General features: G+C 33.1%; 1 pseudogene; it reads right to left on the bottom strand.

Moving 5' to 3' along the window:
• Nucleotides 1-50,278: 50,278 nt before the first annotated feature.
• On the bottom strand, nucleotides 50,279-51,455 carry LOC143388151 (GA-binding protein subunit beta-1-like; annotated as a pseudogene).
• Nucleotides 51,456-72,089: the final 20,634 nt, after the last annotated feature.

Here is a 72,089-nt window from a genome sequence, read left to right as displayed (position 1 = left end):
AAACTTCAGCTGTATGAACTATTAAAAATGAAATATTTTTTATAAATAAGCTTTACGTTGAAAATACAACTAAGAGTAATAAATCTTTGTACATCTGTTGAAAATTTTTACAGTTAAGCAGAATGGATTGAAGAAAAATCTAATTTTGAGATTATAAAGATCCACAGCAAAGTATAGGCAAACATGATTTAGTTCCTCATTTCAGGAGATCAGAAAGAAGCAGGCTCACATATATTAAGAAATGCAATCAGTTAGGCTAAGAAGCGAGATAAAAAATTGGGTTTTCAGACATTTATTTCAGGGTTATTTGCTGCTGCATTCTTCATTTTTGCTTTTAAAAATGTTTATTAAATTTTAAGAATTTAAGAAATAACTTTGTATTTAAATATCAGAGAATAATCAGCTGAGGGATATAGTAAATCATGTTAGCCTAGGTGTATAAAAATTTTTTGAAGTGCAACTGCTATTTTATTGGCTGCATAAATTGATGATACCAACTTCTTATCAACTGTCTTTTCACTTAAAGTGGCTTCTTCATCAGCTTTTACAAAACAGACATTTTCTGTGAACATCTTTGCCTTATAATGTGATTCTAGGACACCAAGTTTATGTTGCTGATCCAGGAAACCCAAGGCAGTAGTTGAGTAAGGGTGTGGAGGACATGGATTAGACAGTACTCTTCGTTGGTTTGAATCCCAGACCTATCACAAATCGAAAGTGTGATAGCTTATGCTTCTAGCTAATTCCTTTGAGTCCCTTCTACTGTAGATCCTTTGTGTCCCTTCTACCGTAGATAAGTATAATAAACAGTACAACAGTACTGATAGGTCTGTTGAAAATTAAATTAATTTTGTGTAAAGACCAAAGGACAATATCTGCAAAATAAACATCAACAGTAGCTATTATTTACATTAGTAATATTAACTAAGAGGAATCTGTTTAACCAAGTGTTTGAAAAACATAGTAGAAATTGACAACCAAATTTATCCAAACTGTTTGCAGAATTCCTGAGTTGCTTTACTCTTCCTAGGAATAAATCAAATCAGAGCCTTGAAATTTTTGGAAAAAAATGATGGTTTACCTTGAATATTCATTATATTGAATATTCTTCATGCTCCAAACAAGTTATTTACAAAGAGGTTATGTTCCTTATGGACTCCTTTATTCTGTAATGTTAATTGTACTTGGTCCTATAGCAAAAGAATATTCCAGAGCTCATGGCTTCTTTCAATTACAAGGTTTGAAATGTACCTGTTTTTATAAAACTTTATAAAGTAATGCTTTGTGATTTATTTTGGCATTCCATTTTTATTATATGTGAAATTTTACTGAAAGAATATCCTTTAAAATGCACACAATAGTTCATTATTTAAACACTAACAGTGTTTTAGGACTTTTCAGCTTTGGTAACTTCAAAATTTTCAAAGTCAGAAAATACAATGTTAGAGTTGAATCCTAAATTGTTTTCCTTATTTTTAAAACAAATTTACTTAGTATCAAATATCTGAGGACAGACAGTAATTTTGCTTCTGGAGATACATCAGTGAACAATAGACAGAATTCCATGTCCTCTTAGAAACTGTCTTTTAGTGGGTAAGATAAACAGCAAAGAAACAACAACAAACAGAAAACCACATAGAAATCCTATAGTGGTAAGTGTTAAGGAGAAAAAGGAATATGGAGGTTAGAAGGATAGATTGCAATTTTACCTAGTGTGGTTATAATAGGCCTCACTAAGTCATTGCCATTTCAGTTAAAAGTCCAAGGGATAAGAGAGCAAAATACAACACAGCTTCATGGTTAAGAGGAGGGCTTTGCAGGCAGAGGTGATATATAGGTGACAATGACTCATATGTGACTGGACAATAATCAATGGAGGGACAGTGAGAGCAAAAGGTGGAGAGAGAGTGGAGTCAAATTGCGGTTTCTTGCAAGTCTTGGTAATATCAGAAGCTTTTACTTTAAACAAGATGAAAAGTCACTGGAGAATTTTTTCTTTTATAATTAAGACATACATCATAATCTCGTTGACACCTTGAGGAACCCCTCCAGCTGCTATGGAGACTAGGCTGTAAGAAGCCAGGATATGTTCAGGAAATGCAAAGTCATCTTGTATACCTGACCCCCTGGGGTCTACTCTAATTCATGAACCTTATTCACTAACTTTTCATTTTCTTCTGCATTGTCAAGTAGTTTCTTTCTAATCAGTAATTTTCTTCATAAACAAGCCTATCACAATTATTCTTACCTAAAAACATCTTACTGAATCATACAATCCTCTTAATACACTATCTTCTTTTGCTGATCCCCAGGTCAAGACTTCATGGAGTAGTAGTCTGTACCCATTATTCTCAAATCCTTTCTTTCAGGACTTTGAAGATTTAACCCCAACGTCTTTTCCTTTGCCATGTCACAAATCCATAATTGTCAAGGACAGTACTGACTTGCATATCCCTTTTTATACCGATTGAGATAGTCATTTCTCCCTAAACATTTGCTTCATTGGTATCTGGGGCACTCTACTATACATCCTGCTCACCTCATTAGCTACTGCTTCATAATTTTATTTTCTGATCCCCAACTTCTTTAAATTGTAGCCCAATAAGGCTAAATTATGGAATTTCTTTCCTTTAATCCAAAACTCAGTTTTTTTTTTCCTCTAGATGGTCTTTTGCTTAAGCTCCTTTGTTTATGTTGTCCAGTCCAATTTCAGCTTTTTGTCTTCACCCTTCATTTTTCTGATGGATTCCAGAATTATATATTCAACTGCCCAGTCGATATTTGAAGTCTAATATGTAACTCAACATTATTACTTTAAAAATTGACTGTGTAGTCTTTCCCTTAGATATAGTTCTCCTACAATTTGTCCAGTTTTAGAAGATGATGATTCTATTTCTTCAATTCTTAAAACCAAAACCAAAAAGTCATCTTTAACTGTTCTTTTTCCTTTGTACCAAACTCAATCCATTGGAAAATCATGTAGGTCTACTTTTAAATTAAGTAAGACATCAAGGTATTTTATACTTACACTTCAGTGATCCAAGTCAGTATTCTTACTAAATGGAAGATTATCTTAGTCTCCTATTATATGAGTCTTTCAATCAAGAGTACATGAAGTTAGATAGAAGGTTTATTGATAGTTTTGTTTTTTTTTCCTACAATGGCAATTATATAACTTGATGAATCTTATATAATTAACTTATAATTTATGTCACCTCTTTAAAAGTACTTAAACTATGTCCTTTATGATCATTAAAAGCATACTAGACTATGTTCTAAATTCTTAATAATTTCTTCCTATGGATTTTCAATTGTCAATTGAGATCTTTTATTCAAAAGCAAAGAACAAATTTAGAAGTATTAGCTATAAGGAAGTCTAGGGTGAATTTAAAAGAAGGCTATTGTTTTGTTTGGATTTCAGATTCAGAGTCCTAATGTTACCAAAGTGAATAGTCTCTGCATAAACGAAACTTGGTTAGTATGTCATTAGCCATTAAGTTTTTATATTCTGTCTAATTAAATGTCGTATTCCCTGGGTCAAAGGTAGCATTTTATGGTTCATTATTTCTACATTGCTGTAATTTTTAATTTGGTCGTAATGTTTGGCTAGTTTTCATAGTGGCATTTTTAGGACCTGTAGTTTACTTCAGCTGATAATCATTCAGAGGCAGTATTTGTTGATTCAGTTAAATATCAGTTGGTTCTTATAATTTTCTATAAATTGTAAATTGCTTTATCATAAAATTTTCATTACATTCTTATATTCATTCTTATATTTGAAAATGTTTTCTAAATTCTCATAAATGCATTTTAAATTGGACCCCCCATTTTCAAAAATAAACGTAAGAAATCAAATTGATTTGAGCTTTTGTTCCTTTGGCATTCTATTAGTTTCTGATACAGTAATTTCTCCGATAGAAAACAATTTCAATTATGGTATTTTTTTATATTATGAACCAGTTAGATTATCTGGATTCATGCAATATAATTGACCTTTTTAATTTCTATTTCTTACAAGATTATTTACTTTGTGACATTCATACATATTCATATTTAAGGTATTTATTATTCTGTCAAGACATTCTTTAAAATACAAGTTCTTTGATTTATATTAGCATTGTGAATAGTTTGCTCATTTTAATAGAATATTTTGACATCACAGATAAATTTAAGAATAATATTGCCACCTAAATTCACCTAGAGAGTTGAAAGACATTGATGGTTACACCAGTAATGATTTACAAAATGAGAAAAGAAAACAAAATTCTCTAAAAGATAGAAAAGCATATATTTCTGGATTATTATACTTTCATTATTAATTAAAATCTTAAATTAAAAACAAACGTTGGTTTGTGAGTTCTTTGGGTCAATTGATAGCTCTTTCTTTCTGGAATTTAGTCTACCCATATCCATTTTCTTCTTTATGTCTCCATGAAAACTATTTTTTCCAATGCTAACAAAAGCCTATTAATTGTCTTCTGAACAGTATATATTCGCACATCCATATTAAGCCTCATCTTTTTGTCCTTTATATGCCAGTGGTATAGGATATTAAATAAATATAAAAATAAATATTGCTTAAGTTACTGGTGATCTATTTACACATATTGTGTTTTAGCACTCTTGGGATGTTATGATGGATTTAAACATTGGTTTGTTCTATAGCACTGCAATCTAAGAAAGTTTTTCTTAACTTGTAAATCTGTTCTCAAAGGCCAAATAAGTCTTTCTTTAAAAAATGAAATTTTGCTCAATTTCTTTTCTTGAAGCATATTAAATTCTTAGTTTCTTTGTATATATAGAATAGAGCTTTAAAACATTGTGCAGAAACTTTTCATCTTTTTTCTTCCCTATTTTGTAGAGCAATGTTTTGAAAAAAAATGCTTTATTTTTAGTTTTATTCTATTCTTTTTGTTTATATTAGGTTAACTCTGAAATAATACATGAAGTTCATTTACCAATTCATTCAATAAAATGTTTTCTTTACTTATATTCCTAGATCATGTTTATTAGTAAGGACAGAAAGGTTAGAAGGTTAGATCAAAACATAGAAATTCCTTAGAATTCCTACAAAATATATATTAACAATTCTAGACTAAATTAAAGTTATTTTTGGAAATATCTTTTTCTTACCAATTCTCTTAGTACCAGAACACTTCATATTGCATTTTAAGCAGTTATTCAAAAAAGTTTCTTAATATCACACATCATTCTTCAAAATGTAACAGTTTAATTTAGTTTTATGGATTAAGATCCTCAAAGGAAAAGAATAAAAAAACGTGAAAGAAGGCCAACATGTGGCTAGTGGAATCAAACAACGTTTGTGGACATTCACAGCAAGAAAGTAGAAGTTGATGATTGTCAAGAGTCAAATCCCTCTCTCAGGACTAATGATACGATGTGCACAAACATATGTATACTTGGTTCACAGTATTTTTTCAATGTTCCACTGTTAAATCAATTTTTGTATCTTTTGTTTTATTTTGTTCTTTTTCAACCATCACTTGAAATAGCTATTGAATCTAGGATGATAAAATTGATCTGCTTATTGTTCCTGTACTGTTGTTGAAATATGAAGACGAAGCTCTTTATTAATTGTCAAATCTTTATTTCATTTTTATATGTTTAAAATGGTTAAAACATTTATTTAAAAAAAAAGTAAACCTAATTGATTTGTGAACTTTTCAAATTGAATATTATTCTTAAAATATTAAGTTAATTAAAAAGCACAATATAAAAGATGCAATTAATTATGTAAAATTATGCAAGAAATGAACAACATTCAATTAAATGGAATCACAGTGAAAATCACCTGGGATGTTACTTGTTTTAGGTGAGCTCAGGATTAATATTGAGTCTTAAGTAGTTAGCAAATGCAGAATCCTTGTAACTTACTATCCTATAACATAAATTATGCAGGTTCAGACAGAAAACCAGGTTTTAACAAATGAGAATGAGATTCCCTTCTTAAAAACATTTCTAATTAGTTTATTTCCTTGAGCTTATACTCTTGGTGTCTGTTGAGGGCAGGTAGATTTTTGAAGCTATGGCCCAAGGACCAGGAACAGGTCATTTCTTAGTAACTCTCCCATCAGATAATGTGACAAGGGTTGTTAGGAAAAGTTAGAACCTGGCTTAATATTTAAATTTTGCTGCACTGAGAAGGAAAATGAATCAGGGAATCCAGGTTGGTTCCACAATTTAGCTATTGTGACTTGTGCTACTATTAACATTGATGTGGCTGTGTCCCTGTAGTATGCTGTTTTTAAGTCCTTTGGGTATAGACTGAGGAGAGGGATAGCTAGGTCAAATGGTGGTCCCATTCCCAATTTTGGCATATATATACAATGGAATATTACTCAGTAATAAAAGAGAATAAAATCATGGAATTTACAGGTAAATGATGGAGTTAGAGAAGATAATTCTAAGTGAAGTTAACCAATCTCAAAAAACCAAATGCCGAATGTTTTCATTGAAATAAATATTCATTGTGGGATAGGGAGCGGGAGCATGGGAGGAATAAACAAACTTTAGATAGGGCAGAGGGATTGGAGTGGAAGGGAGGGAGCATGGGGTTATTAATGATGGTAGAGTGTGATGATCAGTATTATCCAAAGTATAGGTCTGAAGACAAAAATTTATGTGAGTATACTGTGTATACAACCAGAGATGAAAACTTTGCTCTCTCTATAATAAGAATTGTAGTGCATTCTGTTGTCATATATAAAGAAAATAAATAAATAAATAAAAATTAAAAACAAAGAAAAGAAAATAAACCAGGGAGATTTCCTTGCTTCCAAAAGGCAATGAACAGGAGAGTAGAGACCCATGACTTGCAAATGATTTTTTAATATCCAATGAGCCTGCTACCATTAAATAAGGCCTAATTAGTTGGGAATATATTAGCAAAATAGATGATTATAATCTGCTTTCTTAGAAAAATGAGGAAAGCTATAGGAAATGAGATAGAGTCCTAGAAGCTTATCTTCTTCTTTATTAATCATCAGAATAAAACAGATGATATTGAATAAAAACTAGGGAACTAAAAGATGTTAAATCACAAATTGAGGTAAATTAATGTTCTAAGTTAAATATTGATCATTAGTAAGGATGAACTTGATAAGATAAAACAGGCAATTCAAGTTAAAGAGCCAATAAAAAAATACACAAACACAAGTAGCCTACATTGGCTAGTTTTTAATGAAAATCATCATCATTGTCATCATCATCATCATCATCATCATCATCATCATCATCCAGGCATGAGCCTTTGTCAAGTCATACATAAAATGATACCAAAATAAGTTGAAGATTAAAAAAAAGATAAAATTACATCTGTACGATTCCTCTAAAAATTTGCTCCTTGAAGCAAAAATTAATGAAAGGATGGAAAGTTCTGAATCAGTATGTGGCAAAGGATTTCTTATATTCATCCAAAATGTATTTGGGAGGAGGGACATATATAAGTGAACATGAGCAGGAATAGATGAGATTCCATCACAAACACTAATTGATGAGGTGGCAAGCTTGCTCCTGTTTATCCTACATAATTCTTAGCTGAAGAAGCATCTCCTTTCAGCTGGTTGCACACAGTATCACCCATGCATTGTGTCACCTCCTGGTGGCTCAACTAGTTTCACAGATGAGTAGCTTCTGTGCCTGTGGGGCCATGGAATCATGCTCTGCTGGTTGGGGAGTAGCTTCACCCATGTTTTCTGTGTTAATGTCTCCTCCTGGTGGCTCATCTGGTATCAAAGATGAGCAGATTTTGTGACTGAGAGTGGTCAGTACAGAAAGAAGAGTGTGGACTTATTACTAGGGAATCAGGGGAAATTGGCCATTGCTGTAGGCTGGATGAATTAAGATGAGACAGACAACTTGTAAGCATCCTCTGCATATGTAGGAGTTTCTAAAGGCTCTCCCTTTGTCTTTGACCCATCTAGACTTCAATGAGTAAGAGTGAAAATAAATCTTTTGTAGGTATCCAGCATAGATGTGCTACTTGCAAAATTATAATTTCTCAGTAAGGATGAATTGAATATAACATTTTATATATACATTTTATATAATGTACTGGCATTTTTAACCAGGTACTGCTCCACTTAGGTCGGTGATTCTCCCAATAATATAGACAGATATTTACCTAAAATTTGATCACATGTATCTTCCCTTTGTTCAACTTAAGTTGATAGAAAAGAATAAAACCATTTATTTCACACATATAAGTGACAAGTTTAGTGCTGGGAAGTTTGTATTTTTTTTATTATGTCTAAGCATGATGATATGAGGTAACTGTCTTATTAGTTAAAGAGCATATAATGAAAGAGGATAGCATAGATTTTGTAACTTGTCCTGAAACTACATAAACTGATGAAAAAGTTGGGGATTCACATTGAGAGATGTCCAGTTCCAAATTATGTGCCAATTCTAAATCTATTATCACTTAGAAAATGATTTTAAGAAATACCTCAGTGTAAACCTTTCACAAAGGATGTTTCACAAACATCCAGATATTTTTAAAATCAACATTGTTGTTAAGCATGATTTGAATGTATTTTTACTTCATTTACTTCTTCAGGAGAACAATTGTGTTCATTTATTGGATTATTAATTTCGATTGTATAATTCTATAACCATATATCAAAATTTTAAATTTGAATTGCTATCCCCCAAACAACACTTATGAGAGAATTATCCAGGAAGTAAAGTAGAAAATATAGATAGTCATTTATATAATTTAAACTAAAACATAGGTTTACCTCAATTGCCTGGTTTTCAGCTGACATATTTTGGCTTGGATTATTCATATTGATTTATTGATTACAGCAATTCTTCACATATCTTTGCATTCATCAACAGCTTTGGATTCATGGAAATTTTTTGGATTGCATCTTGGCATTCTGTCACAGAGCTGTGCTCTGAACACCCTAAAACTTTAAAATTCTTGAGTAGAATTGAGTAAGCAAGTTCCATCTCAATTGCCCCAGTGGGGAGAAAAAGGATCAGAAGATGGTATGTTGAATTGCTTAACTGGTCCTTTTGATTATTGATGAGAAGTCAGAATAATCCAGAAAGGGACCATCCACCTCCCATAGCAATGTATTTTCTGATTAACTCAAGTAAACTGGTATTAGAGTGTACTAGGATTCAATGGATTATACCAAAAAATCTACAAAAGGATTATCTTATTAGCAGAATGAGAGCATATAAAGAAAATTGATATGCCCAATAGTTAGAAGCATATGAGAAGTCCTCCAACAGTATTGCCTTAGTGAAAATATTAAAATGAAATTCATGCACATCCAAGATGAAAGAGGTAATATTGTTAAGACAGGTACTTTAGAAAAAGATAGGGAAATATAAAACAGAGAAATGTAAGGTAGGAAAAACTGGAAATTGACAGCATGCATTTTGCAGCAAGAAAGTTGCTGACTTACACTTAGAAACAAATTAAGAAAAATAAAGAACACTGGTAGATTCTTGGATATTGCTGTTTCATAGGTTACTAGAGCCTAAACAAAAGGCAATGAGGAAATGTTTTTATAGATTGGCAAAGGCTGTAGTAGGGCACATTATGTGATCCTGGCAGGATTTTAATTGCTTTACTGTTGATTGGCATGCAACTATGTTCGAATGAAGGAAGAGAACATATTTCGAGAGCTATTTCAAGGATTGCTTTCTGATACACTTCATTGAACAGCTTAGGTGGTTAGAGGCTATTTTGGACGATAGCCTAGAAAAATCTCTGAGTAAGATAAATAAGTCTGAAATAGAAGAAAGTTGCTATGTCACAGCTTAATCACAATAACCTTCATTTAAAAATGCTCTTGAGATGTTGAGAAAGAAACAAGTACATTACAGAAAAAGGTATACAAAGTCTTAATTGGAAGTGTGCCTGAAATGCTTGGATAAATTTTGATTGTACTCTTAATAGAAATGAATAGAAGCAGTAGAGACATAGTACCCTTTGGGTTTTGAACCTCCTGTCTCTTCATGTCTATGTATGTGTGTTTGTGTTTGTTGTATGTGTGTTTGTGTGTGTGTTTATGCTCACGAAAGTCTGAACAGATAAAATGAACAAAGGGTTTCTGTGGGTTGCTGTGATTCTGGACTCCCTTTCTAAAGAAAAGCAAAGATGTGATATGATGACAAGACATGACAGGAGTAATAACCAGACCTCGTGAGTGCTTTACAAGGTGTCTGGTGTGCTGTTATTTTCCCTGGGGACTCATGACCCCATATTATGAATGTGGAACAAAGGAGTGTTTAGGACCCAAGATCCTTCGTAACACTTCTGTTTTCTATGACTGTCTCATAGGCTGAAGGCACATTAAGAAATCAAATAAATTCAAGTTCATCCTGAGTACCCTAAGAGATTTTTTTCCCCAAAACTGTGGACTCATGCACTTTGTGGCTCTGGTTGTACTTTCATATTTGATTCTGCTTTTTATTCAAGTCTAACTATATTGTGTCCTATCTTTTTAAAGCTCAGACTTATGGGTTAATTTTTGGAAGTGATTCTTATATTATGCAGGAGACCTTTATGAGTTCTCCAAGAAATAGGCTAAATATTATTCCATACATCAGGGAGAAGGGTAGTCTTACAAAAAGCTCATGGCAATCCTAGCATCTGGATGACACCAGACAAATAATTTCACTAGCAAATTTTAAGACCAAGAAAAAAACTGGTTGCTTAAAATGTTTTACTGATACATCTGTTTGCATGACACTTCACATCAAGATAAAAATTGAAATATCAAGGGCTGGGGACAAGGCTCAGTGGTAAAGCATGCATGAGGCTGTATTTAATCCACAGCAACATACGAGAGAGAGAGAGAGAGAGAGAGAGAGAGAGAGAGAGAGAGAGAGAGAGAGAGAGATCAGTTATTTACCCATGTATTTTTTATATATAATGCCAAACAGTAAACTAAATAGGTACATCATTCTGGCTATTTTCTTTGGAATCTGAGGTGGTTTTATACATACACAAACATAAAACAAACTCCCTGCCCCCAACAACCTCTTCAGCTCTTTCTTTTAATCAAGGACATTTCTCTAGATACCCCAAACTGTGACTTTGAACTTTTGTACTTTCTCTGGCTTTTGTCATGCTGCATCCAACTAGTTTCTCCCTAACTCCATATTCTTTTCAGATTGTTCTCTCATGGCTGATTGCCTGACTTTTCCTGAAGATTTTACTTCTTTGGCTGATTCCTGGGGTACTTCTTATAACATGCTCTATATAGCCTTTGGGTCAATAACACCTCTATCAGCCATCTGACTCAGCTCTAAAATCTCAACACAACCAGGAGTCAGAGGCCCTCACTTCTCTAAAGTGAGGTATTCAATATATTATTGACAGAACTGTTTCATGGGTAGTGTGAGTTCAAGAGGCTAGTTATTCCTTTTTATTCCAGAACTGCAGGTACATTCTTGACAGACCTATGCCTATAGAAGAATGAACAAAGGTCAAGGTTCTAGCTTAGGTTGTTGTTGGTAAGTTGGTGATCCTAGGAAAAAGAATTAGCTCAATATAATCAATCCCCTCACAACCAACAAGACCAGGGCAAAATGATGAAATTGTCTGCCTCTCAAGACCACCACCTAAATATATAGCTTAACCTCTCAGGACTTAGTTTTCACTGTGCCTTGAAACTTCTGTTCCAAAAACAGTCCTGAAAAGAATTTGGATAAGGAGTAGATCATTGTAATTAGTACAACAATGTGTGAAGATACTGCTCTTATGAATGTTTCATCTAAAGTGAGGTAATGCCTTATTTCAGAATGGCTTCAGTTTGCTGTTAGTGAAAAATAAATACACATCCTGAGTATAATGAAGTGTTAATCTGTCTCTCCAACTTTCTGATATTCAGGGATGCACAAGGTAAATTTTTCAAGAAAACCTAATAAACAAAAAAAGAGTTAAAATATATGGTTAGATCAAGTTAGCATTATAATCCACAGATTCTTACCCAGTGTGATTTACAGATTGGCTATAAATAAGGAAGGTGTTTTAGTCAGTTTTGCTGTGACTAAAATACCTGACAAGAACAATTTTAGATGAGGAAAAGTGTATTTGGGGGCTCATGGTTTCAGAGGTCTCAGTCTATAGACAGCCAGATCCATTCCTTGGGATTCCTGGTGAGGCTAAACATCATGGTGAAAGAGTGTGGCTGAGGTAGGCAGATCAAATGTTGATCAGGAAGCAGAGAGAGACTCCACTGCCAGATACAAAATACATACCCCTAAGGCATACCCACAGTGACCCAACTCCTCTAGCCACCTACCCACCTTCAGTTACCACTTAGATTAATCACCATTCCATTATTTTTGGAAATAACCCATCAGGAGATTAATTCACTGATTGGGTTAAGGATTTTATAACCCAGTCATTTCTCCTCTAAACCTTTTTACATTGTCTCACATATAAACTTTTGGAGGATAGGTCACAACCAAACCATAACAGAAGGAAATCTTTTTCTCCTTCTGTGCATATCAGTGGAAATAGTGTCCCCAAAACCAAAGCAATCCCTCTGCCTGGTCCTTGGTTCTGGCTCCTTCCTTCCTACTTGGGTCTCTTTCTCCATAAAATATTACCTCTTTTCTGTTCTTCATTTTTCTTCTTTTCTTTGGTGCTCAATTTCTCCCTTATCAGCAGTTTCATATTCCATGGTTTCAATAACCTGTAGTTAACTGAAGCCTAAAAATATTAAATGGAAACTTTCAAAAGTAATTGATTCATAACTTTTAAATTGCATGCTTTCTGAGTAACCTGGTAGAATCTCAAGCCCCCTCCTGCTCTGATCCTCCCAGGGACATGGATCATCTCTTTATCAGCCCATCCATACTATACTTGCTACATGCCCATTAGTCACTTGGTAGTGACCTCAGACCTGATTGACGGTTGAGGTATCACAGTGATTTCAGTAACCATCATTTTACCATTCATGGTGGCCCCAAAGCACAACAGTAGTAATGTTGTCAACTCAGAAATTCTAAAGAAACTGTACAGTAGTACTTCCTTAAGTGAACAGTGGAATGTTCTCAACAAGAAAAGGGTGATAGTCAGCTTTTTGTCACTGGGACCAGAACACCTTACCAGAAACACTTAGAGGAGGAAAATCTTATTTTGGCTCAGAGTTTCAGAGGTTCAGTCCATGGTCAGCTGTCTTCATTGCTTTGGGCCTAAAGCAAGGAAAAATATCATGGTAGAAGGGTGTGATAGAGGAAAGTGTCTCAGCTCACAGAAGGTGGGAAGCACAGAGAGAGAAGGAAGAGGGGCAGACACAAGTAATATCCTTCCAGGTCATGTCCCAGTGCCCTTCTTCCTCCAACCCTGCCCTACCTGCTACACTTTCCACCACCTCCCAATAGTCCATTCAGCTCTCAGTAGTCCAATACACTGATGAGTTCAGAGTCCTCATGATCTAATTGTTTCCCAAAGCCCCACCTCTGAATATTTTTGATGCATTGAGGATCAGCCTTCAATATGTGAGAATTCATGGACACTTTTATATATGTTATAATCTTTAATTCATGAATATATTTGGAAGAAAACATTATATATTAGCAGTGGTTATTGTTATTTCTACTGTTGTGATTTCCTAAATTTTATTAAATGTTTAAAGGAATAGTTCCTATCCTTTATAATTTTGACAATGATTTTCTAAATTTTTGTTATTTTTATGATAGTTTCTACAGAAACGTTCTTTGTAAAATAAATCCTTAACCACATTTTAGCAGGTTTAAGAGTATTCTTTAGGTGTTTGGGTGCTGGATGATTTTTCAGCACTCCTCTGGTTTAGCAGTTTGAATTAATGGTATTTGCTTAATCCTGCTTTTCAATGTGAGTTTGATCATAGCCAAGAGCATCTATTTCACATTGACAATCCCCAAACCTGTTTGATAATGTTTACTGACAATTACAATCTTAGCTAAGAAGTAACAACAGGGAGTAAAGCTGTCTTTGAATAAAGTCAGCCTCAAAATGAACAACAGTAGGGGACTGATTGGCTCAGTTTTATTTAACATTTTTAAGCCTGATCTTTGACATTTTCATTAGCAAGCAGAAATAGCACATTGAGGCAATTGTCAGGTGGCTCAAAGAGGAAAGTGCTAAGCATACAAGAAAAAATGAAAAATTTCAGAAAATCCTGCTATGTATAAAAATTGTGGAGAATTTTAGAAAGTGGCAACATGAAAGTCAGGAAATATTTATTATGCCCCAAGCCCCCCCCCCCACCACCATTCTTTTGGAGACAACAGTGTATTTGTGGAAATCAGCCATTCTATTGTCAGGATTTTTGAGGTTTATTGGAATTATGGCTGTATTGTATGGACAAAGAACTGTGAAAATGTAATGGTACAGTGAGGCAATTTTGTTAGTGTTTTCTCAACATCAGAAAAGTTTATGGATATAGTAAGAAATTTCCCAATACCCTCCACGACTACTAAAAACAAACTAAAAAGGAAAGCAAGAATTAACCAGATAAACCATGTTCAAGCAATTATATAATGCTAATACATAATATTAAATGAAGACTGGAAAAAGCAGGAACTTCGCTGAGATTTTATCCCCTTATAGCCTTGCTACTCTGAATGACCTCTGCCCAATACTTTGGTTGTTAAATAAGAATAAGCACATTATTAAGTGTCTGTGGGCCAGGGATTAGATCAGTGTTAAAGTGTTTGTCTAGCATGCATGAGGCCCTGGGTTTGGGCCCCAACACTACAAGAAAGAAAGAAAGAAAAGAAAGCAATTATTATTTAAGTAGAAATATATCTCAATGTTATGGAGAACCACTTTGAATATCATTAAAGACAATACAACCCTACAGATAAAGCCTGCGTGTGTAAATGGCTTTGAAGTTCAATCAGTTATTACTGAGTATTGAGAATAGAATCTGTCACTAAAGTGGATATTTACTTACAAATAATTTTTTTATTTTCTTCAATTATTCATTGATACAACAATTTTGAGCCAAATTATTTGGAAGTAATTGTCAAAACCAAGAATGGTGACTTCTTGTTACTCGTGGAAACTGGAGGTCTTAAAGACAGGTATCAGGGTATTCTGTTTCTCTTTTCCTTGAGCTCTGAAAGGGGTATCATGTGCTTGTTAAATAACCAAAGCGTGGTAACATGGTGAAAAGTTTGGAACCAGACATCCTAGATTCAAATCCTAGCCTCAGAATATATTCTCCCGGGTGACCCAGGCAAGTTGCTCACATACAACTTGAGCTTTAGCTTCTTATTTTTTAAATTAAACAAGCACAGGTTTTTATCACAGAGTCTTCCCATAATAAGAATACAAAACACCTAGCTGCTGTTTTCAATGAGTCTGCCTTATTTTTTCCCCTCTTTTTTCTTTCTTCTATCTTTCATAATGTAAGTGAAGGAAAGTAATTTCAATTTTTGCCCATAAGTTTTATAAATCTCATATTTTGTGTGTGTGTGTATGTGCATATATGTGAAGGGAAGAAAAAATAAATGTATTTATGGAAAATGGGACAGTCACGTTGCAAGGACAAGAAAACGGATTTAAAGGTTAGAGGGCAAAAGTCCCTGAAGCCATCAGCCCTCCATATTGCAAGATTGAAAAGACAAACAGGCTAAATAGGTTCATCAACTGAGAAATTGAAATACAATATAAATCTGGTGAAATGCCATGTCTCTAAATTCAAGAAACACCTCAGCTAGAACACTGTATTCATCAGAGAAATTAGTCATGATTGTTCACTGTTATGGATTGGGGATGTATTCTGGTATCCATCGAGATTTGTGGAAAGGGATGATACTCATAATAGAGTGTAGAGTAATCATTTCAAACAAATCAGATATTTTCTTGTATTAATGTTTATAAATTAAGATAATGCTGTTGCCTGACTGAATTTTTTTTCAATTTATTTGAAAACTCAATATTGTGTACTCAGCATTCTGTACCAAAGGATAATTGGTTTTAGGGGCAATCCTATCAACTTTTAATTAATTCTTTGGAAGTCTTGAAACAGAAGAGAGAGCATAAAGTAATGCTATAAATGGGTTTTATGACCCTCCCTTTATTCAAAGCCATGCTGTAAACAAGTTTATTGCAACTGATTAATCTAGAAAGTTCTCTAAGGTATATTACTGGTTGTATTTCTGATGATGCTTTAAAAATTCCAGCGTGTTCTTCCGTTTCCTTTGGGAACAGATTAGGCTGCAATGCAGCAAATTATGCAGTGTTTTTTAACAGCTATCACAAAATAAATTTGAAGCTCTTTTTATAATCAGGAAATAAAGTTTGGTTTTATTTTTTTTCTTTTTCTCTTATAGGTAAAGTCAATCTATATATGACTCTCTGAAAATTGTTTTCCATTCATCTTTTTATTTCAAGGTTGACCAGCTTCTGTAATGAATTACTGAAAGTACTCATCATATTAAAAGTGGTTTCATGCCATCACTTTCACATAGAAAGTATAATGTATTTATTTATTTGTCTCATAAATGTATGTATTCATAGTTGTATAAAAGAAAAAATTGCTTTTACAATACATTAATTCTTTTCTGTCTTGCTATGCTAAGTATTATATTTTATAGTGCCTTATATTTGCATACACTTTAGATTTTGAAGAATTTTGTGTTTTTACCTTACCATATTGAGGTCCTCTTGGAATAATAAGGCTACTGTGAGTTATTCTAAATGAATTTCACTTTAGTAGCTTTGTGTTTCCTTTAAATGCTAGTATATGGTCAAAACATGGCTTTCAATATCATTATACTAAGTGGCATAGATGCACATATATGCACACACACACGTATTTTTAAGTTTGTAAGATCAATTATTCAATCTTTACAGCATTTTTGTAGCTCTGTTATGAGTTCCAAGAATCCAAACTGAACAGCCTCTTTGAGATAACTCTGTTTGTACAAATCTAAATCTTACTGAATTTTATTTTCTGCCTTATTGCATGCAATTTGCTTCTTCTCCTATATATTTTTCACATCATTACTCCTTTTCAAGTTTAATCCATTAAGTGTTTTATAGAATTTTCATTTAGAATACAAATTGTACACCACACCCATTTTCCTTACCTCCTACTGTGCTTTTAAAAGTTGTTTATATGTTCCACTAATGCTTTTTTAGATGAATCAGGTGTGTAACAAGATTGGCCACATAAATGGTTTCAGAGTCCCCTAAATATAAGGTCTATATTTTTCTAGTTAAGAGAGAGCTGTGACAGTTTCTATACGGAAGAGAAATGTCAAATGTAGGTCATGCTCATCCTAGGCAATTATATGATTAGACACAATTAAAAGGTGTGGTTTCTGGACCAGAATAGACTTTTTGTGATCTTAGAACCTGTAGTTCTGGTTTTAAAAGTAATAATTTGAAACCATGACTTTATAGAGTCCTTTTGTAATTTCTAACTCATTTTAAGAGCTCCTTACTTGCAATCTCTATTGGCCTATCTAAGCCACTGTCTCTCCTTTGTCATTTTAGTAGTTTTAACCCTAATAATAAATTCTTACCATTTCTTCTTTTATTAGAAAATTCTAAAACCTCATTTTCTGAAAATCTGCACTAATTCAGTGCTACTGTAAATTAGGTAAATCCAATGTACAGTATGTTTCACACTTTACTAACCTGAAGAAGATTAGCACAAATTAAATTTTACATTAACCAGCCTAAAGCCATGAAAATGAAAGTATGCTCCAGGGTATTTGGTTAATTGTGCTAAAAATATATTCATGCCATTTGTGTAGGGCATAAATGTAGAAAAAGTACTTCTTTAAATAAAATACGGGTAGTTTATGATGGTTTAATTTCTTCTGCTTTCACCATTCATTTGCAGATGTGAATAATAATGACTATTTTAATCTTTTGCAAAGCTAGTAGGTTATTGCTCACTAAGCAATAGTCATTTTTTAATTTTATGTTTTGAAAGAGATTTATTTAGAAAAATTAACTTTATTTACATTTTTAGTCAAGGTTTTTGTTTCTATTGTCTTATTTTTTTTTAACCACTTAGTTTAGGCATAGACTCCTAAATAAAGAAAAATCACAATTAAACCTATAATATATGTATGCATTATATGACTACCATTCACTAAAGACTTGAAACACAGTCTTTCCACTTACCTTTGTTCCACCTTTTAAATTTAATGATTAAAACAGAGTATTGTTAGTTGTTAGGAATGTATGTGCATTTCTCCAAAGAGAAGGTACAAATTTCAAGATTTTGTGAAGGATCTATGTCTAAAAATATTACCATATTAAATGTTAAATGTTTTCAAACACTACAACGGGCTTTAAGAAGATTAGACAACAATTGAGATTCTCAAGCTTTGTCTGCAAAAATTTCCAACTCTTCCTTAACATTACAGGTGATTCCCTGAAATACTCTAAAATACATATTAATTAGATATGATGAATATTTATTTCATTTTTCTCTTACCTAGGTTTTATGAATGACTGTGTTGAAAACAGTATAAACAATAGTTAAAGATGTTGAAATGGCTTAAACCAAAAAGCAACACATTCCATCATTCAATGTCGCTTTGGTATCATATACAGCACACATGTTTTGTGTTGCTCCACGTATTTGCTAATGATAATTTGCATTCTTCATTATTTTATTCCCTTTAAGTTTCTTACCCAGTCTGTGACAAGGATCATGCTTCACTTTTGAACCCACTATCTTGGATATTTAATTTAGGATTTGAATTGTTAATATTCCTTGATTATTACAAGCTCTAACTCATTGGATTCCATTTTCTGGGCTAGAAAGAGACAACCCAGTCAATGACAGGAAAATCACGGGTCCATTTGAATGTTAATTACTCCCCAAGTCCTGTATACTGTATCAAAACTTAGCATAAACATGGTCTTCAGGGGAGGCAGAAAAAAAAAAAACATTAAAATGCTCCCCAGGAGACTGAGCTTATTAAAACCTACACTGATATCCAACAAAGAAGTAAAAGAGTTGCTTAGCTGGACTGGTTCCTTTTGGGATGTGCAATTCATATACTCTCTGTGAGTCAGTATGTGTTCTCCATCCCCAAAAGGAGGGAGAGGGAGAAAAAATGAATTGTAAAGCTTCTCTCTGGAAGTGCAAAAGCAGAATCTAGGACAAAGGGTGCTGGACTGAATGGAGAGAATACTGAGCAGAACTGAATTGCAGTTTGGGTCAATTAAGTTTGTGAAAAATGCCTTTTCTTTCTTAGGGAAGATAAACTACTGCTCTAAATTCTACCTCAAAGAAATTTCTAAATAATTAAAGGTGGTGGTTATTAACAAACCACTTCTTTTGACTATCTTGTTTCTATTATGTACCTAAATACAATCAGTTTTATCTCATCTGGATCACATCATGAAGTTTTAACCAGGAGTTGATTTTGACATTTTGACTAGTATTATCTCTAGAAAGTTATTAAAGTCATAAAAAGTTTTAGCTGGTATGTAAAATAAAAACTTGATTCAAGGGGAATGGAATAGATGTGACATTGGGCAGAATCAGATAAGAAAGCAAGTATCACTAAAGGAAAATTCTTCAACTCTGACTTATGTTTTGTGTTTTTTCAATGCTAATTTAAATATGAGAGTTTTCCAAGAATATATATGAGTTTAGCTGGCATCTAATGTATATCTTTAGTATTCATTCCTTTAAACCTTTTTTTTTAACTCAGCATGCATCAGATTATATGTGAGGCTGGTAAAACCCAGAATTTTATACCCAGTGCCTCTGGGTTGTGACAGTTGACATTTGATGTCCTGAGACTTTTCTTTACAGTACCTAGAGTATTAAATATTTCCTATACTATAGGAATCTTAATTTTTTAATATATAAGAAGAATCCAGATATAAAAACAAAGCTATTTTTTAACAATCACCACAAAAAACATTTCATCATGAAAGCACAATCTTATGATGTTTTTCTTAATATTATTGACAATCAAAAGTGACAAGGAAACTGTGTTTCAGGGGAAACACATGAAACTCTTAAGTTTGGTCTCTTATGTTATCCCATGTTTCTTGAATGTTCTGCTCATGGTTTCTTAACAGCTTTGCCCCATGAGATTTTTCTTAATTAAGTGATATCAATTGTAAGATTATTTTTTATTTTCACATTTTTTTGATTTAAGATTGATGATAGTTAACATAATGATAATAGCTAATATATATGCCTTGCTATGTGGTAGATACCTTATAAATGATAAATGTGTAATAATGTTTTGCATCTTCCCCAAAATCTTATGTGGTCAGTTCAACTATTACACACATTTTGCATATGGAGAAAGTAAAATATAGAAAAATTAAATGTCTTTCCCAACATACTACTCCTAAGATGTGCTGTGGAACATTCAATAATTAAAACCAAAAGGTTTAACTCCAGAATGTCTGTGCTTAAGCATTTCATTCCATTGAAATAAGGAAACTTCAAACCATGTGACAATAAGTTTATTAGTTGCAACTACCAAAAATATAATAAAAATCTATTATGTGTCTTATAGCATTTAGTTTTTTGTCTATTGAGAAATATGGTATTTTTCTAATTTTTTTTTACTAGTAACTATAATTCAACTTACACTTCACTATTGGACAAGAAAAAAAACTTATCTGAGGATCATCCAAATCATCTTTAAACATCCTAACATATTGAATGCAGGGTGTGTTGATGTTAGTGTTAATAAGTATTTCTCAGTAAAATGAATAAGAAATAAAGATGCTAATTGTATAGTAGCATGTACATATGAAATGCCAAAAGCATGGTTAGTATGACATAAATTTTGAGAATACTGTGATGATTAACTCAGACTTTTTTTAAAAAGGAAAAATGTTAAAAATCATTCATGATCTGGAATTTGGAAAATTCCTTAGCTTGGATGAAAAAACATGATAGGACAAGGCTTTTCTCTAAAAAGAAAAATATGTAAGAAAATCTAGAATAATTATGTTCCAGATAACAATGACCAAAAAAATCTGGTAGAGTAAAGCATTCCCACTGTGGAAATAAGCTCAAAATATAGGAAGGGTTAAAAGCAGGAGGGTGACTGAAACCAGATACAGAGTTCAGAATCTGTCAAAGCAGGTAGAAGGGATCAATTCAAATTTTAGGGGTTTTAGGATGATTACTGTCATGGCAACTTGAATGATAGATACCATAGACAGACATTCATAGTTAGTTAAATAAAGTAAGAGGTGTACTAGAAACTTAGATAAACATGATGATTGTGACAATAAAGGAGAAGTTACTGATTTTTAAAAATGAATAAAATTTTAAAAGATGGCTACCCTCAGTGATAGAGTAGAAACAATGGAAAACAAAGAATCAAGAACTGAAGAGAACATTCAGGAAGCAAGAATGGAGAGTAATAAAAGGCAAAAATTACAGAGTCAGATACCCAAGTTCAATCTTCTGTGACTCACTGGGGACTTTAAATAACTTTCTTAGCCTTACTTAGCTTCATTTGTTTCACCTGTAAAATGCTTCAGATACCTGGGGGTTGTCAAAACTAGGTGAGAGCATACATATTACTCCTTTACACAGTGTCTGGCACATAAGAAACACTCAACAACTTATATTATACTGTTAACTTACCATTTTATTGATAATGACAACAATAAAATAAAATATTATCTTGCTAATTTGAGTATGTGACTCAAAAATATGACAGCTGAAAGAGCTTATAATAGAAAGCTTATTTTAGCTCTATGTAATGTTCTAAATATTTTTATTTTAAACTTTTTATTGAGGAACTTGGAAACCAGATGAAAATATTTAAGAATAAAAAATAAGAAATGGTCTTTCCATCAGTCTTTTGGAGTACTCTGAAGGCATTGCCTTACCTATTCCTATGAGACCTCAAAAAAGCACAAATAGAAAAAAAATAGTCCCCTAAAATTCTGTAAACCAGACTGGTCTCTGCCCTTAATCTGCGCATAATTTGTGAAGGCTAACAACTCCCAATGATATTTAATTTGAATAATTGTATGGATCTAGAAGCTAAAAAAAATTCAGGACATTTACATCATTAAATATAGGAGACAAAGTTATAAAAAATATTCACTAAAATAAAGTGTTCATATATATATATATATATGCCATAGACTATTATTCAGGCATAAGGAGAATGAAATACTGTCATTTAAAGAAAAATTAATGTAGCAGGGAGTTATTATGTTAAACAAAATAAGTTAGACAATAAAAAAATAAGTATTTCATGTTTTGTTTATGTGAATACTGAAAAAAAATGACCGGAAAGTAGCAGAGAAAGAGGGACTATTACAGATCTACAGAAGGGAAAAGGAAAGGAGGACTAGACCAAGCAGAGGCAGGAGAGAGCAAGGAAGGATGGACATGATCAAAGCACAACACAACCGTGAATGGAAGTCACAGTGAAATCCACTAATTTATACAATTTATTTGCATTAATGATTAGTAACAAAACATTTTCAAAGAATTATTCACTAGATTATAAAACTCATAGATTATAAATCTATGAGGGTGGAGACTATGTTCTATTCACAGTTGGATTAACAATTAGATATTTTAAAGCAAAAGATGCTTGCAGACTTTGATGAATAAAATATTTTTGAGTTAATGAAAATGTTACCAACGATATTTTATTCAAAAGAAAGTGAAAGGAAAAGACTCAGAATTCCCTGTGCAGTGTTTCAGGAAGGGGCAAAAGTGCCCCTTGAGTCTCCCAGCTTTCCTTTTAGTAAGGGTACAGTAGCAGATGTTGTTAAGTGCCTCCTGAGAGGTTCTTCAATGTTATTAGGCATGTGTGCTTTGTCGATTGGTTCTTGGTATTTCAATTGTCGCAGTCGTGGGCATATGTGGGATTCTGCCATCGCTTTCATCGTGATGGAAATTTATGATCTTTCTGAGAAACAGGAATTGTTTTATAACATGTTGGGGCATATTAAATTGCTATCCTCATGCTTGCCCTCTTGTCAACATTTACTGTCCCCTATCCTTTTCTATCTCAAAAATGTGACTAACATTTATTATGAACTTGCTCACTATTGCTCATCTTGTGAGAAGTGGAGGCAAAACATAATTCCATCTAATTCAGAGCCTACTTTGTCTTTCTAGATATATGTCAGTATCTGAATCCAGCATTTACTAAGATTCTAGTGCTTTTAATGGTGGGCAGGAAAAAGAATGTGATTGGTTGATAAGGCTGGTAGTCAAATTTTATTCACTAAGTTCTTTGGTTTTGAAAAGTAACATCAATTTCGTATGAAATGTTAATATTTCCTAAGGACTATAATATGTTCCAGAAATACTAATATTGTAGATTTCAAAATACATTTGAAATCTGAAACCTCCAACTAGAGTTTTACATTGATGTAAGCTTCAGTTTTGCCTAACCTCTTACTTTTATGCAATTAATATAAAATATTCTTGGAAGATGGGAATACTTATTTGCCTGTATTAAATTCAGAGTCACTTTCTATTAGTTTTCAAGATAAGTAGAACTATGTGTCATAAATTCATTACTAATGAAATACTCTACTCAAGGGCTTCATGAAATTAACACCATTTATATTATGTCCTTCTGGAAATTGAACACAATATATGAATGACCTAAAGCATTAGGAATATTATTTAATTTTTTGGTAGATATCAAAAATTTCGAAAGGAATCCTAAGGATTATTATAGATAAATATCAGACATTAAATCCTAAATGCACATTAGATTAAAGGACTTCTTACAAGTAAAATAAGTTATTTATTTTGGCACTAATACTTTTAAAGCTAGCATCTAAAAGTTTATATACATTTGCTTTCTGAAGCAACAGAAATGTATGTTTTCACTTGTCAATGAGTTTCACTACTTCCTCTGTATCTAAGTTGAAGCTAAAAATAAACTACATCCTTTAAATATATCAATATGTAAATATTTTTTCTAAAACAATATTATGTATTTTTATCTAGCACCTTTGATGTTAGTTTACTGGCCCTTCAGTTCCCATTATCTCAGTCTGCCCACATAGCTTGCAGCCTCACTTTATGCTTTTGATATTAGCCATTATGAGATTTTGCTTAATTTTTTTGATAACTCTGTTCTTTTACTTAAAGGACTACACAGTGACAACTGAAGGTGGATAGTATGATTCTTAATGGCTTTGCTACTCTTACTCATTGTTTTGTTTTACATTATTTTTTGATAAATATACTAAGCTTAAGGAACAACTCATCTTTACAGCTTCATCAATTTAAAAGCTACATTTGATTTAATTAATAGGGTGAGTTTATGGGAAAAGCTTTTATCAATGGGCATTGGTTTAAGATATCTTGGCCTTTTGAGAGAGATGCACTATAATAATTGGTCTAAGATCATGTTAGCAAGGGCAGGTCACTTAATATTCTCTCACAACTAATAGAGAAGTCAGGTGAGGTTGCTTCCTGACACAGCTACTATTTCATTATTTTGTCTGATATTACCGACCCCAAGAAGCTATTTCCAGGATTACATGGGTTCAGCAGAAGTCACTGGCAAGCTCAGTGCCAATACAAAAACCAGATGGTGTATTCATATCAGAACATCTATTTGCCATTAATTTTTCACTCTTGAATACCCAATAAATTGCGTCTATCAAATCCATCATAATGTAATCTGCAAACAATATAGCCAATTCTGGGATGCTGACCAGCATTAATTATTATCCTGGGTATAAGTTAAGCTGTATTCTTGCCAGGTTTTAATAGAGTAAAACTTTAGCCAAATAATTTTATCAGTGATTCTCAAATTCTAATGTGCATTACCCTCATTGGAAAATCTTAAACAAAATAAAATTTTGATGACTAGGTCCCACTCCAAAATTTGACCATTCTACAATATTTTAGAGTATCAAATTTTCTAGCTATAATCTTAATACATTTGAAACAGCCTTAGTTTCTCCCTTCCTCCTTTTCTTTCCTTCTTCCTTCCTATCCCTTGCAAATACATAGTGGCAAACTGAATCCAAAGATGAAAAAAATAAAAGTAAATATCTTAATTAATTCATAAAATTTTAATAAGGATATGCACTTCCATTTCCTTATGTGATCTTGAAACTATAACTAGCACACACTTTTCCCAAGGCATTTTTTTATCATCTTCTTCTTTAATGAAGTCCATAGAGTGGAATTTAAAAACAAGTGGAGTTAAATCCAGTTCTAAATGAGGTATTTTTAGAGCATATCTAACCTTAAACTTTTTACCTTTTCAGTTATAAACATACTTCCAACTGAAAATGTACATATATTTTTCAAATTGTTACTCCAAATTAAAAAATAAAGTGTGATTAGTTGATTATTACATGTTATACACATACCTATTATTATTCCATTGAATTTCTGAGTCTTAATATTTAAGTTGCAATTAGGAGAAATTATTCATCTGCAACCTCTTCTGTTTTCAACACAGTAGAAAAAAATATACCCTTGCTACTTAAAATGTATTGTTACTATGCTAGATAGTTGAGGAGAGGATGGTCTTTGACCCCAGGGATCTTAAAACTGCATAAGAGAAGATTTCACTCTTGTTGCTCTATAAACTGAAATAGATGTCTTTGATTAAACAGGTAATTTTTTAAGTCACATAAGCAAGAGATCAAATCTAGAAATATTCAGTTCCAAAAAGAGAAAAGATAACAAAGGAACGCTGACACATAGGCTTCAAAAAGAAGATCTCTGTAACTTAAGCCTGTGTGTCTTTGAACCCCTGACCTGTGAACTTATGATGTCATCTTGACCATGTGATGCCTGGTTACACCATTTTTTCCCTCTAGTACCAGATTATGAGAATTTGCATTTGACACACATCTCAACCTGCCCATGGTGGTTGCAAGTTCTTTGAATTCTTACTGAGTTTGAATATAATTCATTAAGGGTGATTGAGGAATACAGAACAAGGATCATATTTTCAAAATTTATACAAAGGAAATTAACATTGAAAATGAGACATATAGGAATGAATAAATGAAATGAATATAATTATTGTTCTTCTTGTTCTTCATGGTCAACTATGTTCATTACATCAGTTCCTATCAAGCTTTCTTTTATGGACTGGGGAACACTTTTGAGATTCTTAATCCTATTTTCCTTCTCTCCAAACAACATTCTCTCTTCACAGTGATAGGGACCCATGATATTCAGAGCACTTCAGTCAAGTGTCAGCCACAAAGAATGCATCACTCCTCACTTCTATAGTCTTTAATAGAAAAATCTCAAGCTCTCACATCTATTTGAATATATACCTATCTTTTGATGCAAATTTATGTTGGCAGGGACTCACAGATTTATTCCTCGACTGCATTTTGCTTTCAACACATCATTTTATCATTTCTATTGTATCCTTTTGAACATGTGTTTGCTTTCAGCTTCCTTTTAAATTAGTTTGCTGTACATTTTTTTTCTCCTCACATCACTCACTAAAATCTAGAAGATGCTAATCTATTACTGTTTGAAGTCTAGAGGTTTCTTTCATCTCAGAATTCAAAAAATATAAATTATCTGTAATTATCTACCTACTTCCAAATTCTATACTTTATACTTTGGTTCTATTTCCCTTATACCTTTCACCTATTCAATTCAATTAGCACTTATTAATTATCTGCTAATTAATGACATTTCACAATAAGTTGAAAACATAGGAAAATTAAACCTCAAGAATTTCACAGTCAAGTACCCAAATGTCAGTGTGCCACAAACACCCACCAATTTAATTTGAAATACATTTGGGTTTTGCTGGCTACTTGAACACTTCAACACTGATGTTTCCTTTCAGTGAGATAAATGTTAACAACTGTAATAAAAGCATTTATCCTGAGATGAACTAAAGTGTGACCTCTTATCACAGATTTCCTCACTAACGTTGCCCACAACCTTCTCACCACCTGACCCTACCTGTATTTGAGAAATATTTTACCATTCTTTCTAGTAGATAAGAACTTTAACTTAATTACAGTAAGTCCAAAAATTATAGCTTTGGGGAAAAAAGTTTCATACTAAATCCAGGTTTATAGAAAATCATAAAATTGGAAAAGTTGGTACTTAGACCCAACTTAGAACTGACTTTTTATGGCCAAGTTATTGAGCAGTCTATTTAGAATAAGAGACAAAACAAACCACTTCACTCACGAATTGCTATCTTTTCTTTTTAAAGCTTGGCAGAGTATTTTTAGATTATTTTAAGCTATGATAAAACTTAGTATAAAATACTTTACATTTATATTTAGCCAAAATAATAAAAAATGTTTTCTAAAAGTATAACTGTGGCCAGTAGAAATTTTCTTTGTTTTTTATTATATTAAATGTGAATATCACAACCAAGGCTTACTACATTTGTTTCTACTTATGTTATTTAATTTTTATTTTGACTATAGTTTGTTATTTTTTGAGTGTGAATTCTTTCACATTCTAATGGATATTAATATTTTGTGGGAAACAAGCACGTATGCAAAATTTAAGGAATATTTAACAGGATGTGAAATAAAATATTGTAGGATAAATCATTTTTTAGAACAAGTAAGAGAAAATATTGACTTGCTCATCTATGAGTTTATTTTTTATTTTATATCTGTGGAGCACAGCCTTTTTGAAAATGAAATCTTTCCTTTGGTCTTCTACAGTTAATGCAATTGCCCTTTCACCTTTATACCAATCATCACAGCAAACACTAATTGTGCTAATTTTGAGAAACTTGACATTGTTCTCTGTGTTTACATGTATTATCTCATTTCCTATTCATAACTACACAGAAAGGTACGTCCTACAATTAATATCCTTTGCACAGATTAGAGCATGGAAGTGTATAGATTTATAGTTCTTCCTTTATCCTTATTTCATAAAAATACTTAGCCATCTTAAAATAGATAAATTTTACTCAAACATTTCTTGAACAAAACAAAAACTTATATAGGATTTGAAATGCAGGAAAGGTGGCTAATGAGATGTGAATACAACTTTTACATCCCTCCTTGCTATTCAAGGTTTCCTCATATTCACAAGTTGAAGAGCTCAGGGTATTAGCTCACTGTGAAAATGATCAGATGAAACTCTGTCTGGCATAAAAATGTAAACTAATTAAATACATAAAAATATCTCCAGTATACCAAAGAACCCGTGTACTCATTTGCAATGAGAAGTTTAATTTTCCAAGATAAAATTATATTTGTGGTGACTGGTGTAACAATGAAAATTGACTTATCTTTCCACCCTCATAGTTCAGTCACCCTTTGAGACTCCTACTAGGTGCTTCACTGCACTTGTATTAAAGAGATGTATTGTTCATAATACCCTCCAAAATGAGCCTGCTTCCCAAATCTATTGGCTTATTTCTTAGAATGTCACTATGCCATCATCTCAATTAGGTTACCTCTTTAATGCAATTTTTATTTTATTTTTTTGTCTTCTGTCTTGCTTATTCCATCAACTGAAGACCTATTTTCTATTTTTCTTTATCTATTGTAATGTTTCTTGCTTTCTACCCCTAATGTTGTCACCATAATACAAATACCACATGTTCTGCTTATAATGCTTTAGTAGTCTCTGAATTGGAGATCCAGTATGTATATATGCCATTTCCATTGACATGTGCAAGCTCTTTGTATTTGACCAAAGATTAATTTTCTTAAAATATAGCTCAAATATTATTTCTCTTCAAAGGCTCCCATTGCCTAATGAATAAATGAACAAGTAATATTTTAAAGTCTTAGTTGCATCAATACCATTCAATATTTCACCAGTCTCCTTCAGATGTCATTCATGGGTCCATAAGTTAACTCCCTACATTGGTCACTTACCAGTGGAATTAATTCTCTTGGAACAAATTTTCTCCTCTTTTCTTGCCTACTGAAAACATTTCCCATTCTACATGACCATTGTAAATATCACTTCCTTCATGAAAGCTTTCAGAGCTTCAGTAGATGGCTATCATTTATACATCTTTGAGTACTCAGAAAACAGCATTTACCTTTATTATTATACTGTTGTTGTTGGGTTTTTTTTTTTTCCAAATTTCTGTCATCATGTGTGATTTCAACATTTTACTGCATCAGAGATTATATATTATTATATCATATATATATATATTATTAATTTTTGTTTCCAATATTATTTAATTAAAACTTATGTATTTAATAACAGTTTGTCCCATTTAAAATTAAATCAGTTGAAATGGATCACATGGAGTCCTGATTTTTAATTATCTTTAATCTTGATCTTATAAGTTTTTGATACTTTGCCCCAAAATGTTTAAATTTTATGTTTCAGCATATTTGCCTAAAAATCAAAAGTTTCAACTTGTGTCTACAAAGTCTAAGGCAATGGCTCATATTCAGACTGTATCTCATTTTTTTCCAGTATGATCTGAGTGTAAAGAGATTGCCTGTGCTATGTGGATGCTATAAATAAATGCAGTTTAAAAGAAAAATCAGTCATTCACTTAATTTTGGACAGTTTAATAGAAGAATCAATGGCAATTCATCTCAGTTTCCCCTTAAAACACCTAAAATTTTTCAATGTTCTAAGAGTTTTTAAATTAAATTTAGCAGAGTTACCATTTTACAAAGATGTTCTTTGGAACATTTTTGTCAATGGTTTTAGTATAGTGGATGTTCTCTGTTATTTTCCATGTATCTATTTGGGAAGAGAATTCTGTTAAATAGACTCACAATTAAGAATCTCTGCATTAGGTATCAAAGTGCTTAAAAGTGGCACTTAGATACAGGAGAGTTTCACTCTTTACTCCAGTAATGAGAATGAATATTTGATATCTCCCATTCCAGTTTGTTTCAGAGTATGCATTCATGGTTTGGGAAATCTTTGAAGTTTTTCTCAAAGTTATGAAATTTCACTGTTTACAAACATTAGCATGTCAGTTAATTTAAAAGGATGTCAAACTAATAAGAGTACCTTATATTACATGTACAGGTAGAAAAACTCTTCTCGAAATCTCATTTCTATTCTCTTAAAATAATGAGAGATTTTTCTACTAGAATAACCCTAATCATGTGTTGAAAACCCCATAGGATTACTTTAATATGATACTCTTTATTTGATTAAATATGCCTTCACTATGTATGTGCTGACATAAATAAATTTGGTGTTATATTCTTGTATTTTTTTTACATTTTAAAAAAGTATTTGAGGCAATAAGCCCATACTCCAATATTATTATTTCACTTAGTTTCTTTTTAGTCTACTTTTGACTTAAACACAGAATTCATAGCAATTAGGTTTTAGAAATTAGAACTAAAATTATAAAATAGTGAGAGCCAATATAAGTCAGAAAATGCCACTAAATTTAATAGCAGCTGGACACTTTCCTATTTTTCATATTTTTTTTTGTTGTTGTATAACTACTAAGGTAAATAAACAGTTCTAAGGTGTAGGAATTAAACTCAAGAATTTACATTGCACTCTAGACTAGTGAAAAGCCTAAAATCCAGAAACTGCCTCCAGTCTGCCTCTGATATAACCAACTAGATGAACTAAGACATACCATTTCCTTTATAGTAAAATGGGTATAAAAAATCAGTGCTTCAGGTTTTTATGAGGCATTTTTTTGAGATATTAGATGCCAAAATATTTTTTAAAAAGAAACATATATAATTTAAAAATTCAGATGGAATTTGAATAGTTGAGTTATTGAAAAGAGGAGAAAAAATAAAGTAGTTGAGACACCATAAACAAATAGTATATTTAAAATGTCACATACCTTTAATGCCAGCTACTCAGGAGGCTGAGACAAGAATTTCACAAGTTGAAAGCCAACCTTAGCAAATTAGTGAGGCCCTAAGCAACTTAAGAAGGCCCTGTCTGATAATAAAAATAAAAGGTTTGGGGATGTAGGTCAGTGGTAAAGCCCCCATGGGTTAAACCCTCACTACTAAAACAGAAAAATAAAAGAATGCCCCCAGTAAATAAATGTCTTCTCATTCGATTAAAAAAAGCAAAATGATACTTGAAATAGATCTCTCTTATGCCTAATTTTCTTGGAGATTAGTAGTGAAAACCAATTACAAAATGCAGATGATGGTGTATAGGACCATGATACAGGACATGGATGAGGCTCCTGTAAGTACTGGAATACCTAATAGGATGATAGGGACAATGTGACCAGAAATATTGAGAAGCTCCTTTCAGTTTTATAAGCACTTTCTAAAATTCCTTAAGTTTTATTTTTCCTTTAAACTCAAAACCATATAAAACCAGAAAATGTATTCATGAAAGATATTAAAGTCATCTTAGCAAATAAACAGCTTATGAAAAAACATACATTGTGTACATTGAGTGGCAAATCCCAACCAACATCTCTCTGTGTTTATACTATGGATTACAAATTGATTCCTTGTGTTTTAAAAATATTTCTAGGGGGTTGGGGATATAGCTCAGTTGGTAGAGTTTGTGTCTCACATGCACAAGGCCCTTCGTTCAATTCCCAGCACCGAAAAAAAAAAATTAAAATATTTCTAAAGCAAGAAGTGACTATGTTTGTCACAGCCTGAAGTATTTCTTATGCTTCTGTCCTTCCTATCCCAAAACCCAAACATGATTCTATCACTTATGATACTTATGATTACTGTCTGACATCAGTTGCTACTCCACGAATACTTTCAGTTTCTGACTGCAACTAATCAAATGTCAATCTTTTAAATATAAAGACTTTCTGAATCATCAGAGGATAAATTGACACATATTTCTGCTATTAATTACTTTTTCTGTTCTTAATTGTTGCTGTACTAATCCTTTTAAAATAAGGAATCCAAGAGATGCAATTGATTGATCTTTTCAAATATGAGCCTGCTGGACAAATTTCCTTGTCTGTAGATGTTGTCTATTGCTCCAAGGGGAGGCATGTTATTAACTTCACTCTTCAGCAGGCAGACAAATACCTTTTAAAATGTATGCTGTCTGCAACCTTGTCCTCAATTACTCACAAGTCATTCCCATAGCTATCTCCCACTAGCTACTACTTTAGACTGCAGCATCCAGGATGCAAACTAAGCAATCTGCAGGGTGGTGGTTTTTTGCTTTGTTTTGTTTGTGTTTTTCTGCCCCACCCCCAGTGGTTTTCTTATTTCTAGCATATTTGAAGACGGCTGTAAATTGAATAGTGATTTGAAGCCTACCTTATATATAAGATGCATAAGATCTCTGGACACTGAAATAGTTTTAAAAGGAAGAGATTGCATAGAAGAAACGAGCACATTCGGAAGTAGGATTTTGACATATATGTAAAAGCCAAAGGGTGCTGAAAAGAGTAAAGGACACATGCCACAGGGCAAAATGATAGAAGAAATCAAGGAAATCCAGATTCCAGACGTTTTTCTCAAGAAATATGTATATATTATTTTATAAGTTAATACCCCTTAATTGTGATTGACTTACAGAGAGCAATTTTCAAGTATGTACTCTAAATATTCTCTTAAGTAAAATAGATATCTTCCTCTTGCTTTCTTTAGGCACACTTCTTGGTTTACAAGACTGCCACAGTCTCTGGCTGAGCACAAATCACGAGCCACTCACAACTTGTAGATTCAAACAGCAATTCTTTATTCCTGATCACACACTGGCCTTCTACAAACACGTTCTGGGGAAATCCACGTTCTCTCCCCAAATCCAGCACTCCACTGGGCTTCTGTCTCCCAAAAATACTGTCTGACCCTAAGAACTCAAGAGGAACTCAGGCAGCAGGATACGCCCTATTCTACATGGGGAACACCCTAATCTCCTATTATGCTAAACCGGAACACCCTAAACAGGGATCCGCCCTGGTCCTTGAGCAAGGTCACCTTTCAGGAGTCCTTCCACTAGACAGCATGAGAGTAGCTGGCAAGGAAATTGTCATACCTACTTGGCTGATGGCTCCCAGCACATGACCAGCTATCATGTGAAGGTGGTATATACAATTTGATTCTAGAAATTCCCATGTGTTTGATCTGGGAGAAGTGGTAACAAAACATTACCATCAGAAGTAGTAATTTTCTTTCCTGGTACCGAGGATTGAATTCAGAGGCATCTGACCACTGAGCCACATCTCAGTCCTATTTTTTATTTTATTTAGAGACCAGGTCTCACTGAGTTGCCTAGTGCCTCACTTTTGCTGAATCTGGCTTTGAATTTGCAATCCTCCTGCCTCAGCTTCCAGAACAGCTTGGATTACAGGCATGTGCCACCACGCCCAGCTTTTGTTTGATTCTTATGGATGTGCTATAATGATATGTGGAGTTGCAATATCCAAAAGAGTGACATATAGCATTACAAAATACAAATAATAATAATAATAATAATAATAATAATAATAATAATAATAATAATATATTATAAAATAATATAACAATAATATAAAATAATAATATAAGGCTCAGAAATACTGTGTGTGTGTGTGTGTGTGTGTGTGTGTGTGTGTGTGTGTTACTGCAGATGGAACTCAGGGCTGGACATGCTAGGCAAGTGCTCTACCACTGAGGTACCTCCCCAACCCTATAAATTATCTTTAAAGAAACAATTGCTGAGTTGTGTCTGCTGTGTTGCGCTTTACATCTGCATTTTAAACTGATGCTTCAAATGAATCCTCCAGTCACCTTCTCTTCCAAGTATTCTAAAGACTGCTTTTCAGTGCTTTTCGAGATATTGTGCTGATATTTCAGTTTTAAATTTAGTTTTGAAAGCATGTGTCGACTAATTTACAGAATGTCTAAGGAGGCATTTAATTCCAAGTACTGCACTGGGATATTCAGAGTGAAAATATAATTGTATTTTCTATATCGTCTTTTGCTTTGACATCTCAGGAAAACCCATGTCTCTGATACAATTCACATTCTTCAAGAAAGGAGAGTATGCCCTCATGGTAATTGATCACTTTCTATATGATGGAAAGCCTCATTTTCTAAAAAAAAAATATCAGAAAAGTGAAGGAAAGCACTTTGTACATTATTTCATCATTTTATCAAGAACAAAAAGAATGGTTTAATACTTCCTGTAATTCCACTTTCTCCTTCTGCATACAAAGTAAGTTGCACAAGTTCAAGATTAACAGATCCTAATTTAAATGCTAAAAGACAAATATAGAGTGTAATTATCCAGTTTGAAGTTTAACATTTTTTAAGATATTTCTATGTGAAAAAATCTGTTCTGAGACTTAACACATGTCATATTATGGAAAGAAATGAGCACTGATTTTTCTAGATATTTTCAGTGTCTAACCAAATATGGTATTTTATATTGACTTTGTAACCAAGCACCATATTTTTTCAACAGATGCCATTTCTCTTCTGATTACTGTATCTTATTATGAATTACCACTTTTGGAAAGAAGGGGAAAAATCTTTTCATAAAAACATATATCTATGCACTTGAAATACACTGTGTTCTGAACACAATAAAAATTATACACATACAATAATCTATCTTTGCCAATTTGAAAAATCATCAAACCTTTAGAGCAGAAATACTGAAGCCTTGGGAGATACCATAAAACCATTAGAGCAGTATATTTATACTTCCAAAGGTGGTATTCTTGTATCCCCAATAAAACATTTTTCATATATGCAAAGAGTCATGACAGCAATGTAAATTGAATTATCTATAAAAATGTTATGTTTTTCTTATAGTATTACTAAAATGATATTTTTGGCTACCGTGCAGTTAGAAAGTGCTATCACATTGCACATACAAAGGCTTCTAATTAGACCTGTCAATCACTGATTGATTACCACCATAAGACGAAAGAGCAGTTGCATCACAGCAATTATATTATCTTAAGAGTACAAAATGCACTGTTCTGCTCTCAGCTGTCAACAAGATTTCACTGAATTAAGGTCTGTTCAATCACCACAGGCTGTTCAAAGGCCCTTCTGAGAACCTAAACAGCATTACACTCTGGAAATATTGCTGCTCAAAAGAAAAAAATATATAGCCAACTGAAATTGACTAAATTTTAATTGATGAATGAGAAATCACGTGGCTCTGTAGCTACATATTCTATAATTTTAGGAAAATATGGTCCATGAAAACATGTATTCTCAGTGTTTTCACACATCATGTGCTTCCTTTCTCATCTCCTTTCTCCTTCTCCTGATCCTCTCCCTCTCCCTTAGCTCATCTTTCCGCTTGTTACTTTCTCACACATACAAATCTTTTTCTCCATGAGTGGGTGACAGTATTCCCTATACAGAACTTCCCCTTTTGAATTAATTATTAAACATTAAAAATGTTCAGTGGATACTTATATTTCTAAATGAATTATAGCAGCATAATGATTCTTTTACACCTTTTCCTAAGAATCAAATATTTCTAGGTGGTTATTTAATAATAACTCAACAGTAAGTGCCAAATAGTATTTTACATTTCAAAATATATTATATTATAACTATAAACTGCTTAGTAGAATTATTTTAGATATATATTTCAAATTCCGAAGACAGAATACATTGCTGCATTCTGTATCTGCCACCACATATTTCACACTTACAAAGACTTCTCCAGTATAGAATTGGAATAATATAGAAGGTTCTGAATGGTTAAAAGAACATAGAGGAGGAAGCCCACAACCTTATGTAGTCCACCTGATGTGCAATTACACCCCTGCTCCAGTTTGCCATATGGCCATATGAGGAACTTTGTAAGACCAGAAAAGGAAAACTCCCAGCTTGATTTATAGATAGGTTAGCTTGGTAGATGGAAGCCAACCAAAGATTAAAAGTAACTATATTACAGTGGCATCCCTAGGTGTCTATGAAAGACAGTGGAGAGAGAAAATCATGATGGGAAGAAATCTGAGTGATACTTAGTAATCTAGTTTTGAGCATAAAATGGTGATCTGGGGAAAGAATATATACAGATCCTTGTGGTCAGTGTTCACTTCTTCTTGGGACAAGTCAGCTGCATTGGACTTTTCCCATGCTGAAAAGGCCAATGTTTCACCTACTTTAATATGAAAACCTACGGGCTGGGGATGTGGCTCAAGAGGTAGCATGCATGCAGCCCCGGGTTTGATCCTCAGCACCACATACAAACAAAGATGTTGTGTCTGCCGAGAACTAAAAAGAAATAAATATTAAAAAATTCTCTTTCTCTCTCATTCTCTCTCACTCTTTCAAAAAAATATGTAAACCCACTATGAATATGGGTAGCCCTTCCTTCCACAAAATGCTCAGCCAATACCATTTTTCAAATGCTTATGGAATGATTAAAGAAAGAATGTCATACAAGATAACATCTGGCTTGGGCATTTACAGCACTGGTGGGGTTAGAGGGGACCTATTACTATTGGATCTATTGGTTTTATCATAGGCTACACTCTCCAGAAGCAGATGTACAGTTCTTTTCTTTATTTCTTTTCTTTTCTTTTCTTTCTTTCTTTTTTTTTAAGAAACAACCTAAAAGCATAACTGAAAAGCTGCTTCAGACAAAATACTGTGAAAGTATGGCAGGTTTGCATCAAAGAACACTGGGAGAACTTAAGCCTTCTTGTGTAAAGAGACCAGCAGTTAAAATGTGGGTTACCAAATTTCTAAGGATTATTGAACCAGATTAGAAGAAGGACATAGAAGCCAGGCCTGGTGGCACACACTCCCAATCCCAGTTGCTCAGGAGGCTGAGGCATGAGTATTGCAAGTTTAAGGCCATCTTGGGCTGCTTAGAGAGGAGACCCTATCTCAAATTTTAAAATTAAAATAAAAAGGGCAGGAGATATAGTTCAGTGGTGGAGTGCTCTGTGTTCAATCTGTAGAACAAGAAGAAGGACAAGCAGTGGAAACTTGTAGTATGTATGGAATCCAGGTTATAAACTCAGGCAATTACAATAAAGCCTGGGCCATCACCTTTAGGAATAGTGCCATATTGGAAAATAGAGTTCATCTCTATTACTGATAAGTTGGACATTCAAAAGCAACAATAGCTAACTTTGCTTATTATTCAGCTTGTGCTTTTGAGCTTATATACATACATATATATATATATATATATATATATATATATATATATATATATATATATATATCTTTCATCTCTACCTCCATGATCACTCCATCCATGAGCCCATATTGTGGGAAAAACTGGCTATTATCAACTGGTCACATAATTTTGTATCCCTGGCTGTTTTTGCCTCCTGGAATTCTCTTGTTACATTTTAACTGTTAATGAGCATTGTCAAAAACTCAGATCAGAAAAGGGCATAAATGCCAAGGATTCATCCCCTCAGGAATGAAGGTTTGGGCACTAATCAGGCACCAAGACTAGCAAGGAAAAGTTAAGAGTGAAAGATGGAATGGATATGGAGGAGGGAAAGGAGGACTACTACTTGCAGCTCTACAATAAGAAACAGTGATGGGGATTATAGTTGACTCCACTAGACCCTCTTTCTAAATTGACCCCTACTAAGAAAGGAGGAGCTGCTCTCTGAACATGTGGGTTAAGTAAATCTGTGCAGTGTAAATTGTGGATTCCAGTGAATAAGAAAATGCATGACTGTTGGGAGCCATCAGCCAAGTAGGTATGACAATTTCCTTGCCAGCTACTCCCATGCTGTCTAGTGGAAGGACTCTTGAAAGGTAACCTTGTTCAAGGACCAGGGCGGATCCCTGTTTAGGGTGTCTCCGGTTTAGCATAATAGGAGATTAGGGTGTTCCCCCTTTAGAATAGGGCGGTTTAGCATAATAGGTGATTAGGGTGTTCTCCCTTTAGAATAGGGCGTATCCTGCTGCTGAGTTCCTCTTGAGTTCTTAGGGTCAGACAGTATATTTGGGAGACAGAAGCCCAGGAGTAGTGGATTTGGGCGGAGTGTGGATTTGGGCAGAGAACATGGATTTCCCCAGAGCATGTTTGTAGAAGGCCGGTGTGAGATTGGGAATAAAGAATTGCTGTTTAAATCTACAAAGCTGTGAGTGGCTCGTGATTTGTGCCCAGCGAGACTGCGGCACATGACCCAGATTTTCTGTTGCAGGGAGTATAATTGACCAATGATCCCAGCTGCTAACAACCACCTTTTACCGCAGAATTGATTTTCATAGAACAATTTTAATCTGAAAAAAAAAGATGACTCAACACTGTGCTGTCATTTCATCACTGCTTATCCAACCCTCCTTCCTTCCCTCTGTTCTCCACAGGTATTATGTCTGCATCAAGGTCTTCTAGATCTTCTCTTGTTCTAAGGCTGCATCCTTTTTTAACTCAGAAGTTTTCCAGGTAAATCTGCTACAGTCTTATTCTTTCTAGAGATCTGCTCTGGTAGTGCCCAACAAATACACTGGAAATGAGTTGTTGTCTTTTAAAAACAGCAAGCCCTGACTTTTAAATATTATTTCTAAATTCTGCCTGAAAATTAAGTAAGCCCTTCTTTGAATGCTTTTTCTCTATACTGATGATGCACAGGTACAAGAAAACAACTGACACTTCAAACTGTTGCCTGGAAATTTCTTAAACCAGATCTGTGGATTCATTAGGTACATTGTTTTCCTTGTTACTTCAGGTGCCAATTGTGTTTCACTTTCTACACTACTTAACAAGAAAGCTAGTTTTTTTCCTCCTGCAAATAAGAGCTTCCCAACTTTCCTGTAAGCACTCCCCAAAGTCTCCTCAAGTCCCATTTGAGCATCCAACTAAGATCCAGTTGCAAACCTAATGACTTGCTTTAGATTTTTGCCTCATAGTTTTGATTTTTGATTTTTTTGTCCCAATTTAATTTCTTTTTAATGACTTCATTTCATCTAAACATACAAAATTCTCTTCCTATTATTCTTGCTGCATAAGAACTATCTCAAACTGAGCACATACCTAACATAACTGAGACCATTGTGCATGCATTTATATCTCAGGTTCAGACAGTTAAGGGCTTGTTCTAGTTCACAAGGCTTGCTGTTTTTAAAAGACAACAGCTCATTCCCAGTGCATTTGTTTGGGAACTCCCAGAGCAGATCTTTTGATAGAATAAGACTGTAACAGATTTACCTAAAAAAGTTTCCTGAATCAATCCTGTTTCAAGGGAGAGAGTACTTAGACCTTATAACTCAAGAGGAAAAGTAAAAACAAATCTGAGCCATTAACTAAAACTTCCATAGATGATATTCATTACTTGGTAACCAGTTTTAAAATGTTTAACTAAAGAAAATATATAAAATTAAGATTCTAACAACCTGGGGATTTTCTTTTTCAAAAATCTTTAGAACTGTATTAATTTAAAAGGAACCATTTATCTAGCTCTGCATGTGTTGGAAAAGAAAGATAAATAAATGTACAATGTGCCAAGAATCCGGATTTCCAGAACAGATAGTTCAAAATTTGCAAGTCTAAGAGTTATCTGAAAGTATTCATATAGATTCATTTTGAATTGTACTGGAATAACTTGGCTTTTAGAAAATAAATTATTTGCTTTGTCTACATCTTTACTACCACAAAGTAATATTTCGCAGATCAGCTGAACATGTAAAGATGATGTCTCAGAAAACTGATAATATATCTACCACATGTTTTTGTGTACCAAACTCTTGCCAACTTCCATTCTTTTAGTTAATCCCAGAACAGCCTTATTTTGTGTAAGAGGAAGCCACCAAACTTTGAAACAGTCAAGGGTTTGTTCTAGGTCACAAGGTGAAGTCACAAATCTGAGACCTATTTCACTCTAATAGAGCATATTTTATGACTTAGTACTGCCTTCTTATGGACTTTAAGATTTTGTGTGAATTTTGCTTCCACCCACCCTCCCATCCTGTTAAATTTTACTTGTATTTACATGTGCCTCACCAATTGACCTTCAAGAGTTCTGCACAAGTTCAAGTTTCAGCCTTTGGTCTCTGTCATTTCCTGCATATTAGGCCATGCAAAAATTGTTTGTAGCATCAAAAAAAGAATAATTTAATATTAGTAAAGACTATTTGCATGCATACCATAAAATAATGTAAATTAACCCTAGGAGTGTTTGTTTATATAAGCTGAAATATACCATAATATCCTACTATTTGACAGTGAGCAATCTTGTGATATTTTTAGAGAAAACAAAACAAAACAAAACATGGAAACCAAAATACATCACAAGAACAACTTAGGAGAGGAAAAGTTCATTTTTTGGATCCACAGTTTCATAGGTTCAGTCCATGGTCAGCTGGCTCCAAGGCAGAAACATGGTGGAAGGGCATATTGAAGGAAAGCTGTTCTCAGCTCATGGAAGCTGGGAAAGGAGAGAGGGAGGGAGGGAGGAGCCAGGGACAAATTCAAGGCCGTGACCTCAGTGACCTACTTCCTCCAGCCATGCCATACCTGCCTATTGTTACCACTCTGTAATCCAATCAAATTATCCATTAATCAAATGGACTCATAATCATTGCACCTCTCAACATTCCAGAATTGCCTAATATATGAGCTCTTTGGAAGACACCTCAAATACAAACCATAACACCTTTTGATCCAGAAATCTTATTTTTAGGAATTTACTAAAGATACACTTTTAACAATACAAAACTACTATATATATATATATATATATATATATATATATATATATATATATATATATATATATATATATATATTGCAGCACTATTTATAATTGTAAAATAATGGAAAAAAACTAAATACTCATACCTTGAAGGATGTTAAATAAATTATGAAACCCTTCCTCTCACCCCCCAAAACTCTTTAGATCTGTGAAAGTATTCACTAATCATCTTTACATACAAAATTTCTCCCTCTATTACTTACTGATGCTCTTCCAATTGTCTTTAAATTTGGATGTATTTCACTAAAGATTAGTCCTTATCTGCTAATCAATCCACAAGCATTTCCTAAGAACTATTAGCTCAAATCCAAATTTCTCAAACCTTTTTTACTTTTGTCTTCCTTAGATTTTAATTCTTTTTTCTTTTTCTATTTTTTAAATTTATTTTTTAATACTAATTTGTTATATATGATAGCAGAATGCATTACAATTCATATTACACATATAGAGCACAATTTTTCATGTCTCTGGCTGTATACAAAGTGTATTCACACAATTAATGTCTTCATACATGTATTTAGCATATTGATATCCATCTCATTCCACAAACTTTTCTATCCTGATGCCCTCTCCCTCACCCTCCCACCTCTTTACCCTATCTAGAGTTCATCTAATCCTTTCATGTTCTCCCTCCCAATACCACTACGAATCAGCCTCCTTATATCAGAGAAAATATAGAAAATATTTGTCATTTTTTTAGGATTGGCTAACTTTACTTACCATTATATTCTCAAACTCCATCCATTTACGTGAAAATGACATGATTTTATTCTCTTTTATTGTTGAGTAATATTTCATTGTGTATATATACCACATTTTCTTTATCCATTCATCTACTGTAGGGCATCTAGATTGGTTCCACATTTTAGCTGTTGTGAATTGTGCTGCTATAAACATTGATGTGGCTGTGTCCTTGTAGTATGCTATTTTTAAGTCCTTTGGGTATAGACCAATGTTGGGGCATATACTTGCCACAGAGTTGTAGATATGTGAGGAAACAGTCTTATGACTCTGGTCTTGTGATATTTCTGTGTACATTCCTGTACAGTTATGAGAATCGGCTTCTGCAAACGTAGCAGGATATTAGAATAAATTCCTAGCAACAGGGACATGCATATTTCTTATTGGGTCCCGCCTCATCTCTCCTCTACTTCCTGCTTTCCTCAGCTATAAAAGTCACTCCCCACGTAATAAATTTGAGTTGCTACGCCATCAAGGTTGACTCAAATCCCGACTTGGTGTGATTTTTGGCCAGGTGAGGTGCCAGGGGCCGGGTCATGACACTCATCATCTCATTCAGCCCTGGAGACACTAGCTGGTCTAGTGCTCTCCCTAATCTCTGTCGGAGGGTGGCTCCAACAGACCAAGGAGTGGAATAGCTGGGTCAAATGTTGGTTCCATTCCCAGTTTTCCAAGGATTCTGAATACTGCTTTCCGAATTGGCTGCACCAATTTGCAGTTCCACCAACAATGTATGAGTGTGCCTTTTCCCCCATATCCTTGCCAACACTTATTGTTGTTTGTATTCTTTATAGCTGCCATTCTGACTGAAGTGAGATGAAATCTTAGTTTTGATTTACATTTCTCTAATTGCTAGAGATGATTGTATTTCATTTTCTGAGAAGTGTCTGTTCAGTTCCTTGGCCCATTTATTGACTGGGTTATATTTTTTGGTGTTTAGCTTTTTGAGTTCTTTATATACCCTAGAGATTAGTGCTCTATCTGATGTGCGAGTGGTAAAATTTGCTCTCAACATTTAGGCTCTCTATTCACCTCACTGATTATTTCTTTTGCTGAGAAGCAGCTTAACTTTTTCTTCCAGTATCAATCCTTTGTTCCAGAAGCTGACTTCCCCATATCCTTTATAACGGCTACATCTTTATTTCTTCTTCATTCCTGGTAGGGTGAAATATTTCTGTCTCCTCCATCAGTCCAAATTCTACTTTTGCCATAAAAATACTTAAAATTCTAACTTTCCCCAAAGACTGTGCTGATTCATAATCTCACTGTTCTCTTTCTTTTTTTTTAATTTGTAGGTTTTCTGGGTCATGTGTGATTTTTCTTTTTATGTCCTGCTAGATAAATGAAAATGAGGTCCACATTGTTTGTTTTGTGCTACTTAAAATCTGCTTCTGAGTTAGCAAATTTCCTTAGGCACTGTTTGCCTATCAGTGCATTTGACACATAGTTCTCCCATTTGCAGTATAGGCTGTGCTAATCTCCCTTGTGGGCCATGACATTGCATTTGGGTCCTTAGTGTACTACTCTTGTGATAAATTTCAACCGAATGCTCATTTTTCAAACATAGTACAAAGATTAGGCACTTTTGGTATTCCTTTCTTTTTTGGCCCTAGCTATATGTTTATTGATCGGTTTTAATATTTATTTTGTTGTATTTCCCTGGGTTTCGTGTGCACACAATGATTTTAATGTGTGCTCAATCTGGCCATTTTGATGGTGAAATTATCTGCTATATAACTTATTTTGTTTACCACATTACTGGCAAGGATCACATTTTCATTTTCTTGGCTTACACTTTAATTAAAAAGTATCTTAAATGTAAAAAGGAGCTTAATTATTGTTCAGTGAATGATTTAATTCAATGCCTTGGTGAACAAACTAATAGTTCAATTCTGACATAATCATATGAATATAATTTTAAAATGGAAGGAAACTACAATATTTCCCCATGGATGTATAAAGTAAGAAAATATTCACAAATAGAGGTGGATTTAAAATTGGTATTTACTTCAGAAAAAGCATAGTTTTAAATTCAGTCTAGTTTCTCTAGCCATTTCATCTCAGACTGTGGTTTATTCTTTTATTAAAAAAAAGATTTATTAAGCAACTGTTTGTGGTATTTTTTCATAGTGCTGAACTATATAAATACAGAGGTAAATTTATATGTTTAAATATTTAGAAGTTTTTTTATTCCATCAAGTAATTTGTATGTGTTAAGATAATGATACATAATTCACCTGTGGTTCCAAGAAGGACAATATGGCTGGAATGGAAGTGACAGTGAAAGTAGCAAATGAAGTAAGAGTAGAGGCAATGAAGGTAAGTTGGTGTGGAAAATCATAAGCCATTGTAAAGCTTCTGAATTTTAATCTGAGTCATATGAGGGAACCCTGGAAGATTTGTTTAGGGAGAGAGGTATTATTTCCTTAAATTTTATAAGTATCAGTGTTATAAAAATATTAGCCTTCTATGTATATATTAGCCTAGCCGGGCAGAAGTGTGGGCTCAGCTTACACATAATTTTCACTATACAAGCAAGAAATGGTGATAATTTGGTCCAGGAGTGATAGTGATAATGTTGGAGAGAAGTGATCAAATCCTGGGGAATTATTCCAAAAGCAAAATATAGAAAAAAGAGATGGGTTTGGGGAAAAGATCAGTACCTAGTTTTGAAATCTTCCAGAATCTGTGCTAGTTTTGTTAATTAAAAGCATACGTGTATAAAAGAGAGTACTCTAAAATTTACAACCACAAGAGGACTTCTCCTTCCATTTTAGAAGACATTTTAGTCTTCAGGCCACTATTATTATTGGAGTGGGTTTTATTTATAACTAGTGGGACAAGAACTTCAAATGATGTTCTTCCCTACGTGCTCTATGTAGCAGTCATCCCCTCCATTTTTTCTCACTACAACATATAGTAATTATTCTCCAAATTTTTAGTCTCAGGACCATTTTTACTAGAAATTTTTAATTTTTACTTTTTTTACTTAGAAATTATTAAGAAGTCTGGCTCCAATCAGATGTCAGAAACCACACAATAATATAAATAGGAGATATTCAATACAAAGGCTTTTTGACAAATTTGGGTGGAGAACTGTTCCAAGTTTGGGGCTTACAATTTTTGAAAAAGTTCTGGTAGCTGCTTACTGGGTGGTAAAGACCTCTACTGAGTTACCTGAGACAAAGCTGGTCCACAGGGAGTAGAAAGAAACTCCGGACTGCACGTGAGTTGGAGTAAGTGGCCAGGCTCTGGGGAGAGGCAGAGCACCACTGTAGATACCACTGAGAGAAGAGGAACATCTCTGTAGGAAATTAGTACAACATGCTGGACTTTGGACAATTGTGGGCGCTCTGCTCACTTGATGGCAGCTCAGTGTGGCCTGTAATATATGCACAAGTACATAAATCTGAAGAGAAAATGTTGGGAGCAGTGACTTTACCCAGCATATACGTGCTGCAGTGTCAGGGATCCAGCTACAATCATCTGAGTTCAGACCTACAGAAGCCACATTCTCCAGGAGCCAACAATGAAGCCACACAAGAGGCAGGTAGAAAAATTCCCTTCATCACTACACTGTCCTTACAGACAAACATAGTTTGTTCCAGACTGACAAAAGGGAAACATTAACAGGGCACAGTTAAATTATCACAGAGCAGGGAAATAGACTCAATTTAATGCTGAAAAATCAATGAATTGATTACTGGCACATGGTTTCAAAGGAGTTTTTATTTATGTGTATTAAATCTGTTATAAAACTTCAGAGATTTATATACTAATTTACTAACTTATTTAGATTGGCAATAATAAATTTATTGTATGTTAGCATGTATTCATAACTTTATGAACAATAACTATTTTTGAAAATAGAAGACTGGTATTATTTTATATTTTGCCTATTTCTTTGATGTGAGATTTAAGAGAAGAAAGTTGGATTCTCAGATTATCTGTTTCTTCATTCAATCTGTTGCAATATGTTGTTTTGCTTGCAGTATGTTGAAAAACAAATCAAATTCACACTCAAAGATATGTAGTTGGAAAATGGAGGGATATTTTAATAGCCTTTGCATAAGACTATGAATATTCTTCTTTTATATAACACCAAAACTTGACAAGTGGTCATCTCTGAAAGATTTGTGGCATTGTGAAATCTAAAACCTTTAACAACACACTTCTTATACTCTATTGCACTAAAATTTGTTGATTACTCATGCATCCTAAATGGGTATTTTACACATTCATGATTTTATAATGTTGTACTGATCATTTGGAAAATATCAGTTCATTGTTTTATGCAGCTATCATAAAGTTTGACACATTTCATTATAAAATACAAAATGATCTGATTTATTTATAGCACTGAAAATCTCATCCAAAATCTCTAAATATTGTGAATTGACACTCTTATAGTTGCAGATAAAATTTTCCAAAATTTTAGCTTTCCCTTGAAAGCTAAAATTTTATGCTATAATAATCATATTGCATCAGTTGCTTAATTTTTATCTGACAAATATTCAAGTCAAAATATCAATAGTTCCTTAGTTTGTTATTCTTTCAAGTAAAAACTGTGTTCTATGAAAAATGCTGTTAGGTCAACTCATAACCTAATCACACAGGGGTTTTCCTTGAGGCAGTCATACTAGTTGAATTTAGAGATGTACTTTACACATACTTTCCATTCCTCATACAGAATATTAAAAATGATCAAAGTTTGTATTTTCATAAAATTAATGCCAATTCATTGAAGATATTCATAAATAAAAGTGAGGACATATTACTGCAACAATATAATTGAAAACTATGATGATGATTAGCATATACCTTTATTCGGACATAGACACCTATGACTTCATTCATCATTATTTTTGATCTTCCATTTCTCCCTTTGAGGACTCCCTTTGTTCTTCTGATATACTTTCACTGACAGACCTTGGTCATTCTTGAACCATGATCATTTCATATGGTTGTCCTTGCCCCATTCCTAAGTTTTCTGAAATCAGTATTTTATTTAATTTCTTTCCACTTTTCTACATTCCTCACCCAACCCAGTGCCTGACTCAGTGAATTCCAAACAGTATAGTCTAGTAAGTATTGTAAATAAATGAACACTTTTTTAATGAACACTTTTTAAAGGATACAATATTTATTATAATCTTTGAGATAATTATTCATAGTAAGTCCTCTTGTACTCAGTTGGTAATATAACATCAGATTGTAATATATATGTGAATTTTAATGTATATTACTAATACATAAGAATAATCATTCACCTTACAGTAATGTATACGTGTGTGATTTTAATTATTGATATGCTACTCTGTATCCCTTATAATAATGGAGCTCCTGTTGTGCTCCTATTTTTCATTTTAAAAGGTCAATGTCTAGAAAAGTGTCTTGGGTGTATGAGTCACTTGAAAACAGGGTTTCTGGTGAATAAATAAATGGATAAATAAATGATTTGGGAAAAAAATGCATTCACATACAAAGAACAAGCCTTGCATGCTGGTATTTACTGAATATTATTCATAGCATACAGAATATGAAACATTATTGCAGAAACTTAATTTGTCTTTATGATACACCAATTAAGTGCAAAGCATAGGTATTATTAACTATTTCTTTCACTTCTCATTTTCCCATATTTATGCTAATGTTAAGTCATCCTTTCACTCATGTTAAAACATTAACCTGTGGTCAGTCTTCAACTATGTGATGTATGCATACACAGGGATGAATCACAATTAATTGAACGCTTGGATAATTGGTCATATAGTTAAATTTACAATAACAAAAACAAAATTAATGTTTATTGGCTATGTACTAAAATATGTGCCAAATGCTCAGTATTAATTGTTTCATTTATTTAATCAACAATCATGGGAAGAAGTTTATGTTAAGTATTTCCATTTACAGAGAAAAATAGCAACACAGAAAAATGAACTAATAGGGTAAAAGAATACATATTAGTGTTAGAGTGTTTGCCTATCATGTGAAAGGTTCTGGTTGCAATCACTAGTATAGCGAAAAAAAAGTAATTTATATAAAGTCACATAATTAGCAGTTGGTTTTATGTCCAAGTGGACTAATTTCATCTCACTCTTAAATGCTATAACATAAGGTTACACCCTGCAAAGTAATAATAGTAAAATATCATTTAAACATGACAGTTCAACAGACATTGTACATCAGATGCTGCCTAAAATTTTAACAGTTTATAATTTATGATGCTTACCACACAAACAAAGAGGACAATAGGTAACTAGATTTTTTTTGGTTCGTCTTAATAGTTTGCATTACATGATGGTATGAAATTAAAGAACAATAATGATTCTGATTCTACTGTCATAACTCCCTTACTTTTCTTGCAGTTTGATAACATAAATAGTTCTCTCCTTAATTATCACTAGTTTCTAGGCTCCCCATAGAATATCAAAATCACTCAGTCACTTCTCAACAGTGTTTGCCAGGTGTAATAGTATACTTGGAGACTAGTTTATGGGGACAACTTGAAGGATATTTTTGGATGGCATTAATATTTAAATTGGTGAACTTTGTGGAAAGCAGACTGTCCTCTACAATGTAAATGAGCTTCACTGAATCAGTTGAAGGCCTACATAGAACAAAAAGACCAATCATCCTAAACAAGAAAAAAAATCTTCAGAAGATTGATATTGGATTGGCCCTGAACTGTAAGTTCTCCTTGTCTTGAGCCTGCTGGCCCATGCTGCATTACTGTCAGGTTGGCCCATTACATGACTTTTTCAAGACATTCTCTAGAAAATTTAGTCTACAATAGCATTCTTTTCCATGGGTTGAGTCTTTTCAAATATCCTGCCCGATATGCCTAAATCCCCACAGTGTTTCCTAGGCAAGCAAGATACACATTCTTTATATTTTTCCTAATTCATTTATGCTATAATTTGAATCTGGAATGTTCCACAAAGGCCTATGTGTTAGGGCTTTGTTTTCAGCTTGGTGCTATCAGAACTAAATAGAACTTTTAAGAGGTGGAAGATGAGGTTATTGCAGATTCAAGACTCCCATATTTTCTAATTCCTCCCTCTCTCTCTCTCTCTCTCTCTCTCTCTCTCTCTCTCTCTCTCTCTCACTTCCCAGTTTCCTCAAGTTGAGCAAGTTGCTTCATTATGTGCTCTTGCCATGTGCTGTCCCATGCTAGAGGGACAGTAACCAACTGTGAGTAACCAACCAACTGTGGACTGAAACCATGAACCAAAATAAAACTTTACTCTTCTTAAGTTATTAATTTCAGGTATTTTGTCAGTATTAGAACGTAGATTACTATACTTCTGCATTGATATTTGCTGGAAAAATAACCTTCCTACACATTTCTGTTTCTTTTATCCAACCAGATATTAATGATTACACAATACTAAAAGCCCCACTAAGTTTACATATGGACCTAGGGGAATAAAATTTTAACCCAATTTTCTTTGTGCAAGATGAGTCCATTCATGAGTACTAAGGATATATTTTATTATTTGAGACATGCTTTGATAAGTGTGGTCTGATCACAAAGTGCATATTTATGGGACCAATGGAAGCAAAGATTTGATATCTGAACTATCAAAATAAATGATATATAAAATCATTTTAACCATAATTCCATAAAATGTGAAATCCAGGATAAAAAGTAAGTATAATAGAACCATATAAACAAAACAAAACAATTTTTTATGTGGAAAAGATATTTAATTGTAAAATACAAAAGTAGGCCAGAGTACAGTTTTAAGGGCAATTGCTTCTTTATACAGTATAGGTAATCTAGAGGGTTATTAGGGTTAAACATTTTCATAAAGCAATAAAACATTAAAAAATAAATAAAGAAAAAAGGGCTTAAAGTTATGTTTTACAAAAAAGAATGAACAGTCTTCAGAGTTTAAGGACCATACACTGTAGAATTCAAGAATATTGTGATGAGAGCAGGTTACAACATAGACATGGAGCTTTCACAGGGAAAAGTGTTAGTTACATCAGACATATCTATAGCATCACTGTAGTACAAAAAGTTCTTGTTCTACATACATAAGCAATTTTTTTCCATAAGAATAATTTCCTGGGGGAAAATAAGTCCATGAAATACTTCAGAAACCCATACACATTTGAGTTTTCAAAAAAACATTATCTTAAAATCCAGTGCCTTAAAGTGCTTTCATGTGGAAATCATGATGGAAGGCACAAATACAGTTTCACGTCCCCACAATAAAATTTTCAAAAAAGCATAGATTTTCCAGAGTTTGCAAATTATTCAAGTTATCTTGTAAGCTGCTCCTTTTAAGAACATTGTCATTCCAATAAAACCAACTGCTAGTTTACTTGGTTTCAATTACCTACAGAATAAAAGGTTTGTGTGTTGTTGTTTGTTTTTTTCTGGTAGCTTTCATCATCTTTGTGGGAAAAATATCTATGCAAGTGATGCATTTTGAAATTATAAAACATGCAGAATATGTACAAACAGAAAGTTTAAAAAATATTTGCTTCATATACATGTAAATCTACTTGGGTATAGCTGAAATTGAACAAATATAAAAATTTGCTTTCTAAAAAATGTTTTCAGAGAATCTGAGACAACTTAAAGCTGTACAAAGATTTCCTGGGAGAAATCTTTTCTTCACATAGAAGTTTATACCTACAGGAGTAATTCCAGCATTAGTCCACCATAATTATTACACAACATTTGGTCTAATCAACAATGATCACCCTTAAACTGTTCTGTCTCTGAGAAATTTAGGTTCATACTAAAAATCAAAAAGAAGCTCAATAACAGTGGCTTATTGTGTTTTTGGATCTCTTCAACAATCTTTTATCAACTCATGGAACTGTAAAAAAAAAAAAAACTATTTACAGAGTTCAGTTTTAAATACATTTCACAACTTCTAAAGTAAAGTTTATGATACAAGAATTCAGAGCTAATGGCTTAAGTCCAATTATTGATCTGCAGTCTCTTCTATTTCCTGTATTCCCACGACTGTACTCTTTTTGTATACAGTTCAAGATTGCATTCTTTCTTGACCAAAAGCAAAATTAAACTACATGTTCATTTTAACTAAACAGCTTCTTTATTAGTCTGAAGACGAGTCATAGCTTCTAATTTCTGTCTGTAAGCCTCGGCTTCCTGTTCTTTCTTAAGAAGCTGCTGTCGATATTTTTGTGCTTCTCGATTTGCTTCATCCAGCTGTTTCTGAAGAGCTTCTCTCTCCGGGTAAAAGACTCCTTACTTCTATTTCTGCAGATTCCACCCGGTTTTCAATTATTTCGATACATTGTCTCTTAGCTGGTGGTTCTTCACTTATAACAGTTTCTTCAGCAATGTCTGTTGCTGGTACTGTTAACACTTGCTATCCATCTGGCATGGTCACAATGATGGGCTGACCTATTACACTGGTTGGAATGGAGTGCAAATTTCCAAACTGAATTCCATCTGTGACTATTGTGATGGCTTGTTGACCCCCTGAACTAACTACTTGCTGAATTGCACCATCCACAGATTCTGCAGTAACCACTTCTTCTGTGGCCACAACTGGAGTTTCTGACGAATTGGACAACGGAGCAGAGGCTTCAGCTAAGGCAGCTAACGTAGCTAATACTGATGTAGAGGAGTTTCCAAACTGAATAGCAGACACACCCGTTTCATCTGTTAGGTTCACCACCCCTCCAGGTTCAATGATAAACTGTGGTGTTGCAGCATGTATCGTCACAGTGTCAGCACTCTCTGGGTTTGTGTTGATTTGGTTCTGCATAGCAATCTGTAATATTTCTGATAAATCTTCATTTCCATTGTCTATTGAAATATCAAATGCAGTTTTACAAAATTTATTTTGCGTGTGTACATCAGCACCATATTTGATTAAAAGTTCCACCACCTCTTGATGATTGTGTTTTGTGACCCAATGCAGAGCTGTCATTTTTAACATGTCCTTTGCATTAACGTCAGCACCATGCTTAAGTAAAACCTCTACTATGCTGGCATGGCCCTCAGAAGCTGCCATGTGTAATGGTGTTCGGTCCACTTTGGTTCTGGCATCCCTACTTACACCAGCTCACAGTAGTACCTCTGTAGTGGAATAATGCCCATATTGTGCTGCAAGATGGAAGTGGAGATGTTCCCAGCCAGTCTGTAGTAAAAGGAGCTCCATTTGCCATCAAAATATGAACTTCATCATCTTGACCTGCTCGTGCTGCTTCTAAAAGCTTCTTTCCCAAATCTACCAGGGACATCTGGAAAAGCTTCCGGAGCTGCGACGGGGGAGCAGCAGGAGGTGGTGCGGGGACCCGAGGCGCCTCGTACCTGGCCGGGCTGACGCAGCCCCGCTACACACTAAGCACTTCAGCTGCACAGGGCGCTATTTTCTGAAAATGCCGCGTCTGGTTGGCGCCCAAAATCCCCACCGAAAAGTCCCCCGTGCTGCGCGCGGAGGGACACATGGTGTGCGAGTGAGTCAAAAACAAAACAAATTCTACTTAAATTTTTGGAACAGAGACCAACAGCAGTAAGAGCATAGTTGTGTTTTTTAATTTCTTTTCTATTAGTAAATGTTGTATAAAGAGGTGAAATTGCAAGACCTATTTAGGAACCAAGGAGAAAATATATGTAGTACTCTAGAGGATTCAAAAAAAAAAAAAAAAAGATTTCTCAAGATGTTAAGACAACTTCATTACTACTTTCACGTTATCTGTCCTGTAACAATAAGCACCTAGTCAATGACTCACCCAGGCCAAATGAACAAAGTGGGCAACAAAATTAGAAGAGATTGAAAATCTTCACTTGCATCTTCTGGTATTAAATACAAAGGCATTTATACTAAAGAGGTACAAAATAAAAGGCAATGGAAAACTTAGTACAATTGAGGGAAGCAAGAGTTTTCCAAATGGAGTCAACTTGAGGGATCCGTTTTTAACAGGCGCCATGATCATGTCATTTTGGCTATATCTGCTGGCTGTAAGGATGCTGTTGACTAAAGGATCTGACCAAAACAACTGTAGAGGAGGAAAAGTTTATTTTAGGGCTTATGGTTTCAGAGAAATCAGTGCAGAGAAGGCTGGCTTCATTCCTCAAGGCGCCAGGCAAGGCAGAACATGGTGCTCAAGAAACAGAAAGAGAGACTCCAGCTCCAGATACAAAATATATACCCCATAGCCATGCCCCCAATTAACCACTTCCTCCAGCCACACCCCTCCTGCCTCCAACGGAGATTAATTCACTGATTAGGTTCAGACTTTCACAGCCCAATCATTTCTCCCCTGAACATTCTTGCATTGTCTCACATGTGAGCTTTTGGGGGACATCTCATATCCAAACCATAACAAATGACTTCTGGGTGATTTCAGAGGTAAAAATGAGGCAGGTCTGTTTGTGAATCTGTTAAGGTCTGTAAACAAGTCAGGATGGCATCTGGTATTTTGCCAGAGAAATGTTAAAGTCTGTAAACAAGTCTGCATGGTACCTGGCAAAATGCCGGAGGGAGTGGTTTGTCAAGTAACAAAAGCAAGCCATTAAGTGTGGAGATTCCTTATTGGTTGACTGCTGTATCTATTTTATGCTAATTAGATAAGCTGTGTAAAATGTATAAATACCACTCCTGTCCTACAATAAAGGGCTCCACTCCTTCTGTATCAACGTACACAAGTTGTTCGTCACCCCCCGGTTATTTTGCCCAGCCAGCCAGGCTGCGGCATGAATCAAGCTGAACTTCTGCCACATTCATATTGGATGTGTCAGTATCTAATGAACTTTGTGGAGAGAACATTTTCCTGTTACTGAATCCCCAGCTCATTTTTAAATTGTGAAGTATCTTTGTTGTAATTACTAGGTAAAGACTATTAACTATGGTATTACTCTTGCTTTTAAAGTTGTTCGTGATGCTGTGGGCTAAAACATGCTGACCTAAGACTTCTCCTTCAAATTAAAGCAGATAAGATTCTTAACAACAACCAAGCCATAGTTTGCTAGTTTTGAACTTCTAGGTGATACTGCTAATTTTTAATGGAAAAATGGAACACACATTGATAGGATTTTAAGACTAGCATTTTTTGTGACCTGAACTAGAAGTTTCATTTACAATGTAACAGAAATTCTTTATAATCCCAATATTTTAAACAATTCATTCTCTTCTTATCTGATATAAGGATACTTTCAGTATAGTTGTTATTTGTTGAAAAAGGCTAAAAAGGATTATGTTGCCATCTTTTGTTAAGAGCCACGGCCAGGTCAAGATGGTGCCTGGCATTTTGCCAGAAGGAGCGGTTCCTGCTGCCTCCGGTGCCCGCTGTTTTTGAGCTCTCATGGAGTTCCTAGAGAGTTCCCATGGGTTGGTTGAGTTCCAGTTGGGCTCTTGCAGAGTTCCTAGAGAGTTCCCGGGTGGAGTTCCTGGGTTGAGTTCCAGTTGAGTGCTCCGAAGTTCCAGTGGAGCTCTGGGGAATTCCTGGAGAGTTTGGGTGGGTGGCCTGAGGCGTGAGTTCTAGAAATAAAGTTTGTTCCTGTTTGAATCTTCAAGTGGCTCATGATTTGTGCCCAGCCAGACTGTGGCAATCTTTCATAATAAAAATGAATTTTATGTTTAAATTCTCATCTTATTAAGAATTTTCTCTGAATTTTGCAACAATGCTGATCATTGGAATAAATAAGAAACAAGAAAAGTGATGAATTTTTGCAAATGAGAGATAGTAGCAAAATTCTCCCTCAGGTCTTCAGAACAAACCCTCTTTTCTCATACCATTTTTCCTCTTTTTAAATTCCTCTTGATATTTTCTCATGGTCCCTTTATAATAATGCTCCGGTAAGCACTACTGGTTGCCTACCAATAGGCATCCTTTCCCAATTTTTCGTAATTAATGTAAGGACAGATTTACTCAGACATCAGGTGTCCACCATATAGTTACCTAAATGGTAAGTCTTCATTTCTGGATATCATGATATATTTACTTTTTTCCACATTGATTGCTCTAGGAAAGATTTTTTGTGTGTGCAAATGCATACAAGTTCTGTTTTGAGAATGTCATCCATAGGCTTCTGGAAGTGGTTTCATCCATCTTAGTGGAATACTCACCTTGTTTCCCTTTTGAGTTTTAGATGTTTGGTGAAGGAACAATGCTGAGAGTTATTCTGTAACGTTGACCCCAAACAGGGTCACATCTATGGATACTGGCTGACTAACAATGAGCACTGGTACATCAAAGGATTAAAACAATTAAGTATTTGAGATTCTCTAGGCCACTGATGTAATGAGGTCTGGAAACTTCTACCTGACCATCTATTTATACGAGGTCATAGTTCCTTATTCTTTCAGCAATTTTTAGTTGAATCTGATAATACTTGCTGCTGAAAAAGTTTTAAATGACACAGCCTGTACTGAAGAATCATGTGCATTTGGTATCTTTTTTCAATTTTGGTCTAATATCTTGATATTTTGAGAGGAAATGTTGAGTCCCTGCCTGAGAGAGATCAAACTTTCTCCAAGATACTCATTGGTGTGGCTGCTAAAGGGCACATTCTGAAAGGATGTGGACATTTTAGGTATTAATTTGAAATTGTATTCTCATTGAACTTTGGCGGCTGTGGAGTTATTTTAAAATGTTAGCCAATGAATACTGTTGAAATCATTTCAATGCCCTTTTAGAGAATCTAGAATTCTCTCTCTCACCATATATGTATACACACACACACACACACACACACACACACACAAAGTGTGTATATATGTATATATATGTATATATTTTTAAGATGTAAAGAGGTACAATTTATTATACCTCACTATAAACACCATGGATTAATACAATGATCTATTCCAATATTATATGAATGGTGAGTTGTAAAAGCTGTAAGTCTCACTAAACTTTCAGAAAACAACTTGTAAACTATAAAATTTTCTTGTTAGAACAGATGGATTTTTGATTGATGGAACAGTGCAAGACCTCTGCTGAATCATTTTAACAAGAAAGTGTTTTAAGTTCTACCAGTTGCCTGGTGAAATTAACATCAGGCACCAGTTAAGATGTAATCCACAAACATAAATCCATTTAGCGACCCAGGAGCAAGAGAAACTATCTGTAAAAGAGTCTTTATACTAGAGAAAATAATGAATTAAGGTCTTAGATAACTGTATGAAAATAAAGCTTTCTCACTGATTTTGATTTTTAGCCAATGATAATAAAAATATAATACAGTTCTGTCTTGAAATTAGTCTCCAACTACTTTAAACAAATCATAGAAATACTGGAACAATCAAACTCTTAGATTTTAGTGTTCCAAATGTTTCAAGGTAAAATATACCCCCTCAGTATCAGAACTTTACCCATTGCAGTGAATGGAGAGATGACGATCGCAAGACACATATTCATAGTTCATTAGGTTTAATGGTGTGCAAACAGCATACTTACAGCATCATTTCTATTAGTCATACACCCCTCCCATCAGCAGCCAAAACCCTTCATTCAAATAATTCTAGAAAGAACTTCCAAATTTGAAATGCAGTTACAGATCCATTTATCTTCTCAGAAAAAAATTGAAAGCTCTTGCAATTTATCCATTTCATTTCAACATGGCTCCTTTCAAAGACTTTTAGAGAAAGAAAATCTTTAAGAGTAAACCTTCTATGACTACTGCTTCCACAATGTTACCTTATGACAAAATTTTGCTAAAAATAAAATAATTACAAGCTCTTAAGCAGTCAACCCTACTCAATGGGCTAATTAGAAAGTTGCCAGCAAGTTTGTAGTTCTCTTTTCCATAAATTGGAGAGAAGTAAGACCAATGGGTATGTTTGGATTTCTGCAATGCTGCTCATGTGGCCAGTTCACTAGCAGATCTGCTAAATTCAAAACACCACACTACTTCAGAGATTTTCTGCTTATACCATTGTTAACTTCTTTTGATATATGGCTTAATGATAGTGTATTGAAGAGCAAGAGTCCTCGTCTTTTTGCAGTAAGTTAATCACAAATATGTCTTCCTGATTTTGTGCATGACTTTAGTCTCCCAGTTGTACTTTGATATGTCTTTTGGATGGCTACATGGACACACTATGGGTCAAATGGAATAGTAAATATTTTATTGTGCTGATATTTTAATTAATCAATACAGAATCAGTACAGAGTGGGTTATGCTACAGTAGCAAACAGCCCCCGAATTTCCATGATTTAACAAAACAAAGGTTTATTTCTCCCTTGCATATCATTTGTTATAGCTTTGGGCAAATGTTGGAAAAAGTAGATCCATAGTAATCCAGATTGCTTTGCTTTTAAGAACTCTACCATCTCAGAATGAAGGTTTGTCTGCTGATGCCTCAGAGGAAAAGAAAGCTTGAGAGTTGTGATCTGGCCTTTCCTGCTTTGGCTGGGAGTGACATATATCAATTCTGCCTACAGTCATCACAGGAGAACTCATCACCAGGTACCAATAAATAAGAGGGTGCAGGTGAAAGTGCAGATAGAAATTTTGACAAGTGTTACATGGATGCCTGGAAAGATACCTGTTACATAGTGCTGCAGTCCGGCTGCAGCAAAATAACCGGGGGGTGACAAATGACTTGTGTACATTGATACAGCAGGAGTGGAAGCCATTTATTGCAGGACAGGAGTGGTATTTATATATTTTACACAGCTTATCTAATTAGCATAAAATAGATACAGCAGTCAACCAATAAGGAATCTCCACACTTAATGGCTCACTTTTGTTACTTCACAAACCACTCCCTCTGGCATTTTGCCAGGCACCATGCAGACTTGTTTACAGACTCTAACATTTCTCTGGCAAAATACCAGGTGCCATCCTGACTTGTTTACAGACCTTAACAACATAGTACCAATAATAGCAAAAATTTCTTCTACCACACCAGAAAGGAGTTATGAATGGACAGCAAGAGACACTAACTCAGATGTAAACAGTGATCCTTTGGCAATAAATTGAACCTACTCAATTTATTGATTTTACAATTGTCCACATAAGGAAACAAATTGAGTTTTAGATTGAGGGAGTCAAGAAATGTTAACTAACTAGGGCTCAAATACAAGTTAATACTCTATATTTATTTCTATACACTTTCTTTTTTTTCTCTTTTCATTGAGGATAACTTTTTTTGAGTATTTTTTCAGTGTAAAAAATAAACTACCCATTAGTCAATGATTCCCACCTTTATATGAGCATAAGCTAGATACTTATTGGGAAGGGATCTTGTCAAAGAATTCAAGATTTAGACATGAAATCAAACTAATTAAATTCCAATGAATCCATACTAACACTTATGGAATCAGAAAAGCAAGCACATCACAGGTTTAGCAAAAGTTTTTGCTCAGTAATACAGTAAAAATAGATTTAAAGATTTTTTAATCACTGTTGAAAGAATGCATATATTTTCTTGAACTGGAAATTTCAAGACATACAAAATGCCAAATTAAAATGCTCAGTTATGAAAATATGTCCTCATATCAAATTTCTCATCTCCAAACATAATTTTGCATTAACTTACTGAAAAAGTACATTTTAAAAATACTTTTGTTTTTTTATTTATATGTGGTGCTGAGGATCAAACCCAGGGCCTCCCCTATGCTGGGTGAGCCCTCTGCCACTGAGCCACAATCCCAGCTTTGACTTACTGAAAAAGTATATTTTGGGCAACTACATAGAACTATAATTTCTATACAAATTTAAACAAAACACCTTGTCCTTTTCTCATCAGAAGATTATAATCTATAATGTATTAACCAATAAAAGGAATATATATGTATATTAAAAATATAAATATGTCTACAATATAAAATACATTGAATATATACTGTTGAAATATCAGGTTCCTAGGTTTGTTGCTTCTATAGAATATAGTTTCAGATTAAGTGGAATGAGGTAAAATATAGCTACTTATTCATGTAAACTTCAAAATTTTTCAAATGTATTTGAAACAAGGAAAAGTATGAACTAACAGTGAAACATATGTGTACATTAAGATTTTTTGAAATATTAAAAAATAAGCCAGAACTATAAAATAAACACATCTTAAATAATATGACTTCATTCATTTAAAAATCTCTTACTAGATGTGGAAATTTTAGCTTTCCTGTACAAATTAATTTTAATTTGTTCCATTATATATGTAATTGTATTCTGTGAGTTTTTTAAACTTTTTAAATTTATATAAATACTTATTTATATAAATAAATTTTAATGCAGGATGCATTAAAATTCTTATTACACATATAGAGAACAATTTTTTATATCTCTGGTATTTTAGTATGTACCTGTTAATTCATTATATTCTCCTTGAAAAGCTAAAATTAGTTGGTGAGAGTGGGTCTCATCAAGAGTGTCTAGAACTTATCATTGAGTTTTCTGCTTTGAATAATAGCAAATTTAAATAACTAACTTTTCATAAAATTATAAAAAATCCTCATTTGAAAAATATGCATTTGCTTGTAAACCAAAATTAATCATTGGGCTAAATTTTTAGTGTTATCCTGTCTTAAAACTCTGCTTTCTTTCCATAACAAGCATAAAGGAAATCTCTTATTAAATGAACAGGGGATTATTTACAGCAGCAAAAATTATAGGGTGATAATTTCAATAATGTCAAAGTTCAAATATCCCACCAGTGTTAATTACCCATCCACAAGTGATTACTAGAATTCAAAAAGGGAAATAAAAACTGTAAGTTTTATTTTGTGACATCTTGATACTGTAAATTGTTCAGTAGAATAGTATAAGAGTGCCACCAAGTGGCACTTGTCAAAATTTCATATAAAATATTTAAATAAAAGGTCCAAATTTAAGTAATGATGCTAAACTCTAAATGAAAACTCTCATTCTTTCCTTCTGTTAACTTATATTCTACTCTTCATATAAAACTCATAATTAAGCTCCATTAGTTCTCAGAATTTTAGATAGTTTTAAATATTGCCCTCATATAATACTTAGATGTCTGAAAAGTAAATATGTCATATCTATTAAAATTGTACAATAAAATGTATTTTAGTTAGTTATATTGCACCTTTATTTTTAGTATTCTAGTACATCATTTTCCATATTTACCAGCTCTTACTTGAAAAGAACAAAGCACTTTTCTCTAACCCACAGAATTCCAGAGTTCTGGTATAATCTAATTCCTCCACTCCAATTTTAAAATGAATACTACATGTTTAAAGAATTTTCTCAGAGTCACACTGGTTAGTGACTAAACTAAAGGTATCTGAATCCACAGACATGCATTTCTTTCAAATACTTGTACTATAATACCCCAAATAGAGTTCTTTTCCATGCCTTAAACAAATGCACTTTTGATAAACATCCTTCTTATAAAGCTGAACCAAACTCTAGACACCAAATAAAATTTCAAAATTACTTAATGCAAAAAGTATGCAGGAACTCACAAACTGATAAGTTCTCAATAAACCATGCTTCAGTGAAGGAAAGTGTAAAGTTTGGAATTTATTCCAGATTTATGTCACAGAAATGTTTAACTCAGAAGAACAAAAGGGATTCTTCTAGGACTATAATAAATGGGGCAACTGAATTTATAACATGGAGACTAAATGTGCATTTTCTGCTAAAATAATCTTGTAGTTAAAGTTCTTTTCAAACAAGTTTCATTTGTAAATATTACTATTTCTATTATTTGATCACAATTTTCATGATATTTACTCTAAACTTTATGTTTTATTATTTATTTTCTCTTCTTTCTCTTCATGCACAAGATTCCAGTAAAACTTTTTTTTTATATTTTCCCAAAGGTGTCTACCAGTGCTATTCTTTTCCATTTCTTATTCCTGTTTCACTTCATAATTGCTTTTTATAGCTCATTTTCTTTCTCTTCTGCTGCTTCATCTACAAGTTTCTTGGAACAAGTTAGACAAAATTAATAAAAAAAATTTACATTCTCTGAAGGACTGTAATCTATATATATCTAGAGTGTTAAATATAAAACGTGCATGTGGAGATTCAAATAAATATGTAATATATTCAAATATATACATATATATTTGAACTAATAAATTTTTCCACCTTTGAATGTAATGCTGAGATATCTCTGGAAATATTTTGCTACAAAATGAGTATAGACTATTCCTGCTTAATATTTACTCGTAGCTATTTCCAAACTGCTTTTTAAAGATTGAGCTCATGCAAGTAGTTTTCTTTAATTTCTTTGGTTATATCCCATGTTAGTAACCAACTGTTTTAGCTTTGTGCCAAGATTCTACCCATTTAAGGTAGTCTCAAGAAGTGACCTCTTTTAGTGGAATTCTCACTACCTGCCAATCTGAGCTAATGTCAGAAATTCATTAGTACAGTATTTACTCCATGTCTCATATCATTAATGAGTTTTCAAATAAGATTGGGCTGACATTCATTGCTATGGACTCGAAACATGGCACTGTTTATCATCACTCTGATTTAAGCCCATCGTCCAACTTTTAAACATTATGACAATGCTCAGTGCAGAGTCTATTTAACTTCTCTGAATACAAGTTGTGACTGAACTTCAATGAGACACATTTAAAGTTGGCTAAAATTAATACAATAAGATCATCTGCATATGTAGCTTTAATACTACTTGATTCTCCCATGATTAACTATTCATATGTTTATCTTTCCCATAGTGAGTTCTTTAGACATTTTCCTTGATATCAGCATTCATTTTCTTAGTGATAAAAGACACATACCAACCTTCAAAAATACTTCAGTGCCTTTTAGGCGAATAAAGAGCACTTAATCTTTTGTATTGCCCATCAAATAAATCCAGATGGTGTGAATTTATCAGAACTAAGTGCATATGATTTTATTATCAAATTTATTTTTTCTATTTTGATGACTTTCAGAATTAGAAAAAGCAATAAACTGAAAATGAGTAAATCACATATTTTCTTAAATTTATAATAACAGTACAACAATAGGTTGAGCCATTTTGGAAGCCCCCAAAAAGAAAACCCTCCCAAACCTACAAATAAAATTAGGTTACAAGATATTTTATAAAGTCTAATAATATTTATTTGAATTAATATAATAACTACTTTTCAATTACTTGACAATATTTTATGCAATTGATAAGGAAAGCTATAAAATTACTTAACATTCTGTATTTATCCCCTGAGCATGGTTAAAAAAAAATGTTGAAGGAAAAATAAAAAAAGAATGTAAGCATTTGAAATGTTTGTTAGAAACTATTGAATGCTTATTAATTCATGATTGGTTCATAAATATCCTAGCATATATGTGTACATTATATCTCTCTAATTAGATTTGAAAGATACCCAAAGGCAGAATTATATATGCTCTTAAAACCAATAAAGTGTTACCCACAAAATAAATATTAATCGTAAGTTACTGGTGTAAATTATCTACATTCCCATAGTGTAGGCCTTCTGGTAATCTGCTTCAGAATTACCAGATTTTTTAAATTACTGATTAAGAACCTCTGAGATGGGGCTGGTAAACTCTCCAGATGAGTTATGCAATCAACAGTTTGAGAACCAGTGTCTTATAAACAACAGAATCAACTAATGAATAAATGAGTGAATGAATAAAGGAGTGAATGAAGGAAAAGTATTTAGATGGTGCCCAAGGCACCTGGTGAAAAAACAGCAAGGGTATCTATTGAGTTAAGGGAAGATTATTTCAAATGAAGTTTTAAGTTGGTAATCAGCATTAATAAAATTTGATGGCCAGACAATTGCTCAATTTGTCTATGTTCTCTGTGACTGAATATGATATGTTTTACAGCTTTTTAATGACATAATCAAAGTGTCAGACTATAATCAATAAGCCACAAATTAAAATGACAGTAACAACAACTAAAAGTGATCAGAGAAAATTTGTGCTTATCTCTGAAGGTTTAGATCTATCTATATTATTAAAATTGATGTCAACTATTGATCTAGAAATTGAAGTCAAAATATATTCCACAAAAAAAATGTATTCCGTATGAATCTTTTGGCTAATTGCCTTTATATTTCAAAATTAACAATCCAAAATGGAGGTGACCATTATTGTCTGTCACATAGAACAGATGTAATGACAAAATGCCACAGATTAAAGAACACTTTTTATTATGCTTTATGTTTAAGAGGATTTGTGGAAGCAAAATAGTTTAGTGAAGAGTGTGTGTTTTAAGAAGGACAATTTTATGTTTCTATTTTCATTATAGAACTTGTTAGTGGGGTTTTTACTAAAGCCAAGTTATTTTAACTTGTCTTCTCTAAAATGGAATCCTAAAACCTACCTGGAGAGGAAACTTCTCCCATAAAGGATGATTAAATGTGATAATAACATAATGTCTAAAACATAGTGAAGCCTTTGAGAATAGTTGCTATTTTAAAATTATATTTACTGAAATAAAATTTTGTGATTTGTTATTTTGTTCCAGCAGAAATATGACACTGAGGAAGATGCAGAATGTCAGGGAAATCTGTGTTCATCCTGTGAATTACAACCTCTGGAGTGACTACTTGAACAGACAGAAAGGAGCTTTGATTAGAGAACCACAGGGAAAAGCCACTTTTTGCATGGATGCAGATAGCCCATTTAATGTTTTAATTATTAGATGATTCAAAATCTGCTGTTCAGCTACTTAGAGCTAACTAAGAAAATTAAAAGTAAATACACATTACTTTGGTATTATTCCTAAACATTATTGACATATAGATTGAATCAAAATAACTGATATTTTGAGACTGAAAATTATTTTTGCTCAGGATGCTCCAATAATGATTCACAGTAGTCAAATTAATGAGACAATTTATAAACTATCTGATCCTATAATCAATGTGTTGAATAGCTACATTATATAACCACAAGATTAGAGACATTTCAAATAGTGAAGATACTAAAAACAATACCATAACCATATTCTCAAGGTTTATACAACTTTTTTTGTATTTTTATTGGTGCATTATAGATGTACATAATGGTGAAATTTATTGTTACATGTTGGTATATATGTACATAATATTACAATATAATTGGCCAAAAGGATTCCGCAGTATTTCCATTTTCCTTCCCCTCCTTTCTCACCCTGGTCCCTTTCCTTGGATCTATTGGTCAAGGATTATATAATTTTATGCAAGTTTACTTTGATTCTTACAAAATAATTAGAAGATAAAAAATATACATTGTAGATATAGGAACAGCACAAAAACTTACAGATTAGTGGAGTGCAACTTGAGAAAGATTCATTAGATGAAATGTTTAATTATCTGTAGAACTTATAGGAAAATGAGGACAAGGTAAACATTTTTAAATTAGTTTTATTTTCTGATTTTGTACTTACATTTGCATTTCTATGAGCCTTAAAAAATACACAATTAGTAGTGCCATTTCACTGAAAGAGTGTCTTGAATCAATAAAGACAGTGGAAAGAACCTGACATAACTTTTTTATGTATATATATGAATACATCACAGTGAATCCCACCATCATGTGCATTCATATGAATGGGGTCCTAATTAGAATAAGATATATTCCATGCTTATAATTATATCAAAATGGAATCTACTATCCTGTATAATTAAAAAGAACCAGCAAAAAAGAATTGTAAAGTGTGAGTCAACAGATTTATTAAAGAAGAAATAATTATTTAACATAAGCCAAAAAAGCAAGGAAAAAATTAAGTCAAGAGAGTTAAAAAAAACACATTATCATAGAAGAAAAGTTCATAATTCCCTTATATGACAAGGCATAATATTTTTTAAGATTTTTTTAAAGAGAGAGAGAGAGAGAGAGAGAGAGAGAGAGAGAGAGAGCTTTTTAATATTTATTTTATTTTATGTGATGCTGAGGATTGAACCCAGCACTCCATGCATGCCAGGCAAGCGCCCTACCGCTTGAGCCACATCCCCAGCCCCAAAGTCATGATATTTTAAGAACAAGCTCCAAGTACAGAAAAAGTAAACTCTAAGTATATATAAAAGTAAGGACAAATAAATCCTTAAGAAAAGAAATTTAAAATATTAATAAAATTATCTGGGTGTGGTGGCATACTCTTGTAATTCCTGCTTCTTGGAAAGTGAAGGCAAAAGGGTTACAAATTCAATGGTCACCCTGGGTAACTTCATGAGACTCTGTCTCAAAATTAAAAAAAAAAAATAGGGCTGGGGTATAACTAAGGAGGAGAGTACCCCTGGGTTCAATTTAGTTTTAATACTGGAAACAAAATATACAAAAGATTTAAAAGACAAATTCAAAGACTTTTTTGTTATGAAGAGATTAAAATATATAGTAATAAAATATTTAATAATATAGTATAAAAAGAGTACCTCACTATTGTTAGTGAAACTATTTAATGTGTTCAGAGTAAGTATGTAAAAAAGATCAAGCTATTCTAACAAAAACTGTATGACTTTTCTCTTTTTTTATTAATTTTAAGAGATTGATATTACAGGTATCATTAAAAAGGAGTTTATTCATATTTGGTTAAAATATGTTCATGATATATTCAAATATTTAGTCATCAAAAATACTCCTATTAGCCAAATAGTGGCACATACCTGTAATCTACCAGCTCAGAAGCTGAGGCAGGATGATCACAAGTTCAAAGCTGGCCTCAGCACCAGCAAGGTGCTAAGCAACTCAGTGAGACCCTGTGTCTAAATGAATACAAAATAGAGCTGAGGATGTGGCTTAGTGGTTGAGTGCCCTTGGGTTCAATCACTGGTGTCCCCTTCCCTAAATACCCCAGTTGACCCAATCATAGATTTAGAACCATGTCCCAATATCCTTAGTATTGTTTTTAAGCTGTCATAATTTTATCTCCACTAAACCCTCAAAAAAGAGACTGTGGGTATGACTCAGTGGTAGAGCACTTGCATAGCATGTATGGGGTTCTGAGTTATATTCTCCAACACAGCAAAAAAATAAATAAATGTCCATGGTATACACAGAATAACTAATATTTAATATCACATAGAATTACAAGTAGGTAAATATATTTAAAGTTACCTAATGTGATGATAGGATTTAAAAAGAGAAAGAGATTTTAGTATATATTTATTTAGTCATTTAGCAGTCTGTGTAATAATATATATTGAGGTCATAATTAGAATAAGATATATTCCATACTTGTATGAATATATTTGATGTATAATCATATATATATATATATATATATATATATATATATATATATATATAGAATACTTCACTATTGTTAATGAAACTATATAATGTATTCAGAGTAATTATGTAATAAGATAAAAATATTTGATATAATCATATAAACATGGAATATAATCATACAAGCATGGACTATATCTTATTACATGCCTTTGTTATATAAATTACATGATTTTTTATATAAATAAAAATTGCTCCAAAGTTCTGTGCAAGAAAGATGTAAAATCTTGCAGAGCAGAAGCCGTTTTCAAGTGCTGCAAGACATGAGAATATCACAGTTCAATTGTTCATCTGATTTTCATGACTAGAGAAAACATTAATTCATAAATTATTTTACAGCAAGCAATATAATCCATTTCCTTACATGCAACAGAGATGAGTTTAGGAACAGGCCAGTTAATTTATCTTTTTATAAATTAGTGATTGTGGAATTGTTTTCCCTCCTCATGATATCTATTTCTATATATTTTTCTGCCTCATTTCCCAAGTGATCTTATGCTACCTCTTTGTAAACTGATCATTTACCAAGCATAGTAATATCAGATTAAAACATTTAAATAGCTGTAAAAATTTTAGTTTTAATCCAAACAACAACAACAAAAAAAAAAACCCTCTTTTTTTGGGGAAATACATTATTGCAAAGAATTGTGTTGGATAATGTGAGAAACTTAAAAATTAACAAGAAAATAAATATCTGTAATTTCAAGAATACAGGAAGCAACAAATATATAAGCAGTAAAGTATAATTTTAGAGTTAATTATAAAATGTATTTAGCTTTGTGTAATTCAGAACTAGCAATGGCATCTTAGAAATAAACTGTTTTGAATCAATTGGTGAAAATGCTTTAATTATGGCATGTGTGGCATTTGAGATGACACTTAATAGATGTGTAGGTTTTATTCTGTTGACAGACAATTTATTTAGGAAATAAGAATGAAGAAAGGAATTTTGGAACATATTTTTTAAAGACATGTGGGCAGTAGGTGGAATTTGTCTTCTCTGGTATAAAAGAGCATTCTGAATATATTTTAGAACTAGAAGCATGTTGTTCTCCATGTAGGATTATAAAACTCTGCTATTCTACTTCTCATTTCAAAACATAGCTGCAAGTCCTGTACTGTGTTCATTATTTCATATATAAACTTTACTTTTCCTACTCATTCAAGAAGGGATTATCAAATTTTGTGAATTCACTCAAGTTCCTGTCCTTAAAATGGTTTTTATTTTAGTTCAAGTCCAAAATTTGCTTTGATTAGATTTGAGTAAAGAGAAACATGCAAACCTAGAAAAAAATTTCCTTTTAGTTGAATTTCACATTAAATCCATTGTTCTCTTCCCAAGAGAATCTTGTTTTTCATTCTTTCAGCAAACAGCTTTTAGATTTATATAAGCTATCTCTACTAAATCTTTTGTTTAATCAAAAAAAGACAATGAAACTCTCATTCACAAATTAGAGAAGCTTTACATTCTAGAATTTGGTATTTGCCATATCTTAAAATGTTCCTTTATAGGGTTATAATGAAATTATCTAAGAAACAAATAAACAATAACAACCACAAAACCCCCACAGCAAGCCATTTGTTAATTGCTCATGATTTAACACAAAAATTTCAATTATTCTTTATAAAATCCATAATCAATTATTCTTAAGTATGCAGATGTTTTAGCTATATAGGATTCAGGGCAATAATCTCTCATGCTTGGAATAGATGAAATAAATGAATGAACTTGAGGTCACCTTAGAAGTATAGGAATCACATCAAAATTAACCCTTGTTTGGACTTTCTATTTGCCTCTGAAGAAATTATGAGGAAGTTCAAAATGAACTATATTGTTACCATATGACTCACTTATTTTCATACAAATACTTGTTTTCCAAAACAAAAAAAAATATATTCTTATAAATACTTACAACAACTCTTTTAGACAATACTAATTAAAAAATATTTGATGTTATTTTCAAAACTGTGGTATCACCCCCTCTGTTTCTTATTTGGAAGAATTTTGCTGGCATCATACACTTTTTATGCGACTGTGCTACAAACCAAATATGTTTGTCTCAACAATATCTAGAGTGAGACTTAACCATTTTTGTTTAATTTTATAAAACATTAGAATTCACTTCTTATATTTCCTCTTGTATGATGAGACAATAGAAATGAAGATAATTTTAAGAATGTATTTTTATTCTGAAATAACCATAGATTTGCAGATCTTTTTCAAATAAGTGATTTCAACAGTTACATTTAATTTCCTGAAATTTAAAAGCAACTCAAAATAAAAAATTAAGTGAATTTTGACATTTTAAAAATATCTAATAAATATCACATATATTTCTACATTTTTTTTCTTAGTAGAAAAAATAATAACTAAGATAATAGGATCCCAGGAGCCTGTCCTTTCTAGACTAAACAGAAGAGACAAAAGTAGCTGTCTAGGTGACAAACCATCATCTCTAATTTTCTCTCTTGATCATGAAAGTACAATGGAAAGCAAAAAAATAAAAAAATAAAAAATAACAACAATAAAAACTCAAAAAGAATACCCCACTTCAAGAAAACATTACTGCTGAGATTTTTCTAGTTCCAGTGAAAGAGTAAAGCTCAACTTTTTCAGAGGGCTTCTGCTCTTTGCTCTGCTCCCCACTAAAAACAATGGAACATTTTAGAATATGATAACTCTTTGATTAAAAACAGTTATTTTAAATAAAATTTACTAATCTACAGTCATAAAGGCAATATTATCTGTAGGGATAATCAAGAAACAATGCTTTCGGCTAGAGTTGTGGCTCAGCGGTAGAGTGCTCTCCTTGCACATGTGAGACCCTGGGTTTGGTCCTCAGCATCACATAAAAAATAAATGAATACAATAAAGGTATTGTGTCCAACTACAACTAAAAAATAAATATTCTTTAAAAAAGAAACAATGATTTAAGATATGAAGTTGAATTTCACTGAAATATAAAAGAAGAATATAAAAGAAGAAAATTTAACAATTCTTGTATTTTTGCAAATTTCTTGGATAAAAACAATAAATAATTGTTATTATAATATAGGAAGAATGAAATTAAAACCTGCACAAATTACATATCTTACTTACTGTTACATTGCCAATAAGTGGAAGAACCATATGTATTCCCAGATCTGTGTTGAGGGTCAGGTCATATTTCTTCTTTATCTAGAAATGTCATTAAACTTTATGATGTCACAAAAATTTTCATCCCTTCAAACTACAATTTATTCCCTTATAAAATGGTGCTGTTTGAGTAAGAACTTGAAATTTGTGCTGTGATTCTATGACATCATAGATTCTGACTGATGATACATATCCATAAGATAATTGGTCAGGAATACAGGCTGTAGCACCATCTCTGAAGCTTATCACCAACAGTATTCACTGAAAACTTTTCTGTTGGCTTCTTGAAAGAATTAATGTACCTGAATTTCTTGTCTCATATTGGACAGTAAGTGAAGCATTAGGAAGATGGAGATCAATGACATCCCTACATCCCTACATGCACAGCAATTATAGAATAATTAATTAAAATATAAAACCATGAAATTCAAAAATTGAACAGCTCCCCAGTATACATTTCCATCACCAATCATTGTAGTACATTAATGTACAGGATATACTTGTGATTGACGATAGCAGCCTTGACAACTTAATGAAGAAAAGATAGAACACACTAATCCTATAGAGAGCAAACCTCCTGGTCCCCTATTAATCAACAAATGCATTAGGAATCTTCCATCATTAAATTATACATCAATAATGGTATGAAATGAGAAGAAACAACTGCCAAATAAGTTCCCTGGTGCAACAAAGGTATTAAAAAACTAAACTCTCATACTCGTAAAAGAAATCCTACTCATGTATGGCCTAATTTTATGGTGATATTGATAGGAATGGTTGCATAGTAATTAATCAAGCAAAAATTGCTTGAAACAGATAAAAAGATTTGATTGAGCAAAACCTACAACGTAAGTACCAAAACAGGCTGCACAAATATTATAAAATGCTTTTTTAACTTATAGGAATATATAAAACGAAGCAATGCTACTGTAACTATAGTTTTGCAACATAGAAAACACAATAGCCTCACAAACAGTAAACAATCAAAACTAACATAAAACAGTGTTATGTATTCAAAATATATTTTCTTTAGTTATACTTTTGGAACAAGAGGGATTTTGGATTACATTTTAATGACTATAAAGTAATTTTCAAAGAATATTCTATAAATAATTCTAGCAAGAAACACGGGGAGACTTTCCCTTCATCTTCTCTGTACTGTTGTCTTTACATAAAATTCTTTTTTTGTAATGTCATTTTACTTTGTCCTATAAATATTCAATATTATGTACAAAATAGCATTCATGACAATTGTCCATGTGCATAAGTATGTAGTAAATATATGTAAATGAATGATGATGGTATAGATGAGAAGGTTCCTAGCTCATGGTGATTCAACTGATTACTTTTTAACTGTATGATGATGGGAGAGTAATAAGTTTCCAGAAAAAGTTACACTTTACATTTTGAGTTTTAATTTTTCCCAGGTTAGTGATATGAAATATGATATTTTCTGGGTGAGGATGGGTAGATGCAGAGAGAAGTAGCTCCTAGTGAACCCAGTCATCACTGGGAAAAGCAACTGATGTACAGTATGACTAATTGTATTTCTTGGTAGGTTAGGAGTACTAAATGAATTTTTGACTTAAGGTATTTTCAATTTATTATGGAATTCTAAGAGCATAGTCCTATCTTAAGCTAAAGAGCATTTCTATTAACTATAGAAAATGCAAGATTTTTCTTTCTTTTTTGAAAGATGAAGTTATTAAACCTTAATAATAAAATGAACTCTTTTCTCAAGGTAATTGTTCTGATGAGTTTTGCAGTAATTTTATGAATCCCACAAAAATGTTCAAAAAGATTTTGAACGTCTTTATACAGTTATAGTTCAGAACCCTATGAGAAAAGTCTGTTTTCTTCATTCAAATTTTAAGAACTTAATCACCATCCTCATACATTTCATTCTCAAAACTTGGACCTGATTAACTGCAGAACTTTAGACAGATTGTGTTTAATTTCAATAAATATGCAATAGAGAGAGCAGCAGAGCATAGTCAAAATATCTTTCTCTTTCCCTTCCTGGCTGGGCAATGTTGGGCAACTCTCAGGAACACTATTCTCTATCTTCAAAATGGGAATGAAATAACTACTGATCTCAATGAGTTTTGAAGTTTGTAGAACCCATGTAAAAGCAACAACATAAGATCAGTAGAATATATATGTAATCTACAATATATAATATACATATATGTATATATTTGTTATATATAATATTCATATTTGTTTTAAGGAAAACAGTTTTGCTGATATTAATCCTTCTTCAATTCACAAAATTTGTTCTTGGTAACACTGCTCATAAAGCACAAATTCATAGCCAGGTACAGTGACTCATGCCTGTAACCCCAGAAGCTCAGGAGGCTGAGGTAGTATGATCGTGAGGTCAAAGCCAGCCTCAGCAAAAGTGAGGTGCAAAGCAACTCAGTGAGACCCTATCTCTACATAAAATATAAAATAGGTCTGGTAGGTTAGGTGTACTAGTGGTCAGTGGTCAAGTGCACTGAGATCAATTCCCAATGTCCACTCCTACCAATAATTAAAGCAGCAGAAATTCCAGACTCTTTCTGCTAGTATGTTCATTCTCTTCTGCAAAGAAAAAATAAACTAATAAATTCAGGAAAACTAACTAGGCAAAGAGTACAAGTTCATCCTAATCCTCTGTGCTGGCAGCTTTGAGAAGAATCTTCATGATAAGCATTGTCATGACCTATCATCGACTATGGTTATTCGTTATGTTCCACACCCAAAGAAATGCAATGTCTCCAGGATGGTAGTGCACATCCATAACCTAGGAGCTCCGTAAGCTAAAGCAGAAGATTCCCAAATTCAAAGTCAGCCTCAGCAACTTAGCGAGGCCCTAAGCAATTTAGCAAGCCCTGTCTGAAAATAAAATATAAAAAGGGATATGGATGTGGCTCAGCAGTTAAGCACCCCTGGGTTCAATATCTGTTACCAGAAAAAAAAAGAAGAAGTAAGAAAAAAGAAATACAATGTCAGCCATAAATGTGGTTACACATATAATTTAAAATTTCTTAGTATCCACATTAAAAAGGTAGAATGAAAAATTAAAATTAATTTCAAAACTATATTTAATATATTATATTCAAAATATTATTTTGCAATTGTTTTAGTTAGCTTTTTCACTGCTGCAACTAAAAGATCTGACCAGAACAATTTTAGGGGAGGAACACTTTATTAGAAGGCTCATGGTTTCAGAGGCCTTAGTCCAAAGAAGGTTGGCTCTATTTCTTGGGGCTCAAGGTGAGGAAGAACATCATGGCAAAAGAGTGTGGCTGAGGAAAGCGGCTCACAAAATGATCAGAAAGCAAGGAGAGATTTCACTCACCAGAAATTAATATATATCCCATAGTCACGCCCCCAATGCCCTGCCTCCTCCAGCCACACCCCACCTGCCTTCTGTCACCACTCAATTAATCCCAATCATTTCTTCTCTAAACCTTTTTGCATTGTCTCACACAGTGAGCTTTTGGGGAACACCTCACATCCAAACCATAACACCAATCAACATAAAATAAGGATGGGAGTTGTTACATTCTTATTTTTCATAACTAAATTTTCTAAATTTGGAATACATTTAATAATTACAACACATCTTAATTTGGACCAGACTCA

Source organism: Callospermophilus lateralis, unplaced genomic scaffold (assembly GCF_048772815.1).
Source record: "Callospermophilus lateralis isolate mCalLat2 unplaced genomic scaffold, mCalLat2.hap1 Scaffold_84, whole genome shotgun sequence".
Taxonomy (NCBI): domain Eukaryota; kingdom Metazoa; phylum Chordata; class Mammalia; order Rodentia; family Sciuridae; genus Callospermophilus; species Callospermophilus lateralis.
This window is presented reverse-complemented; position numbering and strand designations above follow the sequence as displayed.